Raw genomic sequence first — 72,089 nt, 5'->3', positions numbered from 1 at the left:
TTTTATGTTGGAAAGAGATTCAACATGACAAATAAATAGAGTTTGAATTGTAATACTGTCTTCTACTCATTTGAGTTCTTTAGTTGAAAATTTCAGCTTTGGTTTCATGTTGGTTAACCAGTAGTGAGTTCGACTCGATGGCTACAAGTTAACTGTTTTATTTTTGAAATTCATATAAAACTTTGTAATAATGTTATTCATGTCAAATTTCATTAGTTTAGTTATCTATGAGTTGTGTAAATAGGAAGCCTGCAGAAAGTTGGCTTTATTTACATTTTTTTGCGGTATTGTTAGATAGGTATAGCATAATATGGAAATATCAAGGAAAATATGCTATCAGTTTATTTTGTTAGATAATTAATTGTTGTTTAAAGCTAGATGATGATTGATTGCAATTAGCTATCTTTTGGCATAACATTGGTTGTGTTCATAATCCACAGTTGAAAGACGAGTTAGTATAATCCATTATGTTTATGATGTCAAATATGGTAAGTAATATTGTATGCAATATTCATTTTATTTAGTCAATTAGACTTGTTCTCTTTCTTAATAATAAAAGGGTTTATGAACTTATACGATGTGAAAGTTAATGGTTGTAATAATTCATATAGATCTAGAATCAAATGGGTTTGATTATATATATAACTCAATCATAGGCATAATTAATTAAGTTAATTTCGCCTATTGGATCAAAACAAGTATATAAGAGTAAGATACAAATTGCAAAACTTTATATCAATGGTAATTAGAATAGAATTTGCACTAATTAATAATAATAAAAGTTCTTGAAAATATTCTTTCCTTTATAATTTATTTTCAGTTTTATATACAATTCATTCTTTAGCGTATATACGTTTTATAATTGTCAAAAATAGCATTAATCATATTTTTATCCTTTCATTGAGAGTTTGAATAGTCTTGGGATGAACATAATTAATACTCGGAAATTATAGTCAACGGGCAATATTCAAATTTGTGAATTTCTTTTAAAAGAATTTAAAGACACCCCTTGAGTATGAATTTCTCAGTATTTTCATATAAACAAACAATTTGTGGAAAAATCTCTAACATCATCGCAAATATTTTGCGCAAATACGTTCGCGTACTCTGATTATATTTTTTAAAAGCAAAAATTCGGATTATGCGTACGCGCAATTTCGAACGAATATTTAATAAAAGGATTTTTCTAAAGGCGTTAAATCAATTTCATAAAAACCCGAGATGTACGGTTCACTATTCAAGAAAAATAAATATTCTTGATTCAAAACAATCTCGGAGAAATGATTGCTTAATATATTATAAGAAATTATTGTGTACACGTACGCGTGACACAATTCCGCATTTTAATTTATAACACGAATATACGTACGCGTAATTCGATTCAAAGAAGGTTTCAATCGTAATAAGTATAAGCAGTAGTAAAATCAGAAAACATCAATATTTAATAAAATCAAGTTGATTAAGCCAATAATAAAAACAGTTAAGCGACCGTGCTAGAACCACGGAATTCGGAAATGCCTAACACCTTCTTCCGGATTAACAGAATTCCTTACTCAGGATTTCTGGTTCGCGGAAAAAAAATAAAATAAACAGAGTCATATTCTCCTCGAATCAGGGATTATAATTGGTGACTTGGGACGCCTCAAAATTCCCAGGTGGCGACTCTTAAACAAATAAACAAATCTCGTTTCGACTGTCCTTTAATTGGAGAAAACTCCTCATGCGCCCCGCGGGCGCGGAAAGAAAAAGGGAGGTGCGACAGTTGTATTTCATAAAGGGCCACGGGGCTATAACAGGATGTAGTAACTCAGCTGGTCTGTGCATATTGTTGTCGTACCTTTGACATTTATCACATTTGGACACGAAACTGGTTGCTTCTTCTTCCATCTTAGGCCAATAATATCCTGTGCGAATTAATGTTCTTACCAGTGACCGTCCCCCTGCGTGATTCCCATAATGTCCTTCGTGCACTTCTCTCATCACATATTCTGTTTGAGAGGGTCCGAGATACCTTGCTAGTGGTCCACCGAACATCTTTCGATAAAGATCTCCTTGATATAAACAATATCGAGCAGCTTTTTTGCGAAGCGCGTGAGCCTTTCCTTTGTCATTAGGCACGGTACCGTGCTGTAAAAAGGCAACAATTTCGTTTCTCCAATCCCATGTTAAATGATTAAAATTTACCTCGTTTTTATCAGATTCGAGAACGGAATGAAATAAATGTATGACTGAAGCATTTGTATCGTTTGCTACGTCTGCTGCAGATGCGAGATTTGCTAAAGCATCTGCCTCTACATTCTCATCTCTTGGGATCTGCACTACTTTCCAAGTTTGGAATTGCTTTATTAACTCCCGTACCTTTGCGAGGTATTCTTGCATTCGCGTCTCTCTGGCTGTATAAGTCCCCAACATTTGATTGACCACGAGTTGAGAATCACTCTTGATTATAATCTGTGTTATGCCGAGTTCTCGTGCCAATTCTAAACCTGCAATTACAGCCTCATACTCTGCTTCATTGTTAGTTATAGAATGACATTTTATAGCCTGTCTAATAGTCTCACCCGCAGGTGGTACGAGGACTATCCCTAGGCCTGCCCCTTTTACATTAGATGAACCATCAGTGAATAAAACCCAAGTCCCCGGGTTTGCACCATTAAAAACTAGTAATTCTTTTTCTGCTTCTAAATGCATCCCCTGGCTAAAATCAGCCACGAAATCAGCTTAGTACTTGAGATTTTATAGCGGTCCTGGGTTGATAAACAACTTCATATTCACTTAGTTCTATAGCCCATTTTGCTAATCTTCCTGAAAGTTCGTGTTTATGCAAAATATTTCGAAGCGCAAAAGCAGTAACTACATTAATGGGATGACATTGAAAATAAGGTCTTAATTTTCTAGATGCCATGATCAAAGCTAATGTTAATTTTTCTAGCTGTGGGTATCGTGTCTCAGCATCCAATAAGGACTTACTTACATAATAAATAGGAGATTGTTTACCTTGGTCCTCGCGGACTGAAACAACACTCACCGCGACTTCAGATACGGCCAAATAGATGAGAAGTTTTTCCCCCACCTTTGGTTTTCCCAACAATGGTGGTTTTGACAAATAAGCTTTCAAATTTCTAAGGGCTTGTTGACAATCTTCATTCCATTCAAAATGATCTTGCTTTTTGAGTGCAGAGAAAAACTTAAAACACCTTTCTGAGGATTTGGAAATAAATCTCCCCAAAGCTGCAATTCTTCCCGTTAATCTTTGTACTTCCTTTTTATTAGTAAGGATATCAGGGATTTCTTCTATTGCTTTGATCTGAGAAGGATTCACTTCAATACCACGGTTAGAAACAAGAAAACCCAAAAACTTACCTGATGCAACTCCAAATGCACATTTTTCTGGGTTGAGTTTCATATTAAATTTTCGCAAAATTTCAAATGTAACAGATAGATGAGAAATATGATCATGAGATCACTGGGTTTTGACGAGCATATCGTCTATATATACCTCCATTGTTTTCCCTAAATGTTCTTGGAATATTTTGGTGACCAACCTTTGATAGGTTGCCCCAACATTTTTGAGACCAAAGGGCATTACTTTATAACAGTAAGTCCCCCTGTCTGTGATGAAAGAAGTTTTTTCTTCATCACCAGTATCCATTTTAATTTGATTATATCCCGAGTATGCATCTAAAAAACTTAAAAGTTCATGACCTGCGGTTGCATCAATTAGTTGGTCTATATACGGTAAAGGAAAGGAATATTTTGGACAGGCTTTGTTTAGATCGGTATCATCCACACAAACGCGCCACTTACCATTTTTCTTGGGTACGACCACCGTGTTAGCTAGCCAATTAGGATACTTTACCTCACGGATTGATCCGATTTTTAATAATTTTTGGACCTCATCCTGAATCACCTGGTTCTTGAAAGCACCTTGCTTTCTTTTCTTTTGCTTTATTGGTGTGAAAGAAGGGTCCTCATTGAGTTTGTGAGTCATCACATCCGGTGGTATCCCTGTCATATCAGCGTGGGACCAAGCAAAGCAGTCTAAGTTAGCTTTTAAAAATTCGATTATCATACCTCGCATGTTTAAGCTTAAATTGGCTCCGACATAAACCTTCCGTTCAGGCCATTGCTCAAATAATATCACTGCCTCGAGCTCTTCAATTGTCGTTTTGATGCTTTCATTTTCTTCAGGTTCCTGAATTGTGTCAGGCCTTGAGTCCAAATCTGTCTTTTCTTGTTCAGCTGAAGTTTGATCTTTTTTACCTTCAACTGTTTCCTGTAATTGCTATTTTTCTTTATTTACGGTGCTCGTACTTGTTACAGCGTTGACACTTTTAGCCATCTGTTGATCCCAACGAATTTGGCAAATTCCCCATGGTGATAGGAATTTAATAACTTGATGTAGAGTTGATGGGACAACATCCATATCGTGTATCCATGGTCTCCCCATGATCATATTGTAGGCCATTTCCATATCAACTACCTGAAATTTAGTTTCTTTAACAACACCCGTAGCAAAAGTTGTTAGAATTACCTCTCCTTTTGTTACCACACTTGAATTGTCGAAGCCTGACAAGGTGTGCGCCTTGGGTATCATTTTGTCTTCAGCTTGCATTTCACGTAATACCCTTAGTAGTATAATATTTACAGAACTCCCTGGATCAATCAAAACTCGTTTTACATTAGTATCATGTACAAGTAAAGATATTAAAAGTGCATCATTATGTGGAGTTGTCACTCCTTCGGTATCTGCGTCATCGAACGAAATACTTTCATTTTCTAGGACCTGCCGCACCCGTTTCCCGTGTGTAATTGTTACCTTAGAAACCTTGTTGGAGGCTGTGTAGGTTATGCCGTGAATATCTTCTCCCCCACTTATCACATTCACCGTACTCTTGGGTGAAGGAGGTTGTGGTGGCTCTTGCCTGTTTTTCATATAAGCTTGTTTTCCTTTCTCGCTAAATAACTCAGTGAGGTACCCTTGCTTCAATAGATGATCCACTTCACTCTGCAAGAATCTACATTCTGAAGTTTTGTGCCCGTGATCATTGTGGAATTCGCACCAATGATCTGGATTGCGTCTATTTGGATTTGACCGCATCTCTTTTGGCCACCGTACCTTATCTCCCATGCTTCTTAAAACAGCTACGAGCTCGGAGGTAGAGACATTAAAATTATATCCGCCGAATCGTGCCTTTAAACTTCTGTCATCATCTCGTGATTCTTGTCTGTTCCGATCATTCCTGAACTTTGAAGAAGAACCAGAGTCCCTGTTCCCCGATTTTTGATCATATTGCTGGCTATCTTGTTTCGACCGTGGGTCTTTTCCTGCAGGTCCCATATATGGATCGTACCTGTTTTTACCTGATCTTTTTTCGGTTTCTGATCTTTGGGGACCACCCCTTTCTTCATGATGAAACTTAGGTACGATATCTTCTTCAATTCGCAGCTTCGTACTATACCTGTTGTAAACATCATTCCACGTGGTTGCAGGAAATTCTCGAAGGCTTTCTTTGAGTCGTCTCGTGGCTTCAGAACTTTTGTCATTTAAATTACTTGCAAAGGCTATTGCAGCCCAATTGTCAGGCACACGAGGTAGAGTCATTCTTTCATGCTGGAATCTATCAACACAATTTCTAAGCAACTCCGAATCCCCTTGTTTGATTTTGAAAATATCTTTCATTCTTTTCTCAACCTTTTGTGCTCCCGAATGTGCTTTAATAAAAGAATCTGCAAGCTCAGCAAAAGAATTAATAGAATTTTCAGATAAAAGAGAATACCAGGTTAATGCACCCTTGGTGAGTGTTTCTCCAAATTTCTTGACCAGTACTGATTCAATTTCTTGTTTGGTCAAGTCGTTGCCTTTCACGCCTGTTGTAAATGCAGTCACGTGGTCACGTGGGTCTGTAGTACCATCATATTTCGGGATGTCAGGCATTTTGAACTTTTTCGGAATTGGAAGGGGAGCAGCACTTGGCTTCCAAGGTTGTTGTGAGTATTTGTCCATGTCTACTCCTTTTATTACAGGCGGAACTCCAGGGATTTGCTCAATACGCTCATTTTGTTCCTTAATCTGTTTCTGAAAGGTTAGTACTAAATTTTGCAAATATGAATTATTTGAATTACCTGGTCCCCCTTCCTGTGGTTCACTGGGGGTTGCTCCGTTTCCAGAATTATCAAGACCAGAACGGGGATTCTCCAATGTATTATTATTAGGAGTTGGTGTGGGTGGTGCAACAGGCAATCGACTAACAAGTGTCTGAAGAGCTTTGCCGACTTGTGCATCAATTAGCTTTTGTAAAGCTTTAGTTGTAACTCCTTCAAAGTGTTCAGATTGTTCTTGTTGATCAGCACGGGATTCAGTAACAGGCGTGCCTTCACGAGATTGACGTGGTGAATCTGGAGGGGAGGGAACCACGTCACCTTGATTTTGATGGATTTGATTTTCATGGTTTCCCAATGTGTTATTACTGTTATTGTCGGTGTTGTTGTTTGACATGGTGACGGCAATGGACAAGATATAGCTTAAAAGAAAAGATTATCAGATTCCCGGTAACGGAACCAATTTGTTTAACAAAAAATCTGAGTCTTTGGTCAAGGCTAAAAAGAAATTCGGGTTTACTGATAATCAGGAGACGAAAACAAAATACTTTTGAGAATGATGGTAAAGCAGTAAATAGTTTTGTATTTCAGTAAGATCCCAATAATATTTCGTATCCTTACAGATGGTGAGTTCTTCTCCTTTTATAGCTAATCCTAGGAGAAGAGGTAATGCCTTTGTCTTAATGAGGCAATTATGAGCAATAAATGACATTAAAAGAAACGTTACACAATCATTTCTTTTTAAAACAAATATTCTAACGTATTTGATATTTAATGCTATATTTAAACTCTTTTACGTCATCAGATTCGTATCTTCAACTTCTTCCGATCTTCGGTCTTTAGATGACTTGGATAGGTACGAGACTCGTACCTATTTTAGTAACGGTCCGCACCAATGTTGCTTTCTTTTTCCCTTATCTGTTGTCACCCGTGCCTCTTGGCTATTTATTGTGTTTTGACCGTTTGACCAGTCCACGTGTCATGCCACGTCACCTACAATGTAAATTCAGTTTTTTCCCAATACAATAGCATTTGGCCAAGTTTTTCAAATCCTAAAAGCAATTTTCTTTTTTAAAGTTGAAGTGTTTGGTCAAGCTTTTAGAAGAAAAAAAAGTAATTTTGAAGAGAAGCAGGGAAAAGTAGCTTCTCCCTAAAAGCACTTTTGAGAAAATACACTTAGAATCAGTTTTTAAAAGCTTGACCAAACACTAATTGCTGCTCAGAAGTATTTTTCAAATTAATTAGTCAAACATAAAATAGTACTCTTGGTTTTTGCAAGTATAGTTAAAATATGGGTGTTTAGCAGGTGGGCTGCGCCGGGCCTGGTTGGGAAAAAAGATGACCGGTCGGTTTCCAATCCGGGCCGGTTTCTGGTTATTCAAAATCGGGCTTAACGGGTCTGGGTTCATTCGGGTAAAAAATGAACCGGAAGGGTAACGGGTCCAAGGGGCCGGGCCGAGTTAGTGTTATTTTTTTTGTATTTTGTATAACTATCATAATTTATATTAATATAAAGTAAAAATATAAAACAAAAAATAATCTTATAAAAAGAGTGTTTGAATAAAAGGATGCAAAAGCTTTGAAATCTTTATATTTGAAATTTTGAATATTTCATTAAGAATTTAAGATAATAGAATACAATGAAGATGGAAAAAAATTGTACTTATAATTTGTAATTTCTTTTTTTTTTTATTTCAAACTTACAAATTAAAGTTTACATTTAACAACAACTAAATTAACGAAAAAGAGAAACTAAATTTTCATTGCATAATAATACTTCAAATTAATCTAACAAACTAAAACATTAAGCATAAATACGTCTAATAATTTTAAATTAACATAAACTGTCTCAAATCAACTTAAATATGAATTTCTGGAGGACGCTCAAGACAACCCTTCATATGCCTCCTTAAACAGCCTCTGCCCACCCACTTTAGACAAAGATTTAAGACTAGACCACAGTTCTTGCACTTTACTTTGTGAACTTCTTCATTTGCTTCTACCACCTCAAAGTATTCCCAAACATATGAGCGCACTCTAGAAGTACGGGGCATGATTTAACTTGAATTGAGAATTTGAGTTTGAGAAACGAGAGATGAGTGAAGAAATGAAGAGGGGGGGGGGGAGGTGGATTTATAATTTTTCAAAGGGCTAAATTAGTAATTACTAAAAGTATTATCTTTTAAAAAATATTGCCCAAAAAGGACTATTCTTGCAATTAACCCATTGGGCAACATTCATATGACATTTAAAAAAAAATCAGATTTCTAGCCGTTAAACCGGTCTAGGCCGTTCCGATTAACCGATTCAACAGTAATTTTTGTTGATCGGGTTTGACCGGTCCAATTAACCGGATCTTTTTTGGTGAATGGACCAACCCCCTAACCCAGCCCACCCCGCCCCTAACTACCGGTCTGGGCCGGTCCGGAAACGGGTCAACCCGACCCATTTCACAGGCTTAAGTTAAAGAGAAATTTTCATAAAACACTATCTTTAGTAGTAATTAGCCATCTATAGATACCATTTGTTATATTACGGAATATAGATACCTTTTCTGTGGTTATAAGATGTATTTGATGTATTTAAGCTATTGAATTCATGAATACAGTAGCAAAAATAGGCATGAATGAGGGAAATACAGCTAATCCGTTGTTGTATTCGACTATATTCATGGAGTGAAACATGGGATTACAGCTGGACAGATTATTGTATTCGACTGTATTCACGACGTGAAATAGGGGATTACACTGTTTTTAAAACGAAAGTGAATCAATTAACATAATAGACTCCTAATATAACTTAACAAACTCAATTATAACACACAAATTTTGTATTTTTAAGTTATGAAAAAGATTCTAAACCGCAAAATACAAAGAAATAGATAGAATACAGAGGGATACATTGAAATACAATGAGAAAAAAAGACACTGAATACAATGAAATACATATAATACAACGAGATACATTGAATTACAATGAAAAAAAAAGATAGAGAATACAATGAAATACATAGAAATACAGCGAGATACATTGAAATGCTCTTAAAAAAAAGGTAACACAATCTTCAAATTGCTCAACCCCAAACTTCAGACGACCTATTTTAGTCGACAATTTTCCGACGACCCATCGGATTCCGACCATGATTTCATAAGTAGCGATGAGAGAAAATTCCAAATTAATCAGGCCTACAGTCCACATGAACTCGGCATAGTCGTATATAGGTGCCTCTGTCTCCGCCGCTTGAGAATTGTTTGCGCAACCTTGCAAAGTCGCAAAAAATAGTTTTAAGGCCTTTTTGGCGATGCCTAAGAACTAAAGCTGAAGGCAAATAAAAAATCGAGAGAAGGAACAAGTGAAGCTAAAAGAATTGGCAAATTGAGAGAAGGAAGATGCCTCCTCTGTCGTTGGACAAAATCGGCAAAGTATTGCCCTTCTCCAGGCTGTGTTCCTGTGTTAGAGTCCTTGTCGCTAGATCGAAAATTTTAATGGGATGTATCAAAGTAGAGAGAGAAAGAAAATAGTGTAACTGATTAGCGTATTTAATGGCTTAGGGCTAGGAAGTAACCAAAATTAAATATTTTGCTATAAAACTTAAAAGGTATCTATAGAATATAATTTTTTTTAAATGGTATTTATTTAAAATAAATAAGGTGTTAACCTTTGTTATAGGAGGTAAAAATTCGTAAGTTAAAACCTCCACGATGGAAGAGGATTATATAGTTGTCAGCAAACAGAGAGATTCTAATTATAATGAATTCTCTAATTAAATTCTTTAGATGTATATATTAGCCTGCATATAGAAGGGAATTAATGTAGAGTATTCATACAAATGACCTCTCATAATTCGGGATTGTGACATAGTTGATTAATTGTCAGATCAATCAAATCTTCAAATTAAACTAGCTAATGCTAGTACTTGTACACAACACAAGACTAATAAACAAAAATCTGAATAGAAATATTGATTTTCCTTTAAACTTTGTTCCAATCAATTCATAGCCGATTATATATACCACTTTGATGATTTAATCAAGCTAGCATCCTTTTTATAACTCATTTAATTATGTCAAAGGTACGTAAATAACGATTAAAACCAAGACAAATCGAACTTGAAATCTGCCTTTGGCATGCATGTCAGAGACAAGCTACAAAAGACTGTCTAATTGAGATTACCGCACGACAGTCAAATATGTTTAATTTTTTCCACTTTTTTTGGTACGATTAATCCTTGGGATGAACATGCATTTAATTCAAGCAACCTTAATTTGTGAAGGTATACTGCAAGAAGTCAGTACTGCAAAATTAAAAAATGTCATTTCAGAGGACAAAAAATAAGATTCTTAAAATTTATGAATAGAGATTTCCGAAGTACTGTAAGATATTAGGGTTCATATTAGAATAAGACAGGTGTCGGGACCTCAGCTTTGACTCAACTTTGATTTTTGAACTCTATAAAAACCAATACTCCCTCCGTTTTAATTTATGTGAACCTATTTCCTTTTCAGTCTGTGCTAACAAGAATGACCATTTTCCTTATTTAGAAATAATTTACCTTTACACAATAATTTATTGCCACACAAAATATATGTGCCTCATTTTACACCACAAGATCAGAAGTCTTGTCTGTTTTCTTATATTCCGTGCCCAGTTAAATGAGTTCACATAAATTGAATCGGAGGGAGTATTATATATGCTTCTCCTCTCTCTATATATATACACTACTATATATTTACTGCCTCTCTTTTTTCATGAGGAAATACAAATGTTTTATGCTTTTAACAAAAGAAGAATTTTCTCCTCCGGAATGGCTTCAGTTTTTAGTTTCATTGTGTTGGTAATACTCCACGTTATGATCGTTGCTTTGTTAGTTCTACGACAGTCCTCTTCAGGACATGCTCAGTTACGTAAGTACACTATATATGTTCTCTATACTGGCTAATATTTTGACATTTTTACAGTATTTACTACTAACTGGCCATCCCCCCCCCCCCTCCCTTCTGAAGTAGGAGAAAGAAGCAATTTTGTCACCATTTTGTCCACTACAGAGACAGAAGCAATTCTTCTAAAAGACGTAAGTATGATTTTTGAAGCTTTTCCCTTTGCTTTGGTACAACGGAAGCATTTTTTTTATTTTTTATGTAAGAATCATTTTTCAGTGTTTGATTAGTTATCTCACGCGTTCAAGTAGTGGAAACAGCTTCTTGCAGGTTGCGTACGATAGACCCTTAGTGGTCCGCCTCTTCTCGGGACCCACGCATAGCAGGAACTTAGTGCACCGGGTTGCCCTAATTAGTTATCTCCGAGGAACATATTTTCCATTGAAAGGAAAAATTAAAATGACTTCCTCACTTCCGGGACTTCAATTTTCCTGCAACTCTAATCACTCTTAATCTCATATGTATTACTTGCTTCAACTAACATGTGCGTAGATCATTGTTAATTTTTCATACTCAAAAATTTCGTCAAAACTCACTTCAAATATTATTATTATTATTATTTAATATATAGTAATTCTTTTTCAAAGAATATCTTCCACTCGTCAACCGGATAATAGAAAACAGTTTCCATGGAAAATGACTCTCATTGTGCCAAATACCGTCAATTCTCGATTCTTGATTTTTACTTATTAATAGTAGGAGTATTTTTTGTATGCTAGCTCATGAGCATCTCTATTGACAAATCTGAACAGGATTCTCCAGACTATATTATCATTACTTCAGCTGCTCGGGGAAGAAAAATGCTGATGGATCAATTTTCAAGTAAGGTAAAGAAAGAAAAGCATATATCTGACAGAAGAGCTTCAAATGTTGCAGGTACACAACAACTATATAGCAAGTCTATTTTCTAGGTTAGTAACTAATATCTACTAACACTGTCGTAACAAAACTTTACATCAATTAAAACATGCTATAGAAAGTTATTGAAGCGGAGTCTTGGCGTAACTGGTAAAGTTGTTGCCATGTGACCAGGAGTTAAAAGGTTCGACCCGTGGAAACAGCCTATTGCAGAAATGCATGTGACTGGCTACAATAGACCCCTGTGGTCTGACCCTTCCTCGAATCCCGGGCATAGCTAGCGAGAGCTTAGTGGACTGAGTTACCCTATAGAATATTATTAATTGCCTTATTTTTCATATTACTAGTTCCACCTATTATGAATAGTTATTTAACATTATCGATTTTAATTAGGCAATATTGATGTATTGGGCAAGGAAATATTCGTAGCTTTTGGATTTTCCTCGTTTAATTATTTATTGAATGTTAGGGTTATGTTTCGATATATAGGAGATGCTACAAGTGAATCAAAGAAGGCTCCTCCTCTAGTTCAACTACATCCCATGACTGCTCAGGTTTTCTTCTCTCTCTTTCACAGACCTCCAAGGGAACAAATTAACAGACACACATCTCAAAAGATTCTTATTTTTTGCTTAGTAATTAAGTGATATTATATTTTGAGAATTTTTTTAAGTGATTATAGAAATGAACAAAATCAGTTTAGTTTACGTACGTCCCAACTCCCAACCTAAGATAATACTAGATGACAGCTTTTCCGTAAGAGTTTAAGTTTTGTGCACTGGTAATGTACCACTTCTAATAATATTAGCTTAAGTTAATCACTTTGAAAACCTGAAAGATAAAGTAAATAACATGTTATAACATACGTTAAACTATACTGAGCGTTGATATAAATTTTTTTATATTGCCTAATTACAGATATACTCCTATAATTGTATCCCTTCTTTATTAGTTTCCTTTTAATATACTGAATTTATGATAGGTGGATAGAACAAAGGAGTTTCGTGATGCTGAAAATGAAGTAGCAAGACTTATGAGCAAAGACTACAGCGGAAGAAGTGGGCCTCGCCGAAAGCCGCCGATTAATAATCACAAGCCTACAGACTAATTAAATTAAAACAGCAGTAAACTTTCATACTGACATATAGTGACAATATACCGTTTGACATACTAGTTAATTAGTACTGTTTACATTTGGGCCTCACAATTTTGAGGGGCATTTGCATCTATACCTGTTTTTTGTGTCGTATTTTAATTTGTGCCCACTTTGTAAAAAAAATTACAACCGTACCCGCTTTTTCGCATAACTTCAGCACACGGAGCTGAAGTAGCAAAAACAATCACGCAAAACTTCAGCATTCTAGTAGCCGGGCCTGAAATTCAGCTCTAGAGTTGAAGTTTTTGTTTTGTAACTGACGAACTTCAGCTCTAGAGCTGAAGTTTTTGTGTTGTAACTAGAAACTTCAACTCTAGAGTAAGTTTTTGTGTTGTAACTGGGAAACTTCAGCTCTAGAGCTGAAGTTTTTGTGTTGTAACTGGAAACTTCAGCTCTAAAGCTGAAGTTTTTGTTTTGTAACTGGGAAACTTAAGCTCTAGAACTGAAGTTTTTGTCTTTGTAACTGGTGAACTTAGCTCTAGAGCTGAAGTTTTTGTTAATTTGCTGTATTTGTCAATTATAATTTTCTAGCTGTATTTTTGCTGTTCTGCCTTAGTTGTAGCTGGTGGCTATTAGCTGAAGTGGACTAGAATGAGCAAGTTGTGTTTTTTAAGAAAGCCACAAGATGCTCGATATATGTCCTCTCAGACAAAAAAGGAATAACGGTGCCCAAACAAACAAAAATAAGTAGAGAGGCGTATGAATATATATTGCACAAAAATCATACCAAGAAATATATATATTTTCAAAGGGCACACAAACAATTGGCCTTACAAAAACGCTTTTCAACAGTGAGCAATCCAAAACAAACCCAACTGGTAACTTAAACTTTTTCCTAAGACTAATTTTGCTGTAAATTTGGAGCAGAAGTACAACTACCGAACTGTTTAATTAAAAAAAATTGACCTTATAACTAAAGCAGCATTGCTTCTGGAGATAAAAATACCAATTTGTTTTGTAACTTAAAGAAGAAAACAAAGGAGGAGGAGAAAGTAGGGGTGGACATAAAATCCGAAAAACCGAATTCCGAATCGGACCGAATTAATTCGGTATTTCGGTTTCGGGTTTTTCCAGTATTTCGGTCCAATTCGGTATTGCAATTTCGGTACGGTCTTCGGTATTAAAATTCTGAAATTTCGGTATACCGAAATACCGAAAATCCGATTTTTAAAAGACATTTTCTTAATTATTACTGCACAGCCCATCGCCCCAGCCCCAAACACCCAGCCCATCGCCCCAGCCCCATTCTAAAGGTCATTTGTCCAATTCAGATACAAAAGAGAAACCCTGATCTTCTTCTTCTTTCAGATCAGATCTAATGCAAAGGGACGCTCTCGATTATGTGTTCGATCCTCTTAGAGATTTCGCCAAAGACAGCGTTAGGCTCGTCAAAAGATGTCACAAGCCTGATCGTAAAGAATTTACCAAGGTTGCTACTCGTACATCGATCGGTTTTGTTGTGATGGGATTTGTTGGATTTTTACCAAGGTTGCTAATCGTAAAGAATTTACCAAGGTTGCTAATCGTAAATAATTTACCAAGGTTCCGAGCTCCGACTCCTCACCCCTCAGTCCTCACTCCTCACAAATTCCGGGAAAACGAAGATGTTGCTGTTGTGAACTTGCGATAGTTTCAATTTTCAAAGGTATGTTTCTACTTTCTAGCGATTTCTACTTTCTAGCGATGGAAATGAATTTGATGAAGATTTCTAGCGATGTTCTTTAGCGAAGATTAATTTTATATTCGAAACTCATTTCAAAGTCTGAGTCCAAATGCTCCACTGTTGGTATTCAAGGCATTGCTTGGGCTTTTGGGGGCATGATCTTTGCCCTTGTCTACTGTACTGCTGGCATTTTTGGAGGACACATAAATCCAGCAGTGACCTTTGGGTTGTTCTTGGCAAAGAAACTGTCGTTGACAAGGGCAGTGTTCTACATGGTGATGCAGTGTCTTGGTGCTATCTGTGGTGCTGGTGTGGTCAAAGGGTTCAGCAAAACTCTTTATCAAACAAAGGGTGGTGGTGCCAATGTTGTAAATCTTGGTTACACAAAGGGATCAGGTCTTGGTGCTGAGATCGTTGGCACTTTCGTTCTTGTTTACACTGTTTTCTCTGCTATTGATGCTAAACGTAGTGCTAGGGATTTACATGTCCCTCTTTTGGCACCATTGCCTATTGGATTTGCTGTGTTCCTGGTACACTTGGCCACAATTTCAATCACTGGTTTCTCTGCTGCTGCATCTTAGTTCATGCTTGCAGATGTTGTTCAGATGGTTTGGCTGTGTACTGTGTTAAGTGTTAAGTTGTGTAATGTGTTGTGTAGTTGTGTACAGATTCAATTGTGTACTGTGTTAAGTGTTAAGTTGTGTAATGTGCAGTTGGCCAGTTGATTGCAGTATTGAACTGTCAACTGTGTTTAAGTTGTTTAATATAGTTGTGTAATGTGCATTGTGCAGTTGGCCAGCTTTTGCTTTTCACTTGTGTACTAATACCGGCTTGCAGAATGCAGATTGTAATATTGTATAATATGATATACAATATACTGGCGTGGAACTGCAGATTGTAAAGAAGTTGTTGTCTTGTTCAGCTTTTGCTTTTCACTTATTCAATTGTGCATGTGCCATCAGATTCAGATCAGCCATGTGCAGTTGTGCACTGTTATATATCAGAAAACAGATTCTTTTAGAGTGGAAATTTCAATTGTGCATGTGCACTGTTAGCATTGATTATTCATTGATTGTTAAACTGAAACCGTACCGAACCAAAATAAGAAATACCGAACCGTACCGAAATATTTTGGTATGGTATTTGGTATACACAATTGATAAACAGAATACCGAAATACCGAACTGAAATTCTTAAATACCGAATCGAAATACCAAACGCCCACCCCTAGGAGAAAGAGGGCTGGCGTTATTTAAAAAGTAGATACAAGTTAAAAGTTTTTTAAAAAATGGGTATATGTTAAATGAGGACGACCAAATAGGGCGCCCCGTGCAATTTTTACCAATTTTGACCGCTACAAGTGAAGGCCCAAATACTATACATAAAGAATAGATGATCTGATCGATAAGTAGTGTGTCTAGTAGAAATTCATGTTTGTTATTGTCAGAGACGGATCCAGGATTTAAGTTCTATGGGTTCAATCTCTTAGATTTTTAGCATTGAACCCATTATATTTTTAAGTTATGAGTTCATATCTATTCTTTGCTATAATTTTAGTGGATTTTATACATGAATTTATACTCCACGTCAAAGGTACTGAGTTCAGATGAACGAGTCCGGAACCGAAATGTTGTCCTTTTGGACTCAAATTACTTTTTTAGGTTTAAAAAAACTTAGTTACCAAAATATGTAAAACACGATTTTGAACCACATTTTACCTTAACGACCGTTTGAGACTTTAAGATAAAACGCGGTTCAAAACTGTGTTTTACAAAAACGCGATTAAAAACCACGTTTTACAAAAATGCGGTTCACAACTACGTTTTCTATTGTCCTTTACATTGTTCCTCTTCTGGCCCCAAACCCCGTTTTACATATTTTGGTAACTAAATTTTTTTTTCCACCTAAAAAAAATATTTTGAGTCCAAAAAGACAATATTTCGGTTCTGGACCACATATGAACCTGGTACTATTTAGCTGCATCCGCCCCTGGTTATTGTACACATGTTTTTACTACAAGAAATCTATCTTATTGTCACCACAACAACTCCAAAAGTCGCCACAAAATACCATTAGTAGCGACTGCAAGTTTGCTGCAACAATAACCGTAACTAAATGTTACTTGCGGCGACAATTGAAGTCGCCATAAAAAGTGACATATTTGTCGCGATTTTACCCACCACTAAAAGAAAATAAATATGCTATAAAAGAGTTTCACAAAAGGAGATGTTACATAAGTCGCTGCTGAAGAATAACCTTTGGTGGCAACCTTTGTCGCCACTGAAACCACATTTTCTTTCAAATTACAATAGCCAAAATTTCTAATAGATTTCAGATGCGACACTTCCGAAAAAAAAATACACAAATATTAGTTACAACACCAAAAGCTTCCATATTAATCAACAAACACCAAAAATATTTCTCAAGCTATATATTATAAATACATCAATTACTAAAAAGTTATAATAAAATACTATACAATACTTTATTGTTCATATTGTCATTGTACGTATATAATAATGACTAAAAAATAAAACACAAAGCGTCTTCAAACTCCTTGGTCGACGGCATTTGTATTATTTGAGAGCCTTGTTCCTATTATGAAGGGAAGAAAATACATGATCACTTTGACATTTCTCATAATATAATGTCAAAAGGTGTCCAAGGCAACATTAAAGTAAATGATCGTGAAACATATTTAATAAGAGTGCGAAGGACAATATGACCAAGCAAAGTTTATGTTAAAACAATTAACATCTCTATATAATATAGTCAATCGAGCAGATCCACCCTTATCAAATTACTTTAATGAAGTAAAACAGAAAAAGAAAATGGTATTCCTCGAAAATAAGATAATAATTTTCTGCAAGTTGTCCATCTTCAGACATGTTACTAGTGTACAACATTATCACTTGTGTGCTGCATGCTATTTATGCGATTTATCACAGCTTCAGCACATATGCATTTTTCTAAACTTTCTCTTAGATAATGTGACACACCCTAAGACAAGCAATTCATAAAAGTAATGTTATCACACTCTCATTCAATGCTTAGGTACTCTGGCTTCAAGGCCGTTGTATAAAATGTGTCACGAAGTAGCTAGGCACAAAATAAATGCAGCAAGAAATAAAGTTTCAGATAGCTAGAGTTATTTTTTATTTTCTTACGCTCATAGCAGAAATAAACCATAAAGTTAGCTTATACCCACTAGACAAGAAGCTTAATCCCCCACGACTAAAATCATTGGAGTCCATATTCAATTCTTAGTTGCCAAAATATTTAACAAATGGACCATGTTACATGTGTCACGCCCCTTTTTTTTACCCCTTCAAAAGATAATATATATTATGAATTGTGGGTTAAAGAGTTTTTCCAATTAAAGTGACAAATTTAAAATAAAGATTATTTTACTTACAGAGTCGCCACTTGGAATTTATTTTTGTCGGTGTTCCAAGTCACCTTTTATTTGAATTCCTATTCAAAGGAAGGTTTGACTCTATTATTATTGGTCTGCGAAAACAAAATCCGGGTAAGGAATTCTGTTGACCGGGGAGAAGGTGTAAGGCATTCCCCGAGTCCCGTGGTTCTAGCACGGTCGCTTTATTGACTATATTTGGCTTATATTATTTTTAACTATTCTTGTATTTTATTGATTATGGTTTATTTATTATCACTTAATTAATTATTAATTGTGTTTACCAAGATGCGGTGCGCACACAAAGTATTCTTCTTTGAAGTAGGATGTTAAACCAAGGTACGAAATGTACACATGATTATTTTAAAATCAAAGGTACCAAGACGCGGGAATACGCACATGACCCTTTTATTACTTAAGCATATCAATCCAAGGTTCGGGTATGAACACATGAGCTAATAATTAAAGTACATCCAAAACTTTTAAGCGTATATAAAATATTCCATTTATTAGTCCCTTCTTATCCAATACATATATTTGTATATTTTTAATTATTGCAACAATTCTTGAATTAGTTAATGACTATTTCTCTCTCCCGCAATTATTTCTTTAGTCTAATAATATATATATTTTATATAGCGAGCTTTGAATTAATTAACCCGCATGTATCTATTGACAGGCCTTACAATGTGTCTAGACCAAATAAGCTATATCCTTCCTTGAACCAATTCATGATAAAAATGTGAATATATATATATATATATATATATTATAATGTGAAACGTCCAATTAATTTACAAAGAACAATATTTATGCTAACAAAAACAAACAACGAAAAAAACAATTCAAATAAAGTTCATAAAATGAAGATAAAGCTCATGAAAATTAGAAGTTATTCTTCAACAGTGAACTAATAGAAGTATACATTCATAGACTAATTTAAGATAGTTAATCACAATATTAAAGTAACATGCAGTGAAGTTAAAGGCATAGAGAAATTGATAGGATTAACAAGATTTTCTAACTTATAAGGTATTCCTACTAAAATTAATACCTGATTTTTTTTAGTTTTCATGGCTAAGTGGTTAACAGTTGTAAATATATACTCAAAGAAGAATTTTTTTTTATTATATAAAAGAAATTTACTACAATCTTATAAAGAAAAATTTATTATAGATTATGACCTATTCATAAGAATGACTGAAAAATACGCTCATTTCTAATATCATAGTATAATTTGTGCAAGCTTAACTGACCACTAAGTTTAACACTATACAAACATTTATATCATCACCGTAATCGTTTTAGTCTTCATCTCTTATGAAATCTCTTTCTTTTAGTCTTTCACCAAATAAACTGAATGATAACAAAATTCAGAAACATATTCTCAAACAGAAAAATAACAAATTAAGAAAATAAATTACTAATAAAAGGAACCAAATACTAATGCTCTAAATAAAACTAAGAAATAACAGTGAAGAAGAATAGAATCAAAACCTTAGCAAAAAAAAAGTTCCAGTAATACAAGAAAGAGAACTAGTACAACTCCAATCCAATATTGAAACTCAAGTCGGACAAAGTAGCAGCAACGTCGAACCCGACGCCACGAACGAAAACTTGACCTCCTAATTACACGAGAATCTCTCAAACTTGTTATCTAATTGAATCTTTTCTGTTTCTTCCTCCCACTTTTCATGTTATTTTCCTTGTTCAAAGATCTCCTCTTATTTTGTTGCCCCTCCTCTTTTTTTTTTCTTTTACTAATCTAAATATATGACTTATCTAGAGAATGTGTAATAATGTGTGTCGATGGAGAAGAAGAGTGGAAGGGTGAGGGGTCGTGTGTCTATGGGGGGAATATGGGTTGTGAGTGGGGAACATGTGGGGGACAAAGAGTGGGGAGCATATGGGGGACAAAGAGTGGGGAGCAAAAGGGAGTGGGGGTAGGGACAAAGGAGAGTGGGATGGGGGACAGGCGTGGGGGACACGGGAATATGGGTATGGGAATGCACGTGTGAAATGGGAACGGGAAGATGGGTGAGAAGTGAGGTATTTGTGAGATAAGTGGGAAAAAGAATTCAAACATGGTAAAAAATTAGGTGTTCACAGCATGCCCCTCTTTGCTTGGAAGCATGAAGAGTTTTCAGGCAAAGAAAAGATGAGCAATATGACTAATTTTTTGCCATAAAAGATAGGGTGCAACTGAGTCCTGGTTTGGGCGGCCTATATATCCTAGGTTATAGGGGAATTAGGTCTCGTGTAGTTCAAAGAAACAGATGAAATGCTGAGCTGAGGAGTCGAGTGAGGTTCCGTTGAAGCTCTGGTAGGCGATCTTGTTTATTACATCAAAAATAAAAGAAAAAATTACAATAAAGAAAAGAAAAATACAAGATCCTATCTATAAGTCTTCTGAAATTTGATCTTGTGTCTTGACTGGTTCTTCACATAAACTCCGATCTGATCTTTGATGCTTGCTAGCTGCACGTGCTAGTTTATTCTTTTATGTCTTCTTTTGATCAAAACAGGAAAATGCAATTCTCGTGATTTCAGTCATGTCTTGAGCAGTCCTTATTTTCATCTGCTTCTGCATTTTGGATTCACTTTTTCTCTTTTCTTTTATTCTGGATTTATACTTCTTTTGGTCATCTCGAACCATGTGCCTCAAGGTAAGACCTGCTCAGACACCAAAACAAACCAACGAACAAAATTTTTCTGGCCCAGTTTTCACTAGGACAATTTCGTGAGTTATTTGTAGCAAAAACTTCTAAACTACTTCTTTATTGAAAGCAATAAAGATGATTTTTTTTAATTTTTGAAACAATGTTTCTTTGTTGTCAAAAAGATGTCTCAACTAAGGATTGGTGTACCTTATGTTGGAAAAATGCGTCCAGGGAATGGTATATTGGCAATGATATCAGAGAGTGATGTGCCCTGCTTTTAAGATCAAATCAAACTAGGGAGTGGTGTACCTTATGTTGGAAAATACAACTAAGTATTGGTGTACCTTAGGTATGGAGATCTTGGAGTGGTGAACTTATGTCTAAAAATCATCAACGATGAAGTGGAGACCCCGTGTCCAAAAATTATCAACTAGGGGGTGGAGACCCTATGTTGGAAAATCATCAACTAGAGAGTGGAGACCAAATGTTGAAAAGTCATCAACTAGGAAGTGGAGACCCTATGTTGGAAAGTCATCAACTAGGAAGTGGAGACCGTATGTTAGAAAGCTAAGCTAGGGATTGGTGTACCCTATACTGGTAAGGAGAACAGGGAGTGATGACCCTATGTCTGTAACGAGGGGTTGGCACCCTGTATTACGGAAAAGGGATGTAACCGGGAGTTGGTGCCTGTATTATTGAAAAAGGAAATGTAACCAGGGGATGGCGCCTTGTATTACTGAAAAAATGTTGAATCCCCCTGGGTGAAAAAATTCTACCCGGGTTCAAACTACAAAAAGCAAACCTAGGAGAAGAGTACTTTTATCCAAAACTATGAGCTGGATCCCCCAAAATGAAAAGGTTCTAACTGGGTTAAGTTGCGAAAACTAAGCATGGGCGAAGAGTGCTTCTACCCGGAAATATGTGCCGGATCTCCCTAAGCAAAAAAGGTTCTACCTGGGTTAAGTTATAAAAACTAAACCTGGGCGAAGAGTACTTATACCCGGAACTATGAGCTGGATCCCCTTAGGCGAAAAGATTCTATTTGGGTTAAACTAGGTAAAAACAACCTGAGCGAAGAGTACTTCTATCCGGAACTGTGAGCTAGATCCCCCTAGGCGAAACAGTTCTACCTGGGTTAAGCTACAAAGACTAAGCATGGGCGAAGAGTGCTTTTACCCGGAAATATGAGCTAGATTCCCCTAGGCGAAAAGGTTCTACCTGGGTTAAGCTACGTAAAAATAACCTGAGCAAAGTGTACTTCTACCCGGAACTATGAACTGGATCCCTCTTGGCGAAAAGATTCTACCTAGGTTAAGCTACGTAAAAACAACCTGAGCGAAGTGTACTTCTACCCAGAACTGTGAGCTAGATCCCCCTAGGCGAAACAGTTCTACCTAGGTTAAGCTACGTAAAAACAACCTGAGCGAAGTGTACTTCTACCCAGAACTGTGACCTAGATCCCCCTAGGCGAAACAGTTCTACCTGGGTTAAGCTACGTAAAAACAACTTGAGCGAAGAGTACTTCTACCCGGAACTATGAGCTAGATCCCCCTAGGCGAAATAGTTCTACCTGAGTTAAGCTACAAAAATTGAGGTGTTAAAAATAGTGATGCATGATGAAAATAAAATAAAATGGAGATTTTAAGGAGCTTACGTTTGGTGACATTCATTCTTTTAGAATCGACATTCTGCACTGCTTTGTTCCTGCTTCAAACAAAGAAAAATTTGTAAGTTTTCAAAGTGGTGGTTGGTTTGTGGCCTTGATACCTTGAATAGTTTAATTCACGGCCACTGTTGTTGAAGAAACGATTCCGCCAGCGTGGTACCGAGATGTTCGGTTGCTCTGTATCATTTTCTGAAGACATTGTGTGACGACCCAACTGGTCGTCTTAAGAATTTATGCCCTGATACCCTATTAACTTCTTTTCCCAAGTTTATTTCTGCTAATGTGATTTGCCGAGATGTTTGATTTTGAGTTTCGGAGAGTTTTGGGACACTTAGTCCCTAAATGAGAGCTTAAGTGTTGGAAAGTTGACCGTAGTCGAAACAGTGTGAAGACAGTCTCGGAATAGAAATCTGATGGTTCCGTTAGCTCTGTTAGGTTATTTTGGGGTTAGGAGCGTGTTCGGATTTTGTTTTGGAGGTCCGTATCTAATTTAGACTTGAAATACCGAAAGTTGAATTTTCGAAGTTTCCGGTTCAATAGTGAGATTTTGATACGAGGGTCGGAATGGAATTTCGAGAGTTGCAGTAGTTTCTTTATGTCATTTGGGATGTGTGTGAAAATTTCCAGGTCATTCAGACGTGTTTTGGTTGGGTTTTTATCGAAAACAGAATTCGGAAGATTTTAGAAACTTAAGCTTGAATCCGATGTGTTTTGGTTGTTTTGATATTGTTTGAAGTGTTTTGAAGATTTATACAAATTTGAATAATATTTTAGGATATATTAATGCCTTTGGTTGGGGTCCCGGGGGCCTCGGGATGAATTCGGATGGTTAACGGAGAAAATTTTGGAGTTGAAGTTGTGCAGTAGCTGGTCTTCTAGTATTTTAGCATCTGCGGTTTGGGCAGCCGCAGAAGCGAAATTTTGGCCATCTCTCCAGGAACCGCAATCCTGGAACAGCCTCTCTGCCCCTCGGGGTAGGGGTAAGGTCTGCGTACATATTACCCTCCCCAGACCCCAATTGTGGGATTATACTGGGATATTGTTGTTGTTGTCTCCAGGAACCGCAAATGCAGTATATTTTCCGCAGAAGCGGTACCGCACCTACGGGTAAAGGGCCGCAGATGCAGATTTTGTTCTTTAGGTGGGAAGTCGCAGATGCGACATTTATTCCGCAGATGCGGTCCCAGGACCGCAGATGCAAAAATTGCTGGACAGAATGTTTTAAATTCTAAAAATGGGACTTCGTCCCATTTTCCATTTTTACAAATTTGGAGCTCGGGGAGAGGCGATTTTCGGGAGATTTGTTTTAGGGAAACAATGGGGTAAGTGTTCTTAACGTGATTTTGGTTAGATTACTCGAATCTATTACTAGTTTTGGCATTAAAATATGTGAATTTAGTTGGAAGAGTTTCAAAACCCTCTCGGATAGATTTGAGGATTTGAAGGTCGAAATATTATGGGATTTGGATAATTTTGGTATGGTTAGACTCGTGAGAGTACGAGGTTTCTAAAAACATAAATTTTACCCGATTTCGAGACGTGAGCCCGAGGGGCGTTTTGGTCATTTTACATAATTTGCGTATTAGCTTAGAATTTAATTATAGAATCAATTACTTGAAGTGTTATTTACATTATGCAATTGAATTGAATAGATTTGGGCCATTTGCAGTCGAGTACTCATGGCAAAGACGTGGTGTTGGGTTGATTTTGAGCCGGTTCGAGGTAAGTGGCTTGTCTAACGTTGTGTGGGGGACCTTCCCCTTAGGATATGATATATTTGATAATTGAAATGCCTTGCACGTGAGGTGACGAGCGTGTACTTGAGCTAATTATTGAAAATCCGGTTTTTCCTTAAGTATTTCAATTGAGTTTTTTTCCCTATTTTATTCTACTTGTGAATTTAGCATGTTGCTAGTTTAGAAAAACATGTTTAGTTAACTTAATTGCCTATTTGCTTAAACTACCTTAATTGCATTACGTGAAGCATGTTAGGCTAGAATTAACTGTTTACTTGGTACGAAATTTAGCTTAATTTGGTATTGTTGTGTTGCTGTTGTGTGTTTTACTTTGGGACTACGGGACGACATCCCGGAAGATCCCCTGTATGTATTTATGATCTGAACTGAGGTGCGGGATACCAAGAGATCCCTGGCACGTATATTGAGGATACCAAGAGATCCCTAGCATATAATTGAAGATACCGAGAGATCCTCGGGATACCAAGAGATTCGTGGCATATATTGAGGATACCAAGATATCCTCGGGACACCAAGATATCCCTAGTACATGTTGAGGATATTAAGAGATCCTCGGGATACTGAGAGATCCTCGGTTACTTTCCTTGTGGTTTGCTTTCATCTCTGTTTTTGTTATTGTATTCTTATTAACCTGTATAAATTCTTACTGTAGATTTTCAATTGTACTGCTTACCTTATCCTGTCATCTTTATATTTATTTAATCTCAGTAGGGCCCTGACCTTTCCTCGTCACTACCCAACCGAGGTTAGGCTTGGCACTTACTGAGTACCATTATGGTGTACCCATGCCCCTTTTGCGCATATTTTTCATGTGCAGATCCAGGTACCGCTGATCAGGCCTATTATCGTTGAGGGAGGCGACTGCTTTAGAGACTCCGAGGTACATCTGCCGCGTCCGCAGACCAATGAGTCCCTTTCTATTCCTGCCTTTAGTATTTAGCCCTTCTGTACTTTTCTGTTCTTATTTAGACATTCCAGAGTTAGAGTTTTGTAACATTTGTCTTAACTTGTGATTCATGGGTTTTCGGGTCTTGGATTTATGTTGGTATTGAGAGTTAAACATGGTATATGCCGAGCGGCACATTTAAACACTGTTATTGCTTTATTTCTATTTTAAATTATTACTAGGTGCAAATTAGGCTTACCTAGTCGTAGAGACTAGGTGCCGTCACTATGGTTCACGGAGGGCGAACCGGGATCATAAAACCTTGGCTTTCCAATGTTGCCCCCAACTGTTTCATACTCAGATACCCATGGTACGGCTACCCTTGTCTCTAAGGCAAGGCTATTTTTCTTTAAAATCAAACTCAGTTGTCTTGCACCCAGTATCAGTTTGTGTCCGTAGTGCTTATCAACTTTTCTCATGAAGCAAGTCTTGATTAGGTGACCTTTTTAGTTTCTTTTAGACACTTTGTTCGCCTTATCAAAAGAAATCACAGATGGATTTGTGCCTTCGTCAATTCCATATATGCCCCAAATTGTGCTCGACATTATGGGAAACTGTAGCCAGTTTTGAAGCCCTTTATTTGCTTCGATTTTTATGCAGTATTAGACCGAAAGGGACTTAAAGAAAAATTATAGGTAAAAACAGAATAATAATTGAAAGCGAAAAAGAACTGTGCTTAAACAAAAGGTGTCCCTTTCAGGGAAAGGAATATGGAGACTTATCTGGAGGTATGTGCTGACTTTAATGAATCATGACATGCATTTTGGATTGGACGCTTGATCCGTCTAAGCTGTCTAATTCTCAAGATCCACCGCAAATGTTCATCTTGAAATTGTCTTGGTTGTGCTCATGCCGGAGAATTGAAGACCCTCATTCGGCTAGTAGTGCCCTTTGCGGGTTTTTGCTAATTAACTAACCTCTCTCATTTCTCTACTAACCGTCGCCTTATGGTGCCCATCTGGGTTTGCACCAACAAGACTCTCTCATTTCTTTGCTCACTATCTCCTTATAGTGTCCGTGCGAGTTTTCACTGATAAGGCTCTCTAATTTTTTTCTTTTTTTTTAATTTATTTTTTACTAAGATACTGCATGAGGGAGGTTTCCCAATGCCCTTGGCATGTGGACTTCAAACATTCTCAAAAAACATCGATCAAAAGTTCTTGAAAGGTAAAAGGCGAAATGAACCTTGAACAGAATTACAACTTTTGGAACCGTTTTTACAGAAAAATCGTAAAATAAAACAAAATTTTGCCCCAGTTTTGGAGTATTGGGAATATGAATTTTTGTTCTGATGGGATCGAACCCAGGGTAAGGCTTCCTACGTATCCTTTCGGAATCAGGTCGGACGTAGTTCAATGACTTAGAGATTTGTTTTTTGGCTTTTTTTTATAAGTACACAGGTTCTGAAAAGTGAGAAACAAGGAAGACAAATATGGATCAAAAGGATTAACAGAAGGGTGACACATATTTGGAATACCGAGCAAATGATAGCCTTCGTCACTTCAATCTGAGAAAATCAATGCGTGAAAATTCTATAGTGGGTATATATCAGACATAATATCTTTTGATTGCATCTGCGTTAATAGCCATGTCTGGTACCCGTCCTTTTTTATCTACCAAGTGCAAGGCCCCTTTTGGTAACACTTTCGTGATGATGTAGGGTCCTTGCCAGTTTAGGGCAAACTTTCCTTTAGCTTCTACCTTGTGCAGAAAGATGCATTTCAAAACCAGCTGGCCTTCCTCAAACTGCCTTGGGCGCACTTTCTTATTGTAAGTGCGTGCCATTCTTTGCTAGTATAACTGGCCGAAATACACTGTTGCTAGCCATTTTTCATTGATCAACATTAGTTGTTCTAATCGAGTCTTGACCTACTCAGTGTCTTCAATCTCTTATTCCACAATAATTCGTAAAAAGGGAATTTCGACTTCAGCGGGTATTACAGCTTCAGTTCCATATACAAGCAAACACGGATTTGCACCATTAGATGTGCGAACAGTCATGCGGTATCCCAAAAGAGCAAATGGCAACTTTTCATGCCATTGCCTAAAACCTTGGATCATTTTCCTAAGAATCTTCTTGATGTTCTTGTTCGCCGCTTTAACGGCTCCATTGGCTTTTGGCCGGTAAGGGGTAGAATGGCAATGCATGATTTTAAATTGTTCGCATACCTCCTTCATCAAATGACTATTTAGATTGGCTGCATTATCAGTGATAATGGTCTTTGGGATACCAAAGCGACAGATGATGTTGGAATGAACAAAGTCTACCACTGCTTTCTTGGTGACTGCTTTGAAAGTGACGGCCTCCACCCACTTGGTGAAGTAATCAATTGCAAAGAAAACAAATCTATGCCCAATTGAAGCCTTTGGCTCGATTGGCCCAATAACATCCATTCCCCAAGCGACGAAAGGCCAAGGAGAGGACATGGGATGCAACTCCGAAGGAGGCGAGTGAATCAGGTCACCATGAATCTGGCATTGGTGACACTTGCGAACGAATCTGAAGCAATCTCGCTCCATAGTAAGCCAATAATACCCTGCCCGTAGAATCTTCTTCGCCAAAGCATATCCATTCATGCGAGGTCTGCATACCCCTGAATTCACTTTACTCATGACCTGCTCTACTTCTGTAGCATCTATGCATCTCAACAAGTTTAAATCTGGGGTCCTCTTGTACAGAATTTCCCCATTCAGGAAGAAACCACTGGCGAACCGCCTTATAGTTCTTTTTTTATCTCCTTTGGCATGCTCTGGATATTCTCTTGTTTTAAGAAATCGTTTTATGTCATGATACCATGGTTCACCCTCTGGTTCTGTCTCTATTATATTGCAGTGACCGTGTTGATTTCGAACTTGGATTTCTAGTGGATAAATATGAGTGTGGCCTGGATAAGGGAGCATCGAGGCTAAAGTAGCCAAGGCATCGGCTAGCTCATTGTGAAACCTGGGAATGTACCTGAACTTGATGGATTTGAATCTTTTGCTCAAGTCTTGCACACATTGTCTGTACGAAATAAGCTTGATGTCTCGAGTCTCCCATTTGCCTTGGGCTTGCCGGATAATCAAGTCAGAATCTCACATAACCAATAGTTCATGCACATCCAGATCGACAGCCATTTTCAAACCCATGGTACAAGCTTTGTATTCTGTCGTATTATTGGTATAGAAGAACCGAAGACGGGCTGTTACAGGGTAATGATGTCCAATAAGTGAGATGAGGATTGCCCCGATCCCAACTCCTTTGATATTGACAGCCCCATCAAAATACATTTTCCATACAGGGTGATCATTTGGAACTACTTCCTCTATTGAGTTGACCTCTTCGTCTGGGAAGTATGTGCTAAGTGGCATGTACTCATCATCAACTGGATTCTCTGCCAAATGATCTGCCAAAGCCTGTACTTTAATTGCGGTGTGAGTGACATAGACGATGTCGAACTCTATGAGTAGGATTTGCCATTTTGCGAGCCTTCCAGTGGGTATTGGCGTTTGGAAGATGTACTTCAAAGGATCCATTCTGGATATGAGGTAATTAGTGTAGGCCAAAAGATAATGTCTCGGCTTCTGAGCGACCCACGTTAAGGCACAACATGTCCTTTCTAAAAGGGTGTACTTAACCTCATAATTGGTGAACTTCTTGCTCAAATAGTAGATTGCCTGTTCCTTTTTGCCTGTTGCATCATGTTGCCCCAGAACTCATCCAAAGGAATTATCCATCACTGATAGATATAAAAACAAAGACCTACCAGGTTTATGTGGGACCAATACAGAGGGTTTTGACAGATAATCTTTGATCCTGTCAAAAGCTTTTTGGAAATCATCTATCCACTTGATAGCGGCATCCTTTTTCAGCAACTTAAAGATGGGCTCACACGTGGTTGTGAGCTAATCAATGAACCTACTGATGTAGTTCAACCTCCCTAGCAAACTTATGACTTTCTTTTTGTTCTTCGGGGGTGGCAGATCTCGAATGGACTTTATCTTAGATGGATCCAGTTCAATGCCTCTTCGGCTGACTATAAAACCGAGGATTTTCCCAGATGGAACCCCAAATGCACACTTGGCTGTATTAAGTTTAAGGTCATACCTTCGAAGCCGTTCGAAGAACTTTTTCAAATCGTACACGTGATCAGCCTGTGTCTTTGATTTTATGATGACATCATCGACATATACTTCAATCTCTTTGTGCATCATGTCGTGAAAAAAGGTGGTCATGGCCCTCATGTAAGTTGCCCCTACATTCTTTAAACCGAATGGCATGACCCTATAACAATAAGTACCCTATGGAATGGTGAAAGCAGTTTTTTTTGCATCATCCTCATCCATTAGAATTTGGTGGTACCCAGTATAGTAATCCACGAACGATTGTATCTCATGCTTTGCGCAATTATCTACAAGAATGTGCATATTTGGTAAAGGAAAATTATCCTTTGGAATTGCTTTGTTCAGGTCCCTGTATTCAACACAGACTCTAGTCTTTTCATCCTTCTTTGGCACAGGCACAACATTTGCCACCCAGGTTGTGTATCGGACAGCTCTGACCATATTGGCGCTCAGTTGCTTTATTATTTCCTCTTTAATTTTGTCACTCGCATCTGTTTTAAATTTTCGTTGCTTTTGTTGGACTGGTGGAAAATCAGGATACGTAGGAAGCTTATGAACCACTATATCAGCACTTTAACCAGGCATATCATCGTAAGACCAAGCAAACACATCTCTGTATTCAAATAAAAGTTGAATCAAGTCATCTTTGGTTTTCTGTTCAGTGTGAATGCTTATCTTAGTTTCTTTAACTCCTTCATGACTTCCGATATTAATTGGCTCAGTTTCATTGAGGTTGGGCTTAGGCTTGTTTTCAAATTGTTCCAAGTCTCTTTTTATTTCCTCAACAACCTTATCTTCATCATATTCAACCTCTTGGTGTATTATTTCGATATTAGACAGCTTTTTAAGATTTGGGCGTGAATTCCTCATGCATGTCATGTTATTAAAGCCGGCATTAATGGAAATAAAATAACAGGAATTAGGAAAAGGAAAAAATACAAAACTGAATGCGAAACTGAACTACATTTCATTGAATTCGAAAGGGTAGAAGGGTTAACATTAAAACAAAACAATCACACTGAGATGTTTGGGTTACAACCTGAAACTAACCCAAAAATACAAAAAAAAAGAAGCTGCAAAAGCAAACTGCCAAGACTCCTTTCTTGTGGGGAGAGGAGTTGCTTCCCAGTTGGTGAGCATGGTGTCTGGGTCAATTAGTCGCATATCGACACGATTAGTGCCTTCACCAGCCTGGATCATATTCAATTCAGAAAATATCTGGCCGATGGCATAGCAAATTTCATCAATGTTTGCATGCGCCGAGGAATTTTGACCCTCTTGGAGTCGTGGCTTGACAAAAGTGTAGAAAATGTGAAGGATAGGTTGTTGCAAGACCCATCCATGCTTTTTGCGGTGTTTGGCTTTGTTTTTGTCTGCTTGTGTTGGCCTGAAGCCTAAGCCAAAAGTACCCTGGTTACTGAACGGAGAAATAGGTTCCGAAATTCCTTGCAATGATGCCTCCAAGCCTTTTCCTGGCTCATAACTGCAGCCACCATTACAGATGTGGCGGAAAGACAAGGATGCAGAATGGACTTTCCTTCCTCAACATGGTCCACAGAAATCACTTCGAAAGATAGACAATGGACTCACACCCTTCCTTGGCCTCAATGCACGGGATTAACGGGTCTTTATAAATGGATGACTCGTCTTCTCCGTGAACAATAATCTCTTGCCTGTCGTGTTCGAACTTTACCATCTGATGCAATGTGGATGGCACAGCTCAAGCCATATAGATCCATGGCCGTCCAAGAAGAAAGTTATAAGAAGTGTCCATGTCTACTACTTGAAAGACAATTTCAAAGTCAACCGACCCTATTATCATGGTGAGGTTGATCTCCCCAATGGTATCTCTCGCTGAGCCATCAAAAACCCGAATGCGAACATTGCTAGGTCGGATTCTGTCTATGTTGATTTTCATGCCTTGCAAAGTAGAGAAAGGGTACGGTGGAAGTTCCCTCAGAGGGAACCTGGGGTAGAGGTTGACCAGAAACCCAAGTTTGATATACGTCTAACAGTTGTTGTTTCAATTTTCTTATTTCCTCTGACTCTTGCTCGGCTGATTGACCCTGCGGATTATTGTAAGCACGTGATTTTTGCCCTATATGAGAATTACTCCCAAAAAATTCAAAAATAAAATAATTTTTCTTGGTGTGCAATTTTGTGATATTTTGTGTAATTATTTGTATGTTTGTCTGTGCATGTTTATTTGTTAAATTATTAAAAATACAAAAATATGTCGCATTTCGCATGTAGGATTTAATTATACAATTGTTAGTAACTAAGTTTGTTTTACAAAAAATAAAAATTACAAAAATAGGCATCGTTTGCATTTTTAGCATTTAATGTCCAAATATACAATTTTATGCTTAATTATTACTTAATTGTGCGTTAATTGTTATTGGGAGTTAATTTGCGCTTTTATAACTTAATTTAGTTCTTAATAATAATTTAAGTATTTTTTATAATTTTAGTTTTAGAAAAATAAAAGAAGAAAAGAGAGCGAAAATATAAAGAAAGTCGGAATTGGGTCTCTTCTTCGATTTCAAGCCTCAGGCCCAAAAAATGGCCCAATCTTCCCAAACGACCCAGTCCATTTCGAACTGGGTCGACCCAGTCCATAACCCAACATCCTATCATTTTTCATTTTTACCAAACAAAATAAAAAAAAAAAAAACCCTAAAAAAAACCTACCCCCCCCCCCACTTTTGCTTCTTCTTCTCCAAGTTTCTCCAAAACTTATCCATGGCTTCCCCCTTAAGCTCCAGCAGCTTCGTCTCCTTCGACACAAGCGCACACACCACCAAGAAGCCCATCTTCTCCATGTCAAGCTCAAAAGGCTCGTCCATGGCTGCGTCTTCGTCGTCGACCCATCGCCATGGCCATAACGCCATGTTTGTTGCTTCTTCTTGCTGCCTCTACGTCGTCCATGGCTTCCCGAACTGCTGCTCCATTTTTTTCCATAGCTGCTGAACGCAACAGCAGTAGACGACCAGCTGCTTCCTCCGTCGTAGTTGTCGTTGCTGCTGCTCGAACTTGCTTCAACTGTGCACGGCTGCTGTCCCTTCTCCTCCGAGTTGCTGCTTCTCCGCCATGGATGAGCACGCACAGGTGCGTCGACCAGCTCTACTGTGAAACGATGCTTCTTCTCCCCGTCGTCCTCCTCAACGGACTGTTGCTGCCATGGTTGTCGTTGCTGCTGCTATCACTGCTTGGACGCCACTGCTGGGTCGCCGCTGCTGCCTCGTCGCGGCAGTTGCTTCAGCTGCCCCCGACACTGCCGCGCTGCCGCCTCACCTCCGTCCTCTTCACTTCGGTCTCGCGTACACGGATGAGTTTTGGTCGATGTCGTCGTCGTTGGTTGGTCGTTGTTCGACGTTTCAATCCGGTTGGTAGATTTTGAATTTTATTTTTTGTCCGTACCTTGTTTTGATATTCTCGAATATAAAAACGGCAAATGTTTGTTTTGTTCATGTCTATGGTTAGATATTTGATTTTTTGTTTTGTTCATGTTCATATGTTTTGTTAAGTTAATTTTCAGATTTCAAATGGAAATTTAATTAGTGGTTTTTCATGTTTATTTCATGTTTGTTTTGTTGTTTAGGTAAAAGTTGTTAGTCTAATGTTGGTGAGATACAAATTGAAGTTTAATTAATTGTTTCTTCAATTTGTTTCATGTGTTTATGTATTTTTAGAAATTGTTAATATTGTTAAGTTCAAGTTTAAGTTCATAATTGTTTCTTCGTCGATCTTGTTATTTGTCTAAAAAAGAATTTAGTTGTGTTGAAGGAAATATATTGATTTAATCGTTTGAATCCATCATGATTGTTGTTTAATATAGATTTCATTCATGTTCATACTTTGTTTGTTTGATCTTGAATCCGAAATTTGTGTAGCTTGATTTCTTGTTTACCATTTATGATTATTTCTTGAAATTGTCTCATAATCTTGTTTAAAGTTTAATATAGGAATTGTTTGTTGTAATGTTGTTAGAGTTAATCTTAAGTTCAATATTATTGAATTTAGAAATCTAAATATACTTGTTTGATTGTTGTTGTTGTTGAATCCGAAAATAGGTTTGTTGTTGCTAAAAATATTGTTCAAACAAATTTTAGTTGTTCTTTGTTGTTCAATTTGTGTTCATGTGATATTGTTGTTATGATGTTCATCCGTGTTCATATTGTTGTTTGAATTTAGGTAAAAATTGGTCATATTGGCTATATTTTGGTTGAGTGTGATTAATTGATGTGTTATAGCTGATGGGGTAGTTTGGTAATTTGCAGTACGTTCAGGGGTAGTTTGGTAATTTCAGTAAGGTCGGAGGGGTAGTTTAGGAATTGTACATTTTGTAATTTTTTATGTAAAGCATGGGGGACAAAATGAAATGGGGTGGGTTGTGATATAATTGTTTAATATAAAGGGGGGACAAGACAAAATTTAGTGGGGAGAATCTTGTATTTGTTTATGTTAGGCATGGGGGACAAAATATAATGGGGTGGTGTGATATGTTTATTTAATGTAATGGGGATGAGTGGAATGATAATGAGTTTGGTAGAGAAAAAGTATTGATTTTAACTGATTGAAAGATTTATGGGATGGGTTATATAGAGGAAGTCTTGAACACAAGAAAAGACAGATAAATAGAAAATAGAACACAGATAGACAGAAAGAGAAAAAGGAGAGAGAGAAACAAATCTGAAAATAAGAGAGAGAAAAGGGTTGAACATTTAAGAGAGAGAAAATTCCGAAAAATATTTAAACTTTCAAAAATAAAAAAAAAAACTAAAAAAAAATCTTCTGCTTTCTTTCATTGTTTGAAATCAGAATTAATTGTTGTTTCATCAAAGCTTGAAGCTTTTATTTTGTTTTGGGATTATTACTCCACCAGTCTGTTACTGGGTTGTTACTGTTGCTGGGCTGTTGCTGTGTTGTACTGTTATTACTGTTGCTGATTCTCATCTTCATTTTCTTTTGCATCCAATATCAGGTACACAACTGTAATTTTGGCCTTTTGTAAGCTGAAAGTGAAGAATGGAAGTTTAGATTTTTAATTTAGTTTTTTTTTATTAATTGCATTTAGATTATTCATGTATTATTATTCTGTAAATCACTGTCATTTGGTATAACTAGGCATGTTATAGCGATATATTAAATAACGCCTTAACCGGATTATTAGGAAATATAGTTAAGCCTGATTACTAATTAAAACTGTTTAATAATCAAAATAGAAGAAATAACGTAAAAATGGCGTTATTGAATCAGTTTGGCAAAAATTGACTAAGTTCCTTATTCATAAGGTTTTTTTTGTCAACGTTAAGTTAATCGGAATCATGTAGTTAATTTCAGTTAAAACATGAATTAGTTTGCGAATCAAGTATTAGGACATGATGTGAATTAAAACAAGGTTAGTTAAGGTTAAATTGTTTAATTTTTAGAAATATGGTTTAGTAATCAAGTTTTTTTTTCAATCTTCAGTATTTGCAAATAATTAATTTCAATAAGCTTAAGTCATACTAACAATATGAATTTTAATCCAACTATGGGATAATTAGTTTTTATTTTTTATTTTTTGACAATTCCATGTTGTTTGTAATTATAATTTTAGTAATATTACTTTCCATTAATATTTGTTTTAAATTAGTAATTAATATGTTATTTTTAAGTATGTAGAGATTGACTTCATAATTATAGACAAACTTAGTAATAATAAAGATGTAGTCATTAAAGGGTATTCATAAAATAAGGGAGGATCTCGCTAAAAAATAAATAAATATAAATAATAAAAAATTGCAGTCCTCCAATCTTATTTTTTATATATATAAGAAAATACCTAGATTCCGAGATGGGCGATTTAGTAAATTTCACAGTCCTACCTAATAGTATCATAACGCGTAGTATTTTGGCGCATATTTAATAAGGTTATTTTTTTAAATACGGGTGTACATTTATGTAACCCAAATCACGATCTTGACGAAGTCAAAATGCGTCAACAAATCACGTGTGCACTGGTTGTGGCGTGGTTCGAGATGCGTTTTCACGACGTTGCAATTTTGTATAAAATAAATAATGATAAAAGCGGTTTTAAAAGTTAAATTTGCATATAAGTTCTTAATTGTTTAAAAATCAGATAAATGAGCCAAATATGACAATTGAGCGACCGTGCTAAAACCACGGAACTCGGGAATGCCTAACACCTTCTCCCGGGTTAACAGAATTCCTTATCCGGATTTCTGGTTCGCGGACTGTAATACAGAGTCATTCTTTTCCTCGATTCGGGATTAAAATTGGTGACTTGGGACACCCTAAATCTCCCAAGTGGCGACTCTGAAATAAATAAATAAATCCCGTTTCGACTGTCCTTTAATTGGAAAAAACTCCATACGCCCTCGCGGGGCGGAAAAAGGAGGTGTGACAGCTCTGGCGACTCCGCTGGGGATAAGGACCCAGAACCACTAGTTCAGGGTTCAAGAATTCGAGCTTAAAATAACTGTTATAGTTGGCTTTATTTATTATCTGATTTTTACATGATATATGCTTAATGTGCTAAATGATGCTTTTACCGCTTTAATATTATCTAAATTGTGTATATAAAACTGCTACGAAACCCTTCTTCTTTCTGAGTCTTCTGAATTTATGGTGTACACGTGTGCGTGGCCCACCTTTCTGTTAGAAGTCATACCAAATAAGACGAAGTTGGGACAAGTAACTAGGCCGGGCAGACTTTCGTGCTCCCGGTACGTTGCCCCCACTTCGGCTCAAGCTGTCCACTTGGGTGAGCCAGGGCTAGAACAATATGCCTCAGGTTTTTTCACTTAGAATAACTCAGCTTCATGCCGGATCCCTAGTAGGAGCGATTGTTTGCATCACGTGCATTTGACTTTGGAGGCTCAACACAGGGGTTGGGTCTGTCTAGGACAGGTGTACCAAAAAAAAATGAAAATGACCATCCTGATGCATCTTACTTGCTGCTACTTGCGCATTTATTTGATCCGGATTTGTGTGTTGACTGACTTTTGAATATCAGGAATAATATTTTGAAATTGGAAAAAAAAAGAAAAATAGCGGTTAGGGAATTGATTGTTTATTTTTGTAAAAAACCAATGCCCAAATACTGTCAAAACTCTGCTGAAATTTTGAAAAAAAAATGTGTCTTATTTGTTTGTTTTATTAAAAGCAAAGAAAAATAGAAAGAAAAAAAAGTCGTTGTTCTGTCTTATTTTTCAAAAATAAAATATAAAAAGGAAAATAGTTTGTCTTCCCTTGAAAATGACAATGAAAAAGAGTCTTACTTTTAAAATAGTTTTTTTATTTGTTTCTGTAAATGCCAAAATGAAAATGAAAAGAGTCGTGGTTTGAAAGTGGTTTTGTTATTTGCTGCCGAAAAGAAAAAAAATCCTGCTTTAAAATAGTTCAGTCAATTGCCCGAACTACGCGGGTTTGATTCTCACCGGATGTGAGATACGTAGGCAATCCTCATCGGGTCCAACCCCCCCTTTTTGCTAAAATAGCCAAAAACCAATAAATAAATAAATAAAAAACGTGTCAAAATTTTAATTTTGTCATAAATAAATCGGGCGGTGTCCAACCTCCCCTTTTGCTAAAAAAAATAGCCAAAAAAATATGACAAATTTTAATTTTGTCATAAAGAAGTCGGGTAACGCTGTTTTATCAAGACATAGCCGAATGTTCCCGAAAGGGACACCGGAAGGCTGACTTTGCATAAACAACCACCTTTTGGGTCATGTTTAGGATTTTTGGTCCAGTTGACCCACACAGCCTTAAAAAAAAAATCATCCCCGAGGCGCTGAAGGGCCGTGTTTGCAACACCCGGTTTTTATTATAATTTAAAAAAAAAACAAAGAGTCAGCGGTCAGGTGAATACCGTTCGGATTTTTAGTCAAAAATAAGCTGAGCCAGCTTCGGCCGCGTCTTAAACCGTTCTTGCCGAAATAGCTTTAGAGTATCTTTCAGTTGTCAAAGGCTATTTTTGTAAAAGAATGGACAAGTTTGTAAAGTGTCAAAATAATCCTCCCCGGCCTCAAAATTCATGTGAGATTTGGAAGGGGCCACATTTGCAAAAAATAGCCGTTTGGTTGCATTTGTCAAACGGGGAAAGGAAGCTGACCTTTTTATTTTAAGGTTATAAATCTTTTGACTGGAATATGTGGGTTGTTTGATTTTTGAGTTTGTTGGTCATCTTTCAACCTTTGAAACCCAGTTTGTTTTATTATGAAAATTGAGAAAAAAAAATTGTCTCATTATTGTTACCTTTCATTTGGTCCGAACTACGCAAGGTCTGATTCATGCGGGGTCATGATACGTAGGCAATCTCTATAAGATTCGACCACAACAAAAAAATGATGAAAAGAATGAAAAAAAAATGATGAAAAAATGAATGAAAAAAATCGGAAAAAAAAGAAAAAAGAAATGATGAAAAAAAAATCGAAAAAAAAGAAAAATGAAAAAAAGAGATGTTGTTAATAATGGAGACCAACTGAGTCCATTCTAACCTGTTTTGTTTTGAATCGCAAAGAAAGAAGGTGGTTGGTTTGTGGTAAGCCGGAAATACAAGACCCAGAAGCACACTTTGCGGGGATCAGGCATGATAACAGAAGCACTCGAATCCTATTGGGACTTGTTGACTAAGGTTGATGATATCGAAGTTGGAAATGGTCTGGACAATACTGATGCAAAGCTCAGTGGCTAAAGATGCCAATTTCGATAAAGTGGGAGGATGCTCTTTTCCTTGGTTAGCAAAAGAGAAGCTGGTGGTGTCTTATTTTGTTGTCATTTCTGTTGTCCGGATTATTCTTAGGGTTGTAATCCGAATATTGCCTTGTGTCAAACCTTCTTATCTTTCCAGTTTGTCATATCAGTTTGTTTAAGTTTTGTCAAGGTTGTGTTAGGATTTTATTTTGGTTGTTTTGTTTGTTTTATTATTCAAACCATTTCGTCGGTAGTCTAATACGAAAATCGGTCTTTTATTATTTCCCGTCATCTTTTGCTGGGTCTTTTTATCATTTTTATTCAACGCCGATTCTCGTGACATGACATGCGCACACAGTTTGGGCCTAGTCTTTAAAGTTAATCATAAAACCCTAGGAAGGTGATCAAAGCATTTAAAGGAAATAAGAACGGTTTGAGATTAGTTGAAGCCCGAGTCATGTGGAACTGGGGCAAGTAAAGCACAAAGAAAATCGTTTAAAAGCAAGATTCGCCAAATTGGCATAAGGGTCGTTCATGAGAATGAGAGTGAGAGTGTCGCCCAGCAGTGCTTTAGAAATGACAAATGAAAAAGCAAGTGTTTAACATAATTGTCAAGTCCAGCACCATCGGAAGAGACTATAAATCTATGTTCAATCGTGTTGTTTGCACTTGGCATGTTTTGAAGACTGGAATGACGAAGGCATTTTGTTCTGCTACCTAAACACTTTATCCTTCGTTATCCCTTTTGAGCCTTATTTATTTTCTTTCATACCCCTCGTTCGGAATCAATAGCAACGACTAGGAAATACGAGCCTGGAAGGTAAAGAAAAAAAATTAAAAAAAAACGAAAAAAGGAAAAGAAGAGAAAAATGATAACAAAAAAAAACAAAAGAAAGTCAAATGAAAAAAGAGGAATTGGGAACTACATTCGACCTGATTTCTCAAAGAGGATACGTAGGCGCCTCACGGCTCGGTCATAATGGTCATAATGTGCATAATGTGCATGGTGTAAAAAGAAATTAAAAATAATAAATAAATAATCCCCAAGCAAGAAACTGGGGCAAGAGTTGTGCTCGTTGTAAGCAAAATTGGTTCCGAAGGTTGTAATGTTAAACCCCAAATTTATTTTGTTTTTGAGCCTTTTATACCCTTTCTTTCTAAACCTATCCAAAAAACCACATTATAGTCCAAAGAAAGACCTTCTTGACCAGTCTGCAAAAGATGCCAAGTCAGACAAATGAGAGTCTTACCGGCGAACATAACATTCTGTTCCACAGCAGAAAGGACTCTAATCTCCAGCAGAGAGAGTCATACCGGCAACACTCCAAATCCCCAGCTGGAAAGTGATACAAATGAGAGAGTCTTATCGGTGAAAATCTTCACGGACACCATAAGGCGATGAAAGCTGAGAGAAAAACCAAAATGAGAGAGACTTGATAGTGAAAACCCTTCGGGCACTACAAGTCGAATAAGATTGAGAATCAGATGGGGAATTGCCAATTGAAGGTCTTGAAAGACGATTGACGACGGAAGATAGGCCACAAATGCATGCCATGACCATTAGAGTCGGTGTCTGCGTTTGATAGGTTTTTATTTATAGTTTCTTTTGTTACAGAGTCATCTTTTTCATTTGTCTTTTATTCTGTTCCCTTTTTATCTTTTTCCTTCATAGAAATTTCCCCAGTAGAGTCTGTTTGGTCAGAACCAGTGGGAAATGACTTCAAAATAGGCCATCAGCTTTCTAAGATAAGATCTAACTAGTACATACAAATGGTATAGTCAGCAAGGAACAAGTGCAAGGCCAGTGTCAAAAAAGATATCCCCAGCAAAAGGGAATTGACAAAAGGATCAACGAGTGTCAAGAGGGATATCCTTGCCAAAATCAAAGGTTATTAAATCTCAAGGCCAAGGCCCGTGGACAAACAAGGAGAGCAATGAGCATGATTTGGGAAATTCATGCGAGACTAAAAGGTCGGGAAAATGCAAGTTTCCGAGCCATGCCACGAAAGAAGAGGGATATCCCCAGCAGAAAAATCACAACCAACCACCGCGTTTTAAACTAACAAATTTTGTTTGATTTGAAACAGGTAAAAGAAATAGCATTTATAACGGAAATGCATGATAAAGATTGTCAAACTGGGGCAGAAAATTTTCTTTTCAATTAGAAAATTTTCTGGAAATCAGGTACCATTTGGGGAAGAATAAAGATAGCACCAAGGAAGTGGTCTTTGAACCAGGGTTGCCCCCAACATAATAAGCTTCCAATGGAGGAAGTTGATCCCCAGCAGACAGAACCAAGGAGATGAAATTGGTGTTTAGAAAAAGCAAAAGCCATTATCATCCCCAGCAGCTTCCAGAAGAATGAAGCATCAATTTGAATGGATAAAATTCCCCAGCAGTGTTATCCTCAACAACATTATCCCAAGAAGATAACACTTTTATCCCCAGTAGTGTTGAGAGAATTTAGAATAAAAACAAAAAAAAAACAAAAAAAAAATAACTGGGAGATTTGAAGGAGGGGAAGAAAGGAGACTCCCACAATGGTATTATCCACAGCAAGCAAGAACAAAGCAGCGCAAAGGAAAAAGAAAAGAAAAGAAGAAATTGCAAAGGTAAGTTTCTCAAATCATTGATCTTTACATTTTTCTCCTAGGATAAAAAGTCCTAGTCTGATGAATTTCCCTCCCGATACAATCTTGGTCCGATGAAATTTTCTCCCAAGATAAGATATCAAATCTTAGTCCGGTGAAATTTTCTCCTAAGATATCAAATCTTAGTCCGATGAATCTTTCTCCTAAGATCACAACAAAATGGACCTAGTTTGACGATTTATCTCCTAGAGTCACAATCTTGGTCCGATGAAATTTTCTCCCAAGATAAGATATCAAATCTTAGTCCGATGAAATTTTCTCCTAAGATACCAAATCTTAGTCCGATGAATCTTTCTCCTAAGACAGAAATCTTAGTCCGATGAAATTTTCTCCTAAGATATCAAATCTTAGTCCGATGAATCTTTCTCCTAAGATCACAACAAAATGGACCTAGTTTGACGATTTATCTCCTAGAGTCACAATCTTGGTCCGATGAAATTTTTCTCCCAAGATAATATATCAAATCTTAGTCCGATGATTTTTTCTCCTAAGATATCAAATCTTAGTCCGATGAATCTTTCTCCTAAGATAGAAATCTTAGTCCGATGAAATTTTCTCCTAAGATAACAAATCTTAGTCCGATGAATCTTTCTCCTAAGATCACAACAAAATGGACCTAGTTTGACGATTTATCTCCTAGAGTCACAGTCTTGGTCAGATGGAAATTTTTTCTCCCAAGATAAGATATCAAATCTTAGTCCGATGAAATTTTCTCCTAAGATGTCAAATCTTAGTCCGATGAATCTTTCTCCTAAGATCACAACAAAATGGACCTAGTCTGACGATTTATCTCTTAGAGTCAAAATCTTGGTCTGATGAAATTTTTCTCCCAAGATAATATAATAAAATCTTAGTCGGATGAATCTTCTCCTAGGATCAAAATCTAGTATGATGAATTTTCTCCTAGGATAATTTAAAAAAAAAAAGAAGAAGTTTGAATTTGAAAAAAAAAGGTTGTTGAAATCAGGAGCCCCCCCTGAAGAATAGAATGGCGATATATTGGTTGAAGTCAGGAGCCCGCATGAAGAGAGGAATGGCGAATTATTTTCAAAGTTGTTGTTGAAGTCAGGAGCCCGCCTGAAGAGAGGAAAGGCATTTTTAAAAGTTGTTGAAATCTCGCCAACCTGAAGAATAGAATGGCGATATATTGGTTGAAGTCAGGAGCCCCCCTGAAGAACAGAATGGCGATTTAGTGGTTGAAGTCAGGAGCCCGCCTGAAGAAAGGAATGGCGATTATTTTCAAAGTTGTTGTTGAAGTCAGGAGCCCGCCTGAAGAGAGGAATGGCGATTTATTTTCAAAGTTGTTGTTGAAGTCAGGAGCCCGCCTGAAAAGAGGAATGACGATTATTTTTAAAGTTGTTGTTGAAGTCAGGAGCCCGCCTGAAGAGAGGAAAGGCGTTTTTAAAAGTTGTTGAAATCTCGTCAACCTAAAGAAAGGAATGGCTATGTATTGGTTGAAGTCAGGAGCCCCATGAAGAATAGAATGGCGATTTATTGGTTGAAGTCAGGAGCCCGCCTGAAGAGAGGAATGGCGTCTATTTTCAAAGTTGTTGTTGAAGTCAGGAGCCCGTCTGAAGAGAGGAATGACGTTTATTTTTAAAGATGTTGTTGAAGTTGGGAGCCCGCCCAGATAACAGAGGCATACATTTCAGTCTTTACATTTCAAGCGTCGAAGTTGGGAGCCCGTCCAGATAACAGAGGCATACATTGCAGTCTTTACATTTCAAGCATTGAAGTTGGGAGCCCGCCTAGATAACAGAGGCATACATTTCAGTCTTTACATTTCAAGCATTGAAGTTGGGAGCCCGCCCAGATAACAGAGGCATACATTTCAGTCTTTATATTTCGAGCATTGAAGTTGGAAGCCCGCCCAGATAACAGAGGCATACATTTCAGTCTTTACATTTCAAGCGTTGAAGTTGGGAGCCCGCCCAGATAACAGAGGCATACATTTCAGTCTTTAATTTTCAAGTATTGAAGTTGGGAGCCCGCCCATACAACAGAGGCATACATTTCAAGATCAAGTCAGAGGACAATAAAACAGAGGGTTACAATAGGAATCCCCAGCAGGAAACAATAAAAATCCCCAACACTGGGAAGCAGAAGGTTGCAATAAGAGGTCCCAGCAAAAACTCAAGTGCATGTGTCGAAAGGAAGAAAAGCATCGGAAGAAAAGCACCGTAAGAAATGCAAGCAGACAAGAAAGCAAGACAACAAAAATAAATTGCAGTCTAGCCTAGCTTCTTGTTTTCTTTTAAGCACGGTGTAACAAGGAGATCGGTAAGCAGTGATAACAGCATGCAACAACAGTAACATCGCAGTCCCACGGTAGTCCCAGCTACCAAAAACTTCCCGAACTACATTGACCTGATTCCTGTTTAGCCCAGGATATGTAGGAAACCTTTGAAGCAAAGGTTCGGTCAAATCTTTTTCAAAAAATGCTTCACACGGAGTACTCGGATGGGCAAAAATCGCTCGCTTTATCTTTGCACGAAAACCCTTCGTGTCTTCGGGCAAAGAGGGGCAGCTGTAAGCACGTGATTTTTGCCCTATATGAGAATTACTCCCAAAAAATTCAAAAATAAAATAATTTTTCTTGGTGTGCAATTTTTGTGATATTTTGTGTAACTATTTGTATGTTTGTCTATGCATGTTTATTTGTTAAATTAATAAAAAATACAAAATATGTCGCATTTTGCATGTAGGATTTAATTCTACAATTGTTAGTAATTAAATTTGTTTTACAAAAAATAAAAATTACAAAAATAGGCATCGTTTGCATTTTTAGCATTTAATGTCCAAATATACAATTTTATGCTTAATTATTACTTAATTGTGCGTTAATTATTATTGGGAGTTAATTTGCGCTTTTATAACTTAATTTAGTTCTTAATAATAATTTAAGTATTTTTATAATTTAGTTTTAGAAAAATAAAAGAAGAAAAGAGAGTGAAAATATAAAGAAAGTCGGAATTGGGCCTCTTCTTCGATTTCAAGCCTCAGGCCCAAAAAATGACCCAATCTTCCCAAACGACCCAGTCCATTTCGAACTGGGTCGACCCAGTCCATAACCCAACATCCTATCATTTTTCATTTTTACCAAACAAAATAAAACAAAAAAGAAGAAGAAAAAAGACCTAAGTCATCCCCCCCCCCCCCCCCCACTTTTGCTTCTTCTTCTCCAAGTTTCTCCAAAACTTATCCATGGCTTCCCCCTTAAGCTCCAGCAGCTTCGTCTCCTTCGACACAAGCGCACACACCACCAAGAAGCCCATCTTCTCCATGTCAAGCTCAAAAGGCTCGTCCATGGCTGCGTCTTCGTCGTCGACCCATCGCCATGGCCATAACGCCATGTTTGTTGCTTCTTCTTGCTGCCTCTACGTCGTCCATGGCTTCCCGAACTGCTGCTCCATTTTTTTCCATAGCTGCTGAACGCAACAGCAGTAGACGACCAGCTGCTTCCTCCGTCGTAGTTGTCGTTGCTGTTGCTCGAACTTGCTTCAACTGTGCACGGCTGCTGTCCCTTCTCCTCCGAGTTGCTGCTTCTCCACCATGGATGAGCACGCACAGGTGCGTCGACCAGCTCTACTGTGAAACGATGCTTCTTCTCCCCATCGTCCTCCTTAACGGACTGTTGCTGCCATGGTTGTCGTTGCTGCTGCTATCACTGCTTGGACGCCACTGCTGGGTCGCTGCTGCTACCTCGTCGCGGAAGTTGCTTCAGCTGCCCCCGACGCTGCCGCGCTGCCGCCTCACCTCCGTCCTCTTCACTTCGGCCTCGCGTACACGGATGAGTTTTGGTCGATGTCGTCGTCGTTGGTTGGTCGTTGTTCGTCGTTTCAATCCGGTTGGTAGATTTTGAATTTTATTTTTTGTCCGTACCTTGTTTTGATATTCTCGAATCTAAAAACGGCAAATGTTTGTTTTGTTCATGTCTATGGTTAGATATTTGATTTTTTGTTTTGTTCATGTTCATATGTTTTGTTAAGTTAATTTTCAGATTTCAAATGGAAATTTAATTAGTGGTTTTTCATGTTTATTTCATGTTTGTTTTGTTGTTTAGGTAAAAGTTGTTAGTCTAATGTTGGTGAGATACAAATTGAAGTTTAATTAATTGTTTCTTCAATTTGTTTCATGTGTTTATGTATTTTTAGAAATTGTTAATATTGTTAAGTTCAAGTTTAAGTTCATAATTGTTTCTTCGTCGATCTTGTTATTTGTCTAAAAAAGAATTTAGTTGTGTTGAAGGAAATATATTGATTTAATCGTTTGAATCTGTCATGCTTGTTGTTTAATATAGATTTCATTCATGTTCATACTTTGTTTGTTTGATCTTGAATCCGAAATTTGTGTAGCTTGATTTCTTGTTTACCATTTATGATTATTTTTGAAATTGTCTCATAATCTTGTTTAAAGTTTAATATAGGAATTGTTTGTTGTAATGTTGTTAGAGTTAATCTTAAGTTCAATATTATTGAATTTAGAAATCTAAATATACTTGTTTGATTGTTGTTGTTGTTGAATCCGAAAATAGGTTTGTTGTTGCTAAAAATATTGTTCAAACAAATTTTAGTTGTTCTTTGTTGTTCAATTTGTGTTCATGTGATATTGTTGTTATGATGTTCATCCGTGTTCATATTGTTGTTTGAATTTAGGTAAAAATTGGTCATATTGGCTATATTTTGGTTGAGTGTGATTAATTGATGTGTTATAGCTGATGGGGTAGTTTGGTAATTTGCAGTACGTTCAGGGGTAGTTTGGTAATTTCAGTAAGGTCGGAGGGGTAGTTTAGGAATTGTACATTTTGTAATTTTTTATGTAAAGCATGGGGGACAAAATGAAATGGGGTGGGTTGTGATATAATTGTTTAATATAAAGGGGGGACAAGACAAAATTTAGTGAGGAGAATCTTGTATTTGTTTATGTTAGGCATGGGGGACAAAATATAATGGGGTGGTGTGATATGTTTATTTAATGTAATGGGGATGAGTGGAAAGATAATGGGTTTGGTAGAGAAAAAGTATTGATTTTAATTGATTGAAAGATTTATGGGATGGGTTATATAGAGGAAGTCTTGAACACAAGAAAAGACAGATAAATAGAAAATAGAACACAGATAGACTGAAAGAGAAAAAGGAGAGAGAGAAACAAATCTGAAAATAAGAGAGAGAAAAGGGCTGAACATTTAAGAGAGAGAAAATTCCGAAAAATATTTAAACTTTCAAAAATAAAAAAAAAACTAAAAAAAAATCTTCTGTTTTCTTTCATTGTTTGTAATCAGAATTAATTGTTGTTTTATCAAAGCTTGAAGCTTTTATTTTGTTTTGGGATTATTACTCCACCAGTCTGTTACTGGGTTGTTACTGTTGCTGGGTTGTTGCTGTGTTGTACTGTTATTACTGCTGCTGATTCTCATCTTCATTTTCTTTTGCTTCCAATATCAGTTACACAACTGTAATTTTGGCCTTTTGTAAGCTGAAAGTGAAGAATGGAAGTTTAGATTTTTAATTTAGTTTTTTTATTAATTACATTTAGATTATTCATGTATTATTATTCTGTAAATCACTGTCATTTGGCATAACTAGGCATGTTATAGCGATATATTAAATAACGCCTTAACCGGATTATTAGGAAATATATTTAAGCCTGATTACTAATTAAAACTGTTTAATAATCAAAATAGAAGAAATAACGTAAAAATGGCGTTATTGAATCAGTTTGGCAAAAATTGACTAAGTTCCTTATTCATAAGGTTTTTTTTGTCAACGTTAAGTTAATCGGAATCATGTAGTTAATTTCAGTTAAAACATGAATTAGTTTGCGAATCAAGTATTAGGACATGATATGAATTAAAACAAGGTTAGTTAAGGTTAAATTGTTTAATTTCTAGAAATATAGTTTAGTAATCAAGTTTTTTTTTCAATCTTCAGTATTTGCAAATAATTAATTTCAATAAGCTTAAGTCATACTAACAATATGAATTTTAATCCAACTATGGGATAATTAGTTTTTATTTTTTATTTTTTGACGATTCCATGTTGTTTGTAATTATAATTTTAGTAATATTACTTTCCATTAATATTTGTTTTAAATTAGTAATTAATATGTTATTTTTAAGTATGTAGAGATTGACTTCATAATTATAGACAAACTTAGTAATAATAAAGATGTAGTCATTAAAGGGTATTCATAAAATAAGGGAGGATCTCGCTAAAAAATAAATAAATATAAATAATAAAAAATTGCAGTCCTCCAATCTTATTTTTTTATATATATAAGAAAATACCTAGATTCCGAGATGGGCGATTTAGTAAAATTCACAGTCCTACCTAATAGTATCATAACGCGTAGTATTTTGGCGCATATTTAATAAGGTTATTTTTTTAAATACGGGTGTACATTTATGTAACCCAAATCACGATCTTGACGAAGTCAAAATGCGTCAACAAATCACGTGTGCACTGGTTGTGGCGTGGTTCGAGATGCGTTTTCACGACGTTGCAATTTTGTATAAAATAAATAATGATAAAAGCGGTTTTAAAAGTTAAATTTGCATATAAGTTCTTAATTGTTTAAAAATCAGATAAATGAGCCAAATATGACAATTGAGCGACCGTGCTAAAACCACGGAACTCGGGAATGCCTAACACCTTCTCCCGGGTTAACAGAATTCCTTATCCGGATTTCTGGTTCGCGGACTATAATATAGAGTCATTCTTTTCCTCGATTCGGGATTAAAATTGGTGACTTGGGACACCCTAAATCTCCCAAGTCGCGACTCTGAAACAAATAAATAAATCCAGTTTCGACTGTCCTTTAATTGAAAAAAACTCCCTACGCCCTCGCGGGGCGGAAAAAGGAGGTGTGACAATTATCACTGAGCAACTCAATTTCATCATTGTGATCCATTACTACTGGTCCCTTAGATCTTGTGAAGTAATGATGTGTTGCCAGATTCACCACAAACCAACCACCTTAAACTTACTGTAAGAGACAACAAACGTGTTAGGGTTAGGCATTTTATAGATATGAATTACACATAATATACTATGCTCCTAACATCATCACCATTTCTAAAATGCTTTTTGGAAGGCTTCATGTTTTATTCCGGCTTATCAAGTTGCTTCTTATTGGCGCTCTTATTCTCTTCTTCCTTTTTTTTACTCCCCTCATTTTGATCCTAACTTAGATTCATTGAAAAATATTTTGATCGAACCTTTTGTGGGTTGCTTACATATCATGTAGCCGCATGAATCAGATCATTACGTAGTCCAGGGATGCAAGACACTTGATTGATTTTTTTTCAAAAAAAAACAAACACACACAAAATTTTGAAAAATAAAATCTTTGTGGGTTTTCAATATATATTTTGTTTTTGGTACAAGACGTTGAAACAAAATGCGCAAAGAAAACTACAATAGATTCGACTAGATTGAAACAAGACTCCATAAAACCAAAGCCACAAACAGACCCTTCATAGACTCAAAAATAAAAATACACCTACTAAAACATCTTAAAAAGTGAATGCAACAAAGACTCTAAATTCGCAGACTATCCACTTGACATCATCTTGGTTGGGGCGCTCCCTGCCCTAATTGGTTGGACATATCTTTGTACAGGGCTTCTAGATCTGTAGCAATGTGGCAAGCGAGGTTGATTGCAGATTCGATAAACATTTTCTTATTCATTTTCTCACAATCTGTGCACCTCAGAGCAGTGTACTCGGCTATCTCAAGTATCCTTCTCTTGACATTCTCTTGGAACACAAACATGCCATCGATTTGCCGCCCACGGGCATCGGCCAAATTTAGTGCATCTGCCTCGCGGTCCAATGCTGAGTTCCTTTGTTTCATGTCTTCGGTCAAATCATTTTGCAGCCAACCTATTACCTCATGATAGTGACGTTTCTCTGTCTCGAATTCAGCTAGTTGGTGATTCTTAATTGACTTGAACTTCTCACTCTGGAGATCAAACTCCATTTGTTATTGGTGCATTGCTTCCTCAACGATGCTCAAGTCTTCTTGCAACTTATGTATTTCAGCATTTTTGTTCGCCTCAACTCTTCTGACTAAACCATTTGTGTTTGCTAGTTCTTCTTGCAAGCGGGCTGCCTCATTTTTAGCTTGCTTTAGATCTTTATCCATGACCCTCAAGGCAGATTGATAATTTTTCTCAATATTTAAACGAATCTGAGCAACTCCTACTTGCTGCTGGGCTTGTTGTTTGGCTATGGTCATCTGAGCATGCTCCAATTCCTCTTTCAGCTTTTCTATAGTTCTTTGATCATTTTGCCTCCTGTTCGACCCCTCAGGCCTATCTCTAAACGACGAAGGATCATGAAACCAAGTAATATATTCAGGCATCACCTCTCCACGATCTCGGTCTTCTACCATCTCATTCAACTCTGAGACTTTACTTGCATACCAATTTTTCATAATTTCCTCTTCGTCATGAGGTTGATCTTTACCCAAAATATAACAGAACTTGCTCATATCTCGTGTTGGTGGCACCTCTTGTCGTCGTGCAAATTGGCGCATTACCCGAAGTGGAGCATAGGGCTGAACACCATCCAATCCTATGAGTACCAAATAAGAAAAGTATGCAGACTCACAAATGACCTCTTTAGAGGAAAACCAATCGTAGTTCCATGTGATCTGTTTGACAGACAACGTAAGAAGCAATTCTTTCCAAGCGTCAATCCTTTCTGGTAAGTCACATTTGTCAATTCTTTTCTGGTGATCATAAGTGTGATTAGACCAGAGCTCGCTAAAATTGGTGATTGTAGGATGATGATAAAAATGCTCCAAAAACCATATCTGTAACAAAATATTGCAGCCATCAAAGTTTCGTGCGCCCAATTTACATCTAGTTAAAGCACGAAAAATGGAAGAAAGAATCATAGGGACCAACATATAATCATCCCCTTTTGAGGTCATAGCCTTAACTACACCTGCCAAGCGGATGTCAATACGTCCTTCCCTTTCTGGAACAACTACACGCCCCAAAAAAGCAACCATAAATGCAAACCTTCTATGTATCTTCCATGTTTCCTTGTCTTCCTTTGATTTCAATTTTCTCACATTTCTTTCGAAATTGCATTCTAGGCCGTACAAGTGAAACAGAAATTCCAACTTAACTCACTTGCCTCCTAAACCTTCATATTGTCCGTAATTTATGTTCAAGAGTTTCAGAAACTTACCCCCATTCACATTTTTTGGTACTATGGGCCTTTGGCGGCGAAGATTACGGCCCCGCCCCTGGAAATGAGCAATTTTCTCCAAGGTCGGAGTCATTTCACAGTCAGTAAAATGGAACACATTATTTTCAGGATCTCAATACGGAATCAAAGCTTCGATCACATCCCTCCTGGGTTGGATCGTCATCATGTGAACCAAATGTCCCAAGTACTTCTTTATCTAGTTTCGTTCATATTCCTTAAAATCTCTCCACCAATCCCACAACAATTGTGGTATCTGATCAACAATAAGAAAATCATGTATCCTTTCTGACTTGGGACTCTTTTTAGACTTACCTCTTTCCCCACTATGGCGCAACTATTTATCTGAACACGAGATTAGGTCTTAATCAAATATACTATTGACATAAAAAATTTGATTTCTCGGGTTTGACTCTATAAAAATAAAAATAAAAAAATAAAAACCAAACTGTGGGACTAAAAAAAGTTAAATTAGTAATATAGTCATTAAAAAAAATAAAAGGCCCAAATGACTCCTTTTTTTTTTTGAAAAAAACAAGTAAATAATAATAATAATAATAATAATAATAATAATAATAATAATAAATAAACCGGCCTCCCATTTCGCATTTTCGATGAAATTTTCAAGGCTATTTCGACAAAAAGACCAGATGCAAGGGAAAAACTGGTTAAAAACTGACAAAGTGACTATATTATCATTATTTGAAAAAAAAACAAGAATAACTAATAGTCCATAGAAAACCCTCTTTTTTTTACTTTTTTTTATTTAAAATGGGGTTGAACCTGATGAAGGTTGCCTACATATCTCATATCCGGTGAGAATTAAACCCGCGTAGTTCGGTTAAAATAACTAAAAAACTATTTTAAAAAAAATTATAATTTTAAAAACGCTTCAAATTTTATATAAAAAAAATGGGTACTCTATGGAAACTTGGGGGAAATTTTCTTTTCCTCTCTCCTCTGTTCAATCAATCTATCGTAAAGCCGGTCAACATTTGAGTGAAGCCTACCAAATAATGTTACATATAGCACATAAGATGAACATGTTGGTCCGAAAAATTGGTATATGTCTAGACGGGCTCGACCCCTGTGTCGAGTCCCGCTAAGTCCAATGCACATGATGCAAATAAAGCATAGCCTACTAGGGATATTCATTGCTTTGTTCTTCTAAGTTTTCAAATCCTAAAGGAGATGGTATCTAGACCTGGCTTACCCGGGTGGACAACCCGAGCCGAGGAGCGTCAAGCATCACCAGTAGTAGAACAACACTGGCTAGCTAACGGCTCTCCCGCCTAAACATGTGTGATTAAATCCTTCACCAGAAGCTGGTAGGCTAACTGGCTTTATCTCAAGACAGAAATTTTGTGATGCTGGTAGGCAAATACAACATAACTACCTATCAGAAGACTTAGAGGGGTGCGAGAGAGGATACAATTTATATCACAGTTCAAATAAATATTAAAGTGGTAAATAAGCGACAAATAGCACATTATGCTCCCAAACACAATATGTACAAAAATTAATAAATCCAAATAAAGTTAATGTACAAGCTCGAATTTTTATTAAGTAGGTCCCTAGCAAAGTCGCCAGAGCTGTCACACCCCTTTTTTTTTTACTCCTCCAAAATATAATGTGTGTTATGGATTGAGGGTTAAAGAGTTTTTCCAATTAAAGTGACAAATTTGAAATAAGGATTATTTTATTTACAGAGTCGTCACTTGAAATTGATTTTTGCCGGTGTTCCAAGTCACCTTTTATTTGAATCCCTATTCAAAGGAAAGTTTGACTCTATTATTATTGGTCTGCGAAAACAAAGTCCGGGTAAAGAATTCTGTTGACCGGGGAGAAGGTGTAAGGCATTCCCCGAGTCCCGTGGTTCTAGCACGGTCGTTTTATGGACTATATTTGGCTTATATTATTTTTAACTATTCTTGTATTTTATAGATTATAGTTTATTTATTATCACTTAATTAATTATTAATTGTGTTTACCAAGATGCGGTGCGCACACAAGGTATTCTTCTTTGAAGTTGATGTTAAACCAATGTATGAAATGTACACATGATTATTTTAAAATCAAAGGTACCAAGACGCGGGAATGCGCACATGACCCTTTTATTACTTAAGCATATCAATCCAAGGTTCGGGTATGAACACATGAGCCAATAATTAAAGTACATCCAAAACTTTTAAGCGTATTTAAAATATTTCATTTATTAGTCCCTTCTTATCCAATACATATATTTGTATATTTTTTTTATTGCAACAATTCTTGAATTAGTTCATGACTATTTCACTCTCCCTCAATTATTTCTTTATTCTAATATATATATTATTGTGAGCTTTGAATTAATTAACCCGCATGTATCTATTGATAGGCCTTACAATATGTCTAGACCAAATAAGCTATATCCTTCCTTGAACCAATTCATGATAAAAATGTGAATATATATATATATATATATATATATATATATATATATATATATATATATATATATATATATATATAATGTGAAATGTCCAATTAATTTACAAAGAACAATATTTATGCTAACAAAACAAACAACGAAAAACACAATTCAAATAAAGTTCATAAAATGAAGATAAAGCTCATGAAAATTAGAAGTTATTCTTCAACAGTGAACTAATAGAAGTATACATTCATAGACTAATTTAAGATAGTTAATCACAATATTAAAGTAACATGCAGTGAAGTTAAAGGCATAGAGAAATTGATAGGATTAACAAGATTTTCTAATTTATGAGGTATTCCTACTAAAATTAATACCTGATTTTTTTTAGTTTTCATGGTCGAATGGTTAACAGTTGTAAATATATACTCAAAGAAGAAAAACTTTTCATTATATAAATGAAACTTACTACAATCTTATAAAGAAAAAAATTATTATAGATTATGGCTTATTCATAAAAATAACTGAAAAATACGCTCATTTCTAATATCATAGTATAATTTGTGCAAGCTTAACTGACCACTAAGTTTAACACTATGCAAACATTTATATCATCACCGTAATCGTTTTAATCTTCATCTCTTATGAAATCTCTTTCTTTTAGTCTTTCACCAAATAAATTAAATGATAACAAAATTCAGAAACATATGCTCAAATAGGAAAATAACAGATTAAGAAAATAAATTACTAATAAAAGGAACCAAATCCTAATGCTCTAAATAAAACTAAGAAATAACAGTGAAGAAGAATAGAATAAAAACCTTAGCAAAAAAAAGTTCCAGTAATACAAGAAAGAGAACCAGTACAACTCCAATCCAATATCGAAACTCAAGCCGGACAAAGTAGCAGCAACGTCGAACCCGAAGCCACAAACGAAAACTTGACCTCCTAATTATACGAGAATCTCTCAAACTTGTTATCTAATTGAATCTTTTCTGTTTCTTCCTCCCACTTTTCACGTTATTTTCCTTGTTCAAAGATCTCCTCCTATTTTGTTGTCCCTCCTCTTTTTTTTTTTACTAATCTAAATGTATGACTTATATAAAGAATATGTAATAATATGTGTTGATGGAGAAGAAGAGTGGAAGGGTGAGGGGTCGTGTGTCTATGGGGGGAATATGGGTTGTGAGTGAGAAACATGTGGGGGACAAAGAGTGGAGAGCATATGGGGGACAAAGAGTGGGGAGCAAAAGGGAGTGGGTAGGGACAAAGGAGAGTGAGATGGGGACAGGCGTGGGGGACACGGGAATATGGGTATGGGAATGCACGTGTGAAAGGGAAACGGGAAGATGGGTGAGAAGTGAGGTATTTATGAGATAAGTGGGAAAAAGAATTCAAACATGGTCAAAAATTAGGTGTTCACAATATGGACTATAAACAAGTATGTGTTACAAAAATGCGAAAATATTAATATACTAGTTGTAATTCAATCAAGAGTAAATTTTATGAATGGTCATCCAACTTTTAGCTTCATTACGCAAAAGTCATTATTCTTTTTTTTGTCACATAAAAATCATTTAACTTTGTTCCGGTTATCACAAAAATCATTTTGGCCGAATTTGACAAAGTTTCCACCGAAAAAGTGACGTGGCAGCCTTAATTAGTGTTTTATATTGATTAAGAAAGTTAAATATAATATTAAATCATACCTTGACCCATAAAATACTTGACCCAATTGCTTGAATGGAGCTCATTTTTTTCCATACTCTGTACCTGTCATGATTTACCTATGCCTTGACCCATTTTAAGTGCAACTTAAGAAAATTTTCAGTTCATTCACTAAAACTATTTAAAATGCAAAAATGGGATACTTTAAATAGCAAAATAAAAAAGGGACTAAATAAAGTGAAACCATTTCATAACAGTGCATTCTAATATATGCCAAAATGTTGGCTATTAAGTAAGACCAACCCAACAAAATACTGCTTAATAAGCCAACATAAACAATTAGAATGCACCGCATAGTGAAAACTGCAAAATGCACATTCTGTGCCATTCAAACTATATATTTAATACAAAAACACAAAATACTCCATAATTTTTTACTTCCTAGAGACCCTGGACTTCTTTTTAATCACGGCAGTAACATAGTCAATCATAATTTTTTTCTTCATACTCCGGCCTCTCTTAGAAACACCAACAGCAGCAACTTGAGAAACTTCATCACAAATAACAGTTTCAGAAACTTCAGCACACACAGCAACTCCAAGTTCAACAACTCCAAGTTCGACAACAGAACCAGTACACATAGCAGCCACCTGAAAGACCAAAATTTAATTGCAACTTATTTAAAATTCAACTAAAGAATCCACAGCATAACCAACAAGCCTCAGTAATAGTAAACTGATTTGTCAAGTTAAAGTTCAGTCCTCCATCTTTGTTAGTACCAGAATTACACCACATTTCAGAGTGGTACAAATTTGAATATCCCCAAAAATCATCATCTTCTTCTTGAGTTGGAATTGTAGTTGTTTCTTTTTTAATTGGCATCTGAGCATTTTTTTGGACAAACTTAGAATGCCCTCTGGCATTATGACCAACTTCTTTACAGATTGAGCAAGTTATGGAAGTGCTGCCCTTTTTAGACAATTTTCTAGCTGCCTTGCTTTCTTTTTGTGCTTGTCTTTTTGGTTCCATCTCTTCAGCTTCCTTCCTCCTGGATTTAGCAGGTCTTCCCCTTTTTTTCTTGACCAATTTAGGTGGAATTACTATACCACCATTAATAACTTCTGGCCAATGCGACTCGGGGTTAGTGGGGTTGATAAAGTATGAATATACATTCTTAAAGGTCGCAATATGATAATAGGCCACTACAAAATCCTCTACTCTCTTCTCATTGTTTCCTAAGATACTCACAACATCATGCGGACATGGTAAACCCGTCAAATCCCATCTCCTACATGTACAAGTCCTGGCAACCAAATCAACTATTGGGAATATGCAGTCATTCGGGTCTATAGCAACATCACTCAACAAGTTTCCACCATAATTTTCTTTCAGCCAGCAACCATCTAAACTAATTAGTGGCCTACAACCTGATTTAAAAGCAACTTTAAGTGCACTAAGGCATACATAGAATTTCAAAAATCTCCCTTCATCTCTCCAAATAGTGGCAGTTGAGCCAGGATTAGATTTTAATAGCTCTGCTCTATAAGATAATAGCCTTGCATATTGATCACCCTCTTCTCCATATATCCATTTCAAAGCTAATCGTTTGGCCCTCCAAACCTTAGCCTTACTTATGGTATAACTATAATCATCAGTTACCCTCTTTATGATGCCATTCAACTCCATGCAGGATCAGCCCTAAAAGTACTGAAATACCTCTTAGAAATCCATTGAGCATCCATATGAAAATTCTGAAACACATACCCACCAGTATGTGGCATATCAATAGATTTTATTTGAGTTGTTGGATCCACATTACTCACAACACTGGCATACACCTAAATGGATAGCCATCTAATTTACAAGCACATATCACCCTCGTCTGGTCATTTGTAGGAAACTAAAGTTGGCGCCTATTCTTAATACCCCAATTCCTGCAGGCTTCTTTAAACTGCCCAAGACTTCTAAATTTCATTCCAAGTTCCAAGCTTGGATTATACTTATCCTTTTCTTCCTCATACTCTGGATATGTCACCTCATCCTCCTCCTTATTTTCTCTATCATACTTGACATCATTTAGTTCTTCTGATGAGGCAAAATCAAGTCAAATTTGTCATTAAGTTCAGGTATTAGAATACTAGTGGATGATGGCAATCTGCTTGCTATTTTCTTAGGTCTTTCCCTTTTCTTTCTAGTATGTGTTTCAACTATTATATCACTAAAATCATCATCAGACTCAAACAAGTGATAGTCATCATCATTAAAATCATTATCAGACTGATTTGTATCATCCCAGAATTCCCTTTCATTAATTCCACTCAAGAAATGTTCAAATTTCTACATATAAATCAAATAAATAACCATAGTTAGAACGAACAAAAGTAAAAAAAATATATCATTATGAGAAACCAGAATCAACAAAAAATTAATTTGGGTCTTTGGGAATTACTTCAACATAGAAAAGAGAACAAGAAAGACCCATATTCATGCATGAAATACCCTTCAAATGTTCCCCCAAAAAGGCCGATTTAAACCCTAAGATTGAGTGTCACAAACCCTAAAACTCTGAAAAATTGATAATGGGCATGTTGTAATTACACATAAACAAACAAGAACAACAAAATAATATTCGCGGTGGTCCCTTGAATAACACATAAACAAAGATAAAAAGAGTTTGTTTGTACCTCATGTTCCGCCCTTGTTTTGTTGTTTCTGCTTCATGGTGGTCCATTGAAGCAACATATGATGATAATGGAACAAAGAGCTCAGAGAGTTGCCTAATTTATTCCTCGATCTTGAAGAGGATTTCATCTTTTTCAAGGAATATTTTTTGTTTCAATACATTGAGCCCTAACTGAGGAAGTAACAAAGAGAGAGAATTAATTTTAAGGAGAATGGGTAGGTCAGGTTTATTTGGTGTATAGTGGGCCGGGTATAACTTAGGCGGGTATAATGGGCTTAGTATATTAACCCTATTTAATTGAGGAATTTTTACCTCCTATAGCAAAGGTTAACACCTTATTTATTTTAAATAAATATCATTTAAAAAAGTTATATTCTATAGATACATTTTAAGGTTTATAGCAAAATATTTAATTTTGGTTACTTCCTAGCCCTAAGCCACTAAATACGCTAATCAGTTGCACTATTTTCTTTCTCTCTCTACTTTGATACATCTCATTCTCTTCCCTCATCCCATTAAAATTTTCGATCTCCTCCTCCTTCCACTGATTTGTGCAAAACCCACTTCAGAAATTACTATATGTGTTTTGATTAAAAAAAATACCATCGGCTTCAGCAATGGAAATAATGCATAATCGGAATCGATCGCGGAGTAAGTCGGTGGTTGCTTCTTCCTCTTCTCTTTCTAGTTCGCTTGCCATTTCTCCTCCGTCGATATCCTCCATTGTAGTAGGAGAATTGTTAGAGTATAGTTACACTCGCAAACTAGGTGCCGATTGCGAAGGATGCGCGGGAAATAGAAGGGCAGGTCGAAGGAGTTGCTGAAGTATATTTGTCTCTGCCAACTTCGGTTTGTTAGTGGAGACAAAGGTGTCTCCAGAGATGGTGAGTCTGGAGATATGGATGTTGTAGGATGACTTTCTGTTAATATATTTTAGTGTATTTTCATGTATTTCATTATATTCATTTGTCTTTTTTTCAATTGTAATTCAATGTATCTCGTTGTATTCCATGTATTTCATTGTATTCATTGTCTTTTTTTCTCATTGTATTTCAATGTATCCCGTTGTATTCTATGTATTTCATTGTATTCACTGTCTCGCTATATGCCATGAATGTATTCATAAGTTTTTTTAATTAATATAATTTATGTATTCAGATGTATTATATAATTTCTCTGAAGATTGCTATGTTTTTGGGGTATTTTTCGGTTGAGAATCTTTTTTATAACTGAAAATACCAAATTTGTGTGTTATAATTGAGTTTGTTGAGTTATATTAGGAGTCTATTATGTTAATTGATTCACTTTCCGTTTTAAAAACAGTGTAATCCCCTATTTCACGCCGTGAATACAGTCGAATACAATAATCTGTCCAGCTGTAATCGCATGTTTCACTCCATGAATACAGTCGAATACACTCGAATACAACAACTGATTAGCTGGACTTCCCTGATTCACGCCTATTTTTGCTATTGTATTCATGAATACAATAGCTTAAATACATCAAATACATCTTATAACCACATAAAAGGTATCTATAATCTGTAATATAGCAAATGGTATCTATAGATGGCTAATTACTACTAAAAGATAATACTTTATGAAAATTTCCCTTTAATTAAGCACATACACTAATTAAGGCTGACATGTCACTTTTCCAGTGGGAACTTTGTCAAATTCGGCCAAAATAATTTTTGTAATAACCGGAGCAAAGTTAAATGATTTTTATGTGACAAAAAAAATAATAATGACTTTTATGTAATAAGCTAAAAGTTCGATAACCATTCATAAAATTTACTCTTCAATCAACTCCGAGAAAAAAAAGAAATAAACAACTAAGAATGTAATTCACACTTCACACTAACTGACCAAGCAAAGGGACAATTTGACCAGCAAAGATTTTGATAAAACAGAAGTTATTAATAGGTTACGCCATTTCGTCAAACTCGACTAAACCAATCCACAAATTCTTCAAAATACTATGCGATCAATTGAAATCAGCAGTGAGATGCACCGCAAACAGAGTATCAAGCATTCACCATAAAAAATGATAGATTCAAAATATTATGGTGGATGGTGCTGAGCAAATGCCATCAACACAAAAGCAAAAGACTAAAATATCATATGGTGGAGGGGATTATAAGTCAAGAACATGCACCTGATATATTTTCTTCCTTGTTTTTAATACTTTAAAGTTATTAAAGTTTCTTGTGAATTGCATACCTTCAGGTCCCTATAAAACATCATCAACATAATTCTCTAGTTTTTTTAGTTCTAGTAGAATTTTTTTTTTTTACTCAAGCAGGAACGAAAATAAAATAAAATCATTTTCGATGTAGATGAAAAATCAATACGCCTGAAAGGAAAAAAGAAGAAGAATGATAGGCCCTTGCCAATTTTCAACTTTAAGAAGGAAGACCAAGTAATTCTATAGTGGTCGTAAAAGTACAGGCGCCTTTTCTCTTTTTGTCATTTTTACCCCTTTCAAATATTTGTTTAATCTCAAAAGATTGGTGTTTAACTTGAACAAAGCACATGCCAGAGCCACCTATAACCAACTCAATTGTCTTTCCAAATTAGAAAAACTCTTCCCAAAATGCCTTTCAAATGGGAGTACATAATATTTCGCGATCTGTATTATCTAGCAACAAAACAAGATGATCAGGTACTAACTTCAGCTTGCCTCTCTTTTTTCGGAAAAAATAAAACACAAAAAAAAAAACCTCCTGAACCACAAGCTAGCGCTTACATTCAGCAAATACCCACTCAAGTTTCCGTGTTCTTTCTACTTGTACATACAAATGCAACCAAGTCACAGATTCTCACATATTCACCGTGTTCTGGTGTATGCTACGGTCCTTTAGCTTACCTGGTGGCGTAACATGTCATCAAGACTTTGGGGATTCCAGGAAGCAAAATGATTATGCAGCAGCATCGCTACTGTCTCCTTTTGACCTTTTACTCTTTTTCTTGGTCTTTGGTTTCTTGCTTCCGCTGTGTTCTTTTGATGCCTTCTTCCTTTTAACAGGCTTCCCTTCCTCCTCTTCTGTCTGTAATGTTTCATCTGGATCTTGCTGCTGAGGAGGTACCTGAGATTCTGAAAAAGTATAATGACACATCTACTTGTTAGGATAGTTAGATCTTAAGGAAAAGCAAAGGCAAACAAGGAGCGGAGGGGAAGGAAGGTGGAACAGACAGAAAAGCTAGGCAGAAAATAGTCTTGGTAATTGGTCGAATCTATTAAACTAAGAAAGAAAGAAAAAAGCAATGGACAAAAACAACCAAAGAACTCTTCAGGCAACCAAGAGAAAAGTAGTGGTGCACAAAATCGACCACAGAATTCCAAGTAAGCTCATAAGCCTGCTAGTATGGTTATGGGGCAGCACCCAGAATATATAAAAATGATAACTTCATTCTGTCTCCAGTTCTCCCGAGTTCTGACAAATTCCTATACTAAATTCTAAAAGGATTTAACGTACTGGACCGTAAAAGAAAATTATATTCCACACGTCAGAAGGGAAACATAAGAGCAAGGCAGACGGAAATCCAGGTTGAAGAAAATTTGTTGATGTCTTAAGAAAGAGAATATTTATACTAACTGGACACAGATACAGTCATACAGACCAAGGCATTATCACCGAAGAGCTAGGAGATGTAGAAAGAAAGCTTACCTCTCGTGGAGAATTTTGAATCAAAAACAACACTGCTGAGATGCTGCTTCAAGAAAACCTGCATCCAAATTCCAGCTGAAGTACTTGAGAATCTCTCTCTCTTACTGATTTAAGATAAATAATAGATACATGTTCCTAATTCATCAACTATGCCTAAATCCCAAATTAATTAAGGTTTGGCTATATGAATCCTTCGTTCATAGTTTACCTATTTCTACACTGTCGATCTATTGCAACCCTACTTTTTATCCGGGCTTCGGACACGCTGTGCCTTGACATAGGTGGAGATTGTTTTATACCCAAATTAATCCCAATGTGTAGTAACCATGGACAATAAACTATCATTTCATTATCTGTTGTTACAGCCAAATATTTTGTTTTACAATTAGGAATACGCGTCCAAATTCTCGCATTAGTAGTATTTCTGCATATACGCATGCTTACGAATATTTATGGCACACCACACTCTTGATCTGACCTACAATACATGCTACATGGTGCTAATGACGGGTAAGCAGCACATATTAAACTTGAATCTCTTTGATCAAACCAGCTAACTATTTTGTAAACATGTAACAGGGAAGAAGAAGCTCTGTTAAAGCAATATAGCATCTGACCGCAAAAATTTATCATTAGGCGGCAGGACAGGACCACATCTAGACCCATATCATGTAGACAAACTTTATATGTCAACCAAAAAGGCAGGAAAAGAAAAGATAAAAGCCAGAAAGGGTTTCTTTCTTAAGTAATAACCTCTTCATTTAGAAACATCACCAATTATCTTTATAGTCAGAATATGGGACACTAGAACCACTAATACACTATGACTTGGTCGAATTGGAATGCTAACTCAGGAAAGCTTTAACTTTAACAACTTCGAAGTCGAAGGACGATAAGATATCAGGTGAACGCGAGTGTTCAAAGAGAACAATTCAATTTGCCGAAACATATAAAGTTTTTGAGGAATTCTAAACAAAAAGCTTATCAAAAGAGCCCTGACGAATAATGGGAAGTAGATTGTCCAATAAAAAAAGAACATAAGATATCAGTGTTTCAAGAAGATACTTTCTACTGATAGATAAGTGAACATTTTATTGAAACAAAAGAAACACCACGAATTGTGCAGTGAGTAACACAGGATCCTTACAAAAGTGACAGTTTCCATATCAAAAAGTCTTAAAACTCAGTTCCAATCTAATCTAATGTGATAGGATTGGAACTTGTATTCTATACTTCAATATGGTAGAGCTTTGACTTTTTAACTCGATAGTCCGAAGAGTTAAACCAGCCCAAAGAGACACCAATTCAAATTTGAGTTTCAGTTCTAAAATGTTGCAATGCACTAATATGAAGAGCTGAGCAAAAGAAGAACAGTCAACAGTCACTCATTGTGTGTGTGTGTTTTGTGTGTGTGGGGGGGGGGGGGTGTAGCTCAGACAAAATATAGTTTTCTATTGAGTTGTCCGCTCATTTCTTATAAAAGCTGTAACATAGACAAATAACATACCGCAGAGAGAAGTTGCCGTGACTTGACATCCCAAATGCGCAAGTAGCTGTCCAATCCTAATCAAAAGTAACTTTTTTCACGTGAATAACTTATGAGGAACACGGGTTGAAGAAAAACAATAGCACTTCTATAAAGAGGTATGTGTTCTACGCTTCCAGTTCTTAAATAATGTGACAGACAAGGTTTCAAAAGCTTCAGACTTTCTAATATGAGATTATATCTTGCATTCAGCAAATGCGGAACCAACATGACTATAGGACAATATCTGTGTTCCCAGGCAGTAGCTTCCATCAACAAAGCAATCATATATCCAGATCAAAACTGTTGTGAATACAAGGACCATGGATAAATACATGAGGCTATAACTGGGTTATAAAGAAGTTATCTGGGATTTCACATACTCACCACATGAGGCTATAACCGGCAGCTCTGGATGCCTAACTATAGATCTTATACTTCCAGAACATTTCCCCAAGAAGGATCCCAAAAGTTTCCCTGAAACAAAAAGGATGCACTCAATTGTGAGACCCACAATATGTGAATTAAATGAGTCTAGACATCAGAATCGCGATTTAGAGAGCAAATTGTGTTCCTAGACTGACAAGTTAATTTTCATAAACAACAAGAATCATGTCAAAGAGAAGTAAACTGAAGGAAGTTCAAGCTATTAAAAAAAGCAGAAATCAACAGGTCGACACAGAATACCATTAAAGAACACCTTTGTCTGTGTGCAACTGCGTTTGTGAAACTGAAGTCATAAACCATATCACAATGCTCTTACGCATTAAACAAATGAAATGCAAAGTACAGTGGCCCAGCTTAAACATAAAACCTTATCAGTGTAGAAGAAACACAAGTTTGAACAAATGTATTATGTTTGCCACGTAAATCCATTGTCGTACTTTCTATAAACAATATCAGTTCCATGCCAGAACCAAATAACAGAACACACTTAAACTTCGATAACACAAATGTGGAGAATAACATGCACAATCATAAAATTGGTCTAGCAATATCCTCAATAATTTTGGAAAAAGTGACTAGTGTTTTAAGGATATCTTGCCCTTTCCAATGCACCCTTCTTCCACAATAATAAAATACTGTCTACTTATATGGCAAAGATGTATATGAAGATTATGTCTAATGACACCATAAACAATTATCACTATGTTGCGACAACTGTTTACCTGTGCGTATATCAATAGAAGCAAGATCGCCTGACCCGTTTCCTATGTATATTGTCTGTCCATCCATATCCTCAGCCACAGCTTTAATAGGGGTCTCGCGAAAATCAAATGAAATAACAGGCCTTCTCTGAGCAGCAATATCATAAAGACGCACCTACAAATTACCCAGTTAGTACAGTATATATCAGCAGCAAAAAAAATTAATAGGTAAATCAGCAACAAATTTACAGACGTGAAATGAACCTGCTTAATACAACTTTTAGAGCATCTATGTCCAATTACAGGCTGCAGGTTCAACAGTAAGCAGAATGGGTGTATATGTGGATCTGATCTGGATCAACTTTAGTGTATTTAATAGGCTGAAAGCAATCTATGCTATTTAAACCAAAAACCAATACAATAAAACAACAGGCTTCTCTCCATTAAAACTTCGAGAAGCACCAACAACAGACTATCTAATGTTTCTCAACAGTGAAAGGAATAGAAGAGCATACTGGCATAAAAAGATGGTACTGCATTGTGGAATCTGGAGAAATCCAGTCCCAGTATATCTCTGCAACCAGAGAACCCCTAGGGGATACACGGAAGCAGGATTTGTGAAGTGAGCGTGTGTGGCTGAAATGCAAGACTAGCTGAGCTCTTTTATTTTGGTGGATTCACTGAGCAATTAGTCTAGATCCACCTATGGAGACTTCCTTCTAATTTATATAGATTTCAATATTGTATAGGCTATGATTAGGGTCTCAGTAGTTAATACGTAATATAATGGAGGGTGGTGGTTGGAGTTGGGTAATGAAGCAGTGCAAGAGTTGGCTGCTGTTTTTTTTTTTTTTTTTTGGGGGGGGGGGGGGCGGGGGGATGAAAAAAAAACAGCAGCATTCTAGGAAGAAGACAAAGGAAGGAAGAAAATGGTTTACACGGACTGCTAAGCTTGTCAAATCCATTTCAGCACTGATATTGACCAGCCTAAAATATATGGCATGTTGGAGAATCAACTACTTTTTTTATGACCGACAAATCTGTTTGGGGCCGACCTTTAGGACCAACCGCACCCTTCAAAACTAGGGGATAATGGGCCCGCCTGTCTACCCTTTCCACTTAAATATTGGACTCGGTTTGCATGACGTAGGGCTCAAACCTATGACCTAAGTCACAAGTCTATCAACCTTTGCCACTTGACTAAGCCCTAGGAGCGGAGAATCACCGACTTTTGAGAACCAAAAAGTTATAGACCCGACCAAAACTAAAATCAGCCCACCAATTTGGCACCCTTCTCGGATTATTTCTGGGACCTATCTCTCCCTCTCCCCTCTCCATTACCTCACTCTCCCACCCACTCCAAGAAGGAAGTGGCCCTAAAGGTTGTCTTTTGGCAGTCTCACAAATGCCTGAGAATGCCTAGATGTGTTAGTCAAAAGACGGCTATTAGATAAACCACATGAAGTCTTTCCTGGCAAGACGGCGTATGAAGTTGTTGCATCAAAATTTCCTTCATGACACAAAGGAAAAGCACACAATTAATGGAGCTAACGAGAAAATTTTGGTATAGGGAAAAAAATACCTGGTGACTATTAGTGCCTGCAACAAATTTGCGGTGGTCATCTTTGCACAAGAAAGTTGCAGATGTAAACCAAGTTGGGGTAAATATATCAAGGCTGTTTTTTGGTGGCTGGAACAAGAAAACAACACGTCAAATTCATGAAGTATATCAAAAAGCCAGTCAATTGTTTGCTACACCCAGAAATTCTAAAGAGAAAGATGGTGAAACTCACAGATTTTGCGGTCCAAACTTTAGTGCATTGGTTTATATCCCAGACATTAACCTCAACACCCTTCCTGATAAATCAAAGAAGAAGTCGTTAACTAACACGCTATTTCCATCATCAATGTTATCTTCCAAAACCCTATATTCACGATTACTCACCCACCAAACAATGCATAGTTTTCATCTGCATCTACCTTAGAGCACAAAATACTGCCTGAACCACAAACATTCCATGTTGTTTGTGTAACTTCACTACCAGAATCTTCAAGTGACTTTGACATTTTAACACACTTCATGCTTGCTTGTCCTTTTCTTGTGCATGTAAGCAGGGTACATGACCTATAAACAACACAACAACAACAACAACAACCCAGTACATGACCTATAAATGTATAAGAAAATATATAAATATAAAATTAAGAAGAAAAACTTTCAGAAACAAGCCTGATTTTGACATTCCTCAAAACTGATGCCACATGTCTAACAGTCTAAGGCAATCTTAATCTTCAATCCACATGCAGGCCAACACAGGGCAGACACATCAGTTGCAATGCTAGTTACTTACCAGTAATAACTCATTTCAAACAGTATATTGTTTTAATCAGCATCCAAGGGATGTTGACTCTGGATATTATGGAATATGAAATGATAATCTAGTGACCATCAATTATTCCAATCTTCACATATTGGGTACAGCCCAGAAGTTTATAATTACATTTGTATAGGAATATTCATAAGAGGTTGTGCAGTTCATGGATAGCAAATGGGATAACATGCGATTAACTCTTATTCCATGTTGAGTTCATGTTTGGCCTTCATATCATGTGGGACACCAATCAGCCAAGGGTCTTGCTAACACAAGCTAACATCAGAAGTAGAAATTGCACTGGTCTAGAATAAGCCAAGAATAACATGTTGCATATTACTCTTATCCCTCTGCCTAATATTTACAATAGATTGTTTTTTTTTACAAAGGTGGTGTTCAGGCCAACTTGTACTCACCTTGACTATTCCACCAGGTACTCCGACCAACACAGGTACCGGGTAACTCTACTCACCAATGGTTAGGCAGATGGGAAGAAATTACCTAGTATTGTCTCTGCCAGGATTTGAGCCCCGGCCTCGAAGGTCGGCACCAACTTTATTTATAGCAAATAAAATTTACAACTTAAAGAGAAGGACAAAGGTATATTCCTCATTAGTCATTAGGATATGTGGAAAACATAACCCAACGTCATTCCATCCGCACGTCAAACAACTTTAGGAATATCTTTTGCCAATTCACATGTCAATTACATATTCGATCAGAAGGTAATCTTCTTTCCACACAAATTAAGCGCGGGAGAAATACATATTTAAATATTTGGTTTGCTAAAGAAATGACCAAGCTATTGAGCAATATGTACTGTTACCAAGTCTGAGAATGCGCTTACTTCTACAAGTTGCTTACTCCGTGAGCTAACCTGGGTGAACAGATATTTCATACTTGTACTCTCTAAAGCAGGTCTAAGACAATACCTTGATGATGAATTCAATCTCTCTTTTCCAAATAGATGTAAACCAACAATAGAATTATCTTCAGATCCTGTTTCATTTTGACTTCCATTTGAAATGGAGGCACGAACATCTCCATTGACAGGACTAAGCACGTCAATCTGTACAGTATAAATGTAGTAAAGGATTCACAAATAAGGCTCAATACTCGAGGAAACTTGACAAGTTCATATTATCTCGATTTTGATCAAAGATAAAGCCTCACCGATCCACTTTTCCTTGCTACACCTAGTAGCTGCAAAAAAATGGAAAGAGAACGACAAAGGTCAAATATCTCATTGTCAAAGTATGTTTTTGGGAAGTAGATAACACTCAAAGACTACATCACAGGCAATTGAAGATAAATATCCAACATTCTCCAAATCAGTTCTAACTTCTAAGAAATACCTTTACTGCATCTACACTGACTAAAATTAAAAGAAATCTTTTACGGCATCCTTGCACAATTTGACCTCCAAAACAAGATGAATCTATTTATCACCAAAATTAAACAAGATGATTCATTGCATGATGCCAGTATGAAGTAATTATACGCCTCAAGAGGCGTTTTAACTTGCATAACCAAAACACATGTTTACATAAAGTACATAACCTGATATTCGGCCAAGCTGTCACTTGAACTTACTCAAGTCTCTAACTTGGTTGAACCAGGTAAAGAAAGGAATTTTTCCCACTTCTTTTCTACCCCCCAAAAAAGATTCTTTCTTTTTTTGAGTTAATGACATGAATTATTATCATGTTAACTAGTCACTCAGAGCAAATGTCCAAAGTTGCAAATTAAAAGAAAAAAGCCATCTAGAAGTTATTGTTGCTGATTATTACTCTATTAATGGGTGGAATTTTGGTTTTCGAAGGAATTGCAATGATTTCCATTTGGATAGGGTATGCTTATTGCTACAAGAGATGGGAACCCTGCCCATTTGTCCTAACAAAAAGAGTGCGTCTGTTAGAAGGGTACAAAAGAACAAGTGGATCTGAACATAGAATTGATTTTTTCCTTGCAGCATGGATTTCGCTTTCAGTACCAAGTGCAATCCTTTTGATATTTTCTAATTTTATCTACTTTGTAGCGTAAGCATCTCCATGTGCGAACCTTTATAGTATATCTATTTTGTGGTGTAAGTCACACTGGAAGCTACACATCACGGACCTTTAACTAATGCACCCACAAGGTTTGTAGAGATTGGTATACTTTCTTTTACCTGTCATAAATTTCACTCTGTAATAATATAATAATATTAAGGTTTTTCTCTTTGTCGAAGAACTAAGATTGTGTATTTTCTTTCATCGTTAGAGTGATATACCTCATCTAATGGCAAAGACAAATGGCTATGTTTCTATCTAATCAATTGAAAGCTGTTTATTGTGTACTGTGTAGGTAGCACGGAGGAATACTGGAAGAGACAAGATGCCGCACAAGCCATTGCCTTAGTTGGGTATCCTTTTACGCAACAAACTCTTTTGCAATATTTATTAAGTTTCTCATCTGTTTCTATTGTTAGCAGAACCCCAAATCTTGTTGTTATGCGGAATCATGCATTGGCATCTGCCAGGCCAATTGAACCCTTTAGCGCTGCATTCATTACAATTCTAAAAGAAATCAGAGGAATATCTTTAATTCTCTTTTTCTAAAATAAAATTAGAATTCTTCCCTCCAGATTGAGAGCACTGGAATTGGTAAGCATCCTGAGCCTTCTATTTCTAATGATTTTGGGGTATCCAGTACTCTTCAGATAAATGAAGAAAAGGGAATACAAGAATTAAGAAAGTCTAGTTCCGAAACAAAAGCAATTGCGCAAGTGGTTTTCACTTAGAAGATAAATCACTTCGTTATGTGAAACAAGTGGCTGAAGATGATGAAGTTGAATCATGTCTGTGCCGAGGTCTTCATCTCAGAGGACTTTGAGTTTATCACAAAGCAGCTCTTCTAATTCTGATAATTGCTCATCCTGCCTTAGTGAAGGAGACAGTACTACATACTTTTCAAAACCTCATAATTCAGAATCATCATCGACATCAGATTCAGAAGATTGCAGCCAAAACTCTAAAGGAAGAGAAACTTCTGAAATTATGCAGAATGGTTTTTTTATCCTGTTAAATCATGCTACTCCATTTCTCATGACACCCTATCACAGCCACATCTTGGCCTTGGAAACAAATTCAGAGAAGTTCTGGACCATACAAGATCCAATGCTTCATTTGGTTGGTGGGAAGAAATGATTGTTGCACTTAGTGCTACGTACAGAGAAAGGGGATTGGTCATGTAAAGAACTTATTTTTGCATTCTAGAAAAAATACTTAATCTTAAGTTCATTTGCATACTTTTGCTATCTTCTCGGACAACATGGAAAATGCAAATGCTAATCATTTTTAACTCCTTATATACTCTGTTATAACTAACAGAAGCTTGTAATTGGTTCAATACTCCAGCATAATCTCGTTGCTAGTCATTCATATATAAAATGCTTACCTTACTTATCAAAAAGAACAAATCCATTCATATCAGCTAACCAAAGAAAATACCGGAAGAAGTTCGGCCTTAGTTCATTTTTTCTTAGTTAACAATTTTTTTTCTATTATCAGAGTAGCTTCTAGACTTCTGACATTCCACAATCAAACCAATTTTCTTTTACCCTTTTGTGAATTCAGATTAAGAACTGATGTAGGACTAAATGTACAACTCCAAACAACACATGTGATTCTTCAATCAGCTGCTATGCCATAACTTCACATACAAAACCAACTCTCAATCGCAAAAACTATCCACCTAACGCTTCCACCTAAACCTTCAATCATACATGTAGAAAACACAGAAACACACTGTACACACAAAACATTGATAAACAATGGAGAAAAGAACAAAAGAAAACACACTAAATCAAATGTTAGCCCACAAGTACAATAGTATCGCGCATAATTGATGTAGCAAAGTTGATAGATACAACTTACAGGGTCAAATTCACGGTCAACAATTGACGTGGCAAGCACACACCTGGAAGCATCAGGCTCTCCCCATCTCTCCACCACCTTAGGAGCTTCCTTTTGCTCGCCCTTACCTTCAATAACTACACCCAAAAAAGATACGTAAGAAAACAACTACTTATTAGCACCACTAATTCTAAGCTAAAAAGGGTCAGCTTTAATTCAAACAAAATAGACAAAAAAAAAACTTAAGATACTAGCGTTAGTTGAAGAAGAAAGGGATTCAAACTTTATCGAAAAGTAGAAATTTAAAGCTGAAATGGGTTTACCTTTGATTAATCCAAGAATGTCAAAAGTTAAAGCTCTAAGAGGAGGGCAACCAGGGCACTCCAAAGTGGTAGTACGAGGCATATTTTTCTTCTGTGTTAGTTCCTATCCAGTGTGAATTTTATTCAAAAAAAAAACCCCACGAATTTAGCAGAAAATAGGAGGCAGAAGAAGAGGAAGAGAGCTGCACCAGCGGTATCAAGATCTATATTGGGCTTGATCGGTTTTATGTTTGCAACAGTGACTAGGGATGGCCCAACTGTATGGGCCGATGGCTTACGGGGCAAGTGCACATAGTATAAAATTGCACTGGAACCCTATTTGGTCACCCCATTTAACCTATACCCATTTTTTAAAAAAAATTTAACTTGTACTTACTTGTTAAAAAACTTCAGCTCTCTTTCTCCTTCCCTTCTCCTCCTTCATTTTCTTTTTTCTTCTTCTACAATTTGATTCTATCGAATCCATACCTGTAACGGTTTTTACTTCTTAAACTCATCAAAGCCTCTGTTATTTTATGACCACTTGAATTTACGTATTGTTTCAACTGCACATCTATTTAAATTATCAATGGATTGACTTAAGCACGGAAATACAGTACATTTTCATACATTAATATAAAGAGTACGTAGCTTATTTTTTCGAAATATGAACTGGGGAGGAACTTTACAGTGTTTGCGTACTAGACTAGATATTGCAGGGCATACGTAAAGGTGAGGGAAAAAGAAAAACCAAAAAAAGGAAGGCAAATTCCTATGTGCAAAAAACTTCAGCTCTATAGCTGAAGTTTGCCAGTTATAAAATAAAAACTTCAGCTCTAGAGCTGAAGTTTCCCGGTTACTAAACAAAAACTTATAAAATAAAACTTCAGCTCTAGAGCTGAAGTTTCCAGTTACAACACAAAAACTCAGGGCCGGCTACTAGAATGCTGAAGTTTTGCGTGATTGTCTTTGCTACTTTCAGCCCCGTATGCTGAAGTTATGTGAAAATTGGGTATGTTTGCAAAAAAATTTCAAAGCGGACACAAGTTAAATGTGACACAAAAAACGGGTATAGATGCAAATGCCCCCACATATAGGCTTTTTTTACCATTCTTAAGGATGTTATTTAAAGATCAGCCAGTATTTATTTTATCATAAAATTTTAAACTAAAAATATTAACTTCAGGATATTTTTATCCAGAAAATTTGAACTAAAAAACAGAAATTCATAACGCACTGACTAATTCCTAAACAGCAGTCCTTAGAGTGGCTACCTGGTATCATTTTTTGTATTTGGCCTCAGGATCACTGAACTTGCTGTTTATAAAATCGTAAAATTTGACAAATTAATTTATTCGAGAAATTTTATCTAATGAAGAAATGTTTTATGGGTAAATTTTACCGGATAAATAGTATCATGTAAAACTTTTACATTAGTGGTTCTTATTTGTTGACGTGGCATTTCCCCATAAGCAAAAAAAAAACTTATTGGATTAATATTATTGGGTACGTCTATGGGATAAGTGGTATTTCGACAATTTTTTTACATAAAATTTCACATGTTTTTTCCTTAAAATTTTAGACAATATTTCTTATATCATTTGTTGAGATACTCGGAACTTATGCGATTATATTATCCTATTTTCTTGCTCGTGTGGCTATGTATGCCGCGCTATCAAATGATCATATTGTTCATTTACCAAGGAAATGGTTCAATATTTATGTACATTCTAAATAGAAAAAACGACCATACAAAAATCTATTGTATTTAACTTTCAGATCTCTTCTATAAAAAAAAATTAAATATTTTTTTAGGGGATCTGACATAAAACTAAAAATAATTTGTAATGCAACACAAAATCAATTGAGTTTTGTTTATCCAATTAGTTACCTGGTAAAACTTACCTAATAACTTCTGTCTTTTTTTAAAAAAAAACTTATGTAGCTATGTCACGCCATCATATGAGAAAATTGTTGTAACGTGTAACAATTTTTTACCCGATAAAATGTTTTGTTCACCGGATAAAATTTTATCGAGTAAACGGGAGTTACTTTTATTTGGTGAAAAAATAATTTATCTGCACATATAAATTTTACTGCAGTAAATCATAAGTTCAGAGGCCAGTGGCCTTCACTAATGGATCAATTATTTCAACTTTCAAGTAAGGTAAAGAAAGAAAAACATATTTTTTTTGACTAACAAGGATCATATTATATATATCACGCAATAGTAGAATTAACACTGTACATAGTGCCCGATAGGGCATTATCTATTTGGCTATTACAGACCAACAACATGTCTCTAAGGACATTTTTGTTTCCAAAAGCTACTAGTCTAAAGCAAATATCTTTGTTAACGTACTTATATAACTACATAAGTCAAGCCTTCGTAGTCTGATTTTAAGACATTAGTTACAAAATGAGGAGCATCTATCTATATATCTATATATAAAAGGAGAAGCAAAAGAATATAGTGATGCCAAGCGGCATAATCACTTTTCAGCAAGTGTCATTTTCTAGATTACTCTCCAATAAAATTGGAATTTTGAATTGTTTAAAACTAGAAAATAGGCAGA

General features: G+C 36.3%; 3 protein-coding genes and 1 long non-coding RNA gene across 4 annotated transcripts; 2 read left to right on the top strand and 2 right to left on the bottom strand.

Annotated features, from left to right (window-relative positions):
* Nucleotides 1–10,906: 10,906 nt before the first annotated feature.
* On the top strand, nucleotides 10,907–13,005 carry LOC104245918 (uncharacterized). The gene is made up of 5 exons (XM_009801627.2): nucleotides 10,907–11,006; nucleotides 11,106–11,173; nucleotides 11,792–11,915; nucleotides 12,387–12,451; nucleotides 12,880–13,005. Exons 1-5 carry the CDS (start codon nucleotides 10,907–10,909, stop codon nucleotides 13,003–13,005), a joined length of 483 nt encoding a protein of 160 aa, XP_009799929.2.
* Nucleotides 13,006–14,371: 1,366 nt separating this feature from the next.
* On the top strand, nucleotides 14,372–15,297 carry LOC138882663 (aquaporin PIP1-2-like). The gene is made up of 2 exons (XM_070163276.1): nucleotides 14,372–14,668; nucleotides 14,779–15,297. The coding sequence occupies exons 1-2, from the start codon at nucleotides 14,372–14,374 to the stop codon at nucleotides 15,295–15,297; spliced, it is 816 nt and encodes a 271-aa protein (XP_070019377.1).
* A 38,848-nt stretch (nucleotides 15,298–54,145) lies between these two features.
* On the bottom strand, nucleotides 54,146–56,803 carry LOC104226024 (uncharacterized). Its single transcript, XR_710732.2, has 2 exons — nucleotides 56,601–56,803; nucleotides 54,146–54,566 (listed from the first exon to the last, which is right to left on the bottom strand). It is a non-coding gene; the product is annotated as an uncharacterized lncRNA (long non-coding RNA).
* Nucleotides 56,804–59,150: 2,347 nt separating this feature from the next.
* LOC104226023 (uncharacterized) lies at nucleotides 59,151–69,730 on the bottom strand. The gene is made up of 12 exons (XM_009777912.2): nucleotides 69,535–69,730; nucleotides 69,233–69,348; nucleotides 66,489–66,518; nucleotides 66,248–66,384; nucleotides 64,889–65,068; nucleotides 64,737–64,800; nucleotides 64,526–64,633; nucleotides 62,965–63,118; nucleotides 62,183–62,272; nucleotides 61,778–61,833; nucleotides 60,271–60,328; nucleotides 59,151–59,696 (listed from the first exon to the last, which is right to left on the bottom strand). Exons 1-12 carry the CDS (start codon nucleotides 69,614–69,616, stop codon nucleotides 59,521–59,523), a joined length of 1,251 nt encoding a protein of 416 aa, XP_009776214.1. The 5' UTR covers nucleotides 69,617–69,730; the 3' UTR covers nucleotides 59,151–59,520.
* Nucleotides 69,731–72,089: the final 2,359 nt, after the last annotated feature.

Source organism: Nicotiana sylvestris, chromosome 2 (assembly GCF_000393655.2).
Source record: "Nicotiana sylvestris chromosome 2, ASM39365v2, whole genome shotgun sequence".
Classification (NCBI taxonomy): domain Eukaryota; kingdom Viridiplantae; phylum Streptophyta; class Magnoliopsida; order Solanales; family Solanaceae; genus Nicotiana; species Nicotiana sylvestris.
Note: the sequence above shows the minus strand (reverse complement) of the source record. Positions and strands in the feature narration are given on the sequence as shown.

What these genes read in the sequence shown, in the direction of transcription:
- LOC104245918 (XM_009801627.2), top strand. Translation starts at nt 10,907, where the DNA reads ATGGCTTCAGTTTTTAGTTTCATTGTGTTGGTAATACTCCACGTTATG. An exon ending in TTCAGGACATGCTCAGTTAC is followed by an intron (nt 11,007 to 11,105) that starts GTAAGTACACTA and finishes TCCCTTCTGAAG; the next exon opens with TAGGAGAAAGAAGCAATTTT. An exon ending in TACATCCCATGACTGCTCAG is followed by an intron (nt 12,452 to 12,879) that starts GTTTTCTTCTCT and finishes AATTTATGATAG; the next exon opens with GTGGATAGAACAAAGGAGTT.
- LOC104226023 (XM_009777912.2), bottom strand. Translation starts at nt 69,616, where the DNA reads ATGCCTCGTACTACCACTTTGGAGTGCCCTGGTTGCCCTCCTCTTAGA. An exon ending in CAGGCACTAATAGTCACCAG is followed by an intron (nt 63,119 to 64,525) that starts GTATTTTTTTCC and finishes GGTAATTTGTAG; the next exon opens with GTGCGTCTTTATGATATTGC. An exon ending in GCCGGTTATAGCCTCATGTG is followed by an intron (nt 61,834 to 62,182) that starts GTGAGTATGTGA and finishes ACTTTTGATTAG; the next exon opens with GATTGGACAGCTACTTGCGC.
- LOC138882663 (XM_070163276.1), top strand. Translation starts at nt 14,372, where the DNA reads ATGCAAAGGGACGCTCTCGATTATGTGTTCGATCCTCTTAGAGATTTC. An exon ending in AAAACGAAGATGTTGCTGTT is followed by an intron (nt 14,669 to 14,778) that starts GTGAACTTGCGA and finishes GATGTTCTTTAG; the next exon opens with CGAAGATTAATTTTATATTC.